The sequence below is a fragment of the Equus quagga genome, chromosome 15 (genome assembly GCF_021613505.1).
Source record: "Equus quagga isolate Etosha38 chromosome 15, UCLA_HA_Equagga_1.0, whole genome shotgun sequence".
NCBI classification, from domain to species: domain Eukaryota; kingdom Metazoa; phylum Chordata; class Mammalia; order Perissodactyla; family Equidae; genus Equus; species Equus quagga.
In genome coordinates this window covers 39,705,225-39,774,595 of record NC_060281.1, presented here as the reverse complement: position 1 = coordinate 39,774,595, position 69,371 = coordinate 39,705,225, and the positions used below count along the sequence as shown (strand labels likewise).

The 69,371-nt window shown below is 42.2% G+C and overlaps 10 protein-coding genes and 2 long non-coding RNA genes across 13 annotated transcripts; 6 read left to right on the top strand and 6 right to left on the bottom strand.

The window, feature by feature from the left end:
• The first annotated feature begins 4,120 nt into the window (after positions 1–4,120).
• On the top strand, positions 4,121–19,836 carry LOC124226094 (uncharacterized). 2 transcript variants are annotated; one of them, XR_006885195.1, is made up of 4 exons: positions 4,121–4,430; positions 11,299–11,421; positions 13,757–13,841; positions 18,046–19,836. It is a non-coding gene; the product is annotated as an uncharacterized LOC124226094 (long non-coding RNA). The 2 variants fall into 2 exon arrangements; XR_006885196.1 differs by lacking the exon at positions 18,046–19,836 and having other exon boundaries at positions 13,757–14,236.
• Positions 19,837–22,133: 2,297 nt separating this feature from the next.
• Positions 22,134–31,837, bottom strand: LOC124226095 (uncharacterized). The gene is made up of 4 exons (XR_006885197.1): positions 31,293–31,837; positions 28,614–28,764; positions 25,003–25,037; positions 22,134–23,374 (listed from the first exon to the last, which is right to left on the bottom strand). It is a non-coding gene; the product is annotated as an uncharacterized LOC124226095 (long non-coding RNA).
• Positions 25,077–26,858, bottom strand: H1-1 (H1.1 linker histone, cluster member). The gene has a single exon (XM_046638868.1). It carries the CDS (start codon positions 26,820–26,822, stop codon positions 26,169–26,171), a length of 654 nt encoding a protein of 217 aa, XP_046494824.1. The 5' UTR covers positions 26,823–26,858; the 3' UTR covers positions 25,077–26,168.
• LOC124226089 (histone H3.1) lies at positions 29,360–29,827 on the top strand. The gene has a single exon (XM_046638900.1). The coding sequence runs from the start codon at positions 29,366–29,368 to the stop codon at positions 29,774–29,776; it is 411 nt and encodes a 136-aa protein (XP_046494856.1). The 5' UTR covers positions 29,360–29,365; the 3' UTR covers positions 29,777–29,827.
• Positions 30,694–31,123, top strand: LOC124226087 (histone H4). Its single transcript, XM_046638898.1, has one exon. It carries the CDS (start codon positions 30,770–30,772, stop codon positions 31,079–31,081), a length of 312 nt encoding a protein of 103 aa, XP_046494854.1. The 5' UTR covers positions 30,694–30,769; the 3' UTR covers positions 31,082–31,123.
• Positions 31,838–34,690: 2,853 nt separating the features above from the next.
• LOC124226088 (histone H4-like) lies at positions 34,691–37,787 on the bottom strand. Its single transcript, XM_046638899.1, has 2 exons — positions 37,394–37,787; positions 34,691–37,272 (listed from the first exon to the last, which is right to left on the bottom strand). Exon 1 carries the CDS (start codon positions 37,780–37,782, stop codon positions 37,471–37,473), a length of 312 nt encoding a protein of 103 aa, XP_046494855.1. The 5' UTR covers positions 37,783–37,787; the 3' UTR covers positions 34,691–37,272; positions 37,394–37,470.
• A 4,407-nt stretch (positions 37,788–42,194) lies between these two features.
• On the bottom strand, positions 42,195–42,721 carry LOC124226070 (histone H3.1). Its single transcript, XM_046638874.1, has one exon. The coding sequence runs from the start codon at positions 42,626–42,628 to the stop codon at positions 42,218–42,220; it is 411 nt and encodes a 136-aa protein (XP_046494830.1). The 5' UTR covers positions 42,629–42,721; the 3' UTR covers positions 42,195–42,217.
• Positions 42,722–43,377: 656 nt separating this feature from the next.
• LOC124226075 (histone H2A type 1-like) lies at positions 43,378–44,015 on the bottom strand. Its single transcript, XM_046638880.1, has one exon. It carries the CDS (start codon positions 44,013–44,015, stop codon positions 43,623–43,625), a length of 393 nt encoding a protein of 130 aa, XP_046494836.1. The 3' UTR covers positions 43,378–43,622.
• Positions 44,016–44,342: 327 nt separating this feature from the next.
• On the top strand, positions 44,343–44,753 carry LOC124226083 (histone H2B type 1-B). The gene has a single exon (XM_046638891.1). The coding sequence runs from the start codon at positions 44,353–44,355 to the stop codon at positions 44,731–44,733; it is 381 nt and encodes a 126-aa protein (XP_046494847.1). The 5' UTR covers positions 44,343–44,352; the 3' UTR covers positions 44,734–44,753.
• Positions 44,754–57,303: 12,550 nt separating this feature from the next.
• Positions 57,304–58,350, top strand: LOC124226074 (histone H2A type 1-E). Its single transcript, XM_046638879.1, has one exon. It carries the CDS (start codon positions 57,304–57,306, stop codon positions 57,694–57,696), a length of 393 nt encoding a protein of 130 aa, XP_046494835.1. The 3' UTR covers positions 57,697–58,350.
• Positions 58,351–58,548: 198 nt separating this feature from the next.
• Positions 58,549–59,117, top strand: LOC124226068 (histone H3.1). Its single transcript, XM_046638873.1, has one exon. The coding sequence runs from the start codon at positions 58,707–58,709 to the stop codon at positions 59,115–59,117; it is 411 nt and encodes a 136-aa protein (XP_046494829.1). The 5' UTR covers positions 58,549–58,706.
• Positions 59,118–66,010: 6,893 nt separating this feature from the next.
• On the bottom strand, positions 66,011–67,762 carry H1-2 (H1.2 linker histone, cluster member). Its single transcript, XM_046638869.1, has one exon. It carries the CDS (start codon positions 67,720–67,722, stop codon positions 67,081–67,083), a length of 642 nt encoding a protein of 213 aa, XP_046494825.1. The 5' UTR covers positions 67,723–67,762; the 3' UTR covers positions 66,011–67,080.
• Positions 67,763–69,371: the final 1,609 nt, after the last annotated feature.

Sequence of the window (69,371 nt, the reverse complement as noted above, 5' to 3'; positions counted from 1 at the left end):
CGACGAAAATAATCCATAACCAATCTATAAATGAAAATTTGGGTGAGTTTATTCTGAGCTGAAATCTGAGGACCATGGCCCAGGGCCTTTCTTCCCGAAGGAAGAAAAGGCACCAAAGAAGTGAGGTGTACAGAGTGGTTATATACCCCCATACAGGACGTTTCACATATGATTGAAATGTCCCTCCCACAATAGTCACAAGATTGCCCTGTCGGCACAGCACTTGATGGACACAGCAGGTAGTGGGTCGTCTATCTCAGAGGGCGTAGCAGGAGGCAACTCTATTGTCTTGAGCTGGGTGGTCACAGGTGACCTCACCTTCCTGGATTAACACCGATCTTCCTTTACTTACGATGGAGTTATGTCCCGATCAACCCATTTTAAGTTGAAAATATCTCAAGTTGAAAATGCATTTAATACACCTAACCTACCAAATAGCATAGCTTAGCCTAGCCTTCCTTAAACGTGCTCAGAACACTTACCTTAGGCTACAGTTGGGCAAAATCATCTAACACAAAGCCTTTTTTATAGTAAAGTGTTGAATATCGGTTGTCTATCCTCGTGATTGCGTGGCTGACAGAGCTGCCCAGCATCACTAGAGAGTATCATAAGCATATCAGTAGCCTGGGAAAAGAAATCAACATTCAAAATTTGAAGAACAGTTTCTACTGCATACCTATTGCTTTTGCACCATTCTAAAGTCAAAAAACTCCTAAATTGAACTATAGTAAATTGGGAACTGTCTGTAATCTGTTCTTCCTGTTTCTCATCTTGCATATACAGTGGCCTTCTCTTTGGTTCTAGACAATGCCGAGGTCATTTAGGACAAGGACCTTTGGCTTGGAGCAGTCTTTTTCCTATCTGCTTTTTCTGAAGCTGAGTGTGCTCATTCTGATTACCAGCTGGGCAGATAGGAAGTGTGGGGAGGATTAACATTCCAGGAGGAAACCTTCAAGCTAAGTGGGGCTGGAGTGGGTGGATAAAGGCTCCAGCTAAATGACCTTCAGAGCAACAATTCTGAGACTTATTCAACACAGTGCCTCAGAGGGCATCCAGTGATATGGAAAGCACGTGCTCTCGGTGGTAACTAGGTCAGGAATGCGCCTGGCACTGCCTTTTCCACCTTCCCCGGCTCAGTCTCCCTGTTTTAGCACCCCTCCATCCCCAGGTCACATCCTAGTAGCCACCTCTACCAATATTCAGTCTGAGCTCAACTTTTCAGAGTCAGCATCACTGCCACCTTCCCCTCTCGTGTCCTTTTTCTATATGTAAATATGAAAATAGATGCAAATATCTAATGATTAAATTAATAGGTATTTATTGTGTTATACTGTAAAATATAGTAAATTATACTCCCAGTTCTAAGGAACAAACAACCCTACTGTGGTGGTAAATCAGCTTCTCCATATATATAATTAGATCTCGCATTTTTTTCTCATTGTGAGCTTTTCTCTGCAGCAGTAAAAATTATTTGAATATGTGATTTTAAATGACTGCACCAATTTCATGATGACTCAGATACACTCAGGTTGTTCTTGCAATTATAACTAATGTTCAAATGAACGTCATTGTGTGTAACTAGGTCTTTACCTCGCTTGTTTTTCCTCAGGGTGGGTTTTTGAAAGAAAATTCCTGAGTCACAGCATATGAACATTTGTCTAAAAGACTGTTGATATATTCTTGTCCCTCTCTTTCCCCTTCCCCCACTTCCTCCACCCCCTCTTCGGCTTCTATAGCTCTGGGGTCATCAGCCAACCCCTCCAGGAGCTGAGAAACTCAGCGGGCTCCCGAGTCAGATGGGAAAAGCTTTCTGAGGATGTGAGAGTGGAAAATGTTGCAAATTGGAGGTGAAAACATCACTAGAGCCTGGACTACTTTATTAATCTCCACAGCTGTTTCCTCATGTAAGAAATGGAGGAATACAAAAATGAAAAAAGGGGAGGGGCAGGGGATAGGACAAGGAGCTGGATGCATCTGGGATTTTGCTCAGAACCAAGGGTTACCGATCCTGAAGGACAGGCAGAGTTGTCACTGTTGTAAAGAGTATTTCATGGCCATTCACTGTGTGTGTCAGTCAATTTTTGATGAGTAACAAACCACCTAAAAACCTGGCTGCTTAAAACTGCTATATTGGGGCTGGCCCGGTGGCCCAGCAGTTAAGTTCACACGTTCCAATTCTTGGCGGCCTGGGGTTCGCTCGTTCGGCTCCTGGGTGCGGACACGGCACTGCTTGGCATGTCATGCTGTGGTAGGCATCCCATGGATAAAGTACAAGAAGATGGACACGGATGTTAGCTCAGGGCCAGGCTTTCTCAGCAAAAAAGAGGAGGACTGGCAGTAGTTAGCTCAGGGCTAATCTTCCTCAAAAAAAAAAAAAAACTGCTACATTTATTCCACTTATAATTCCGTAGGTTAGCTGGTGGTTCTTGTAGTCAGGGCTATCTCAGTCGAACTCTGCTGTGCTTTCTCATGTGTCTGTATCAACAGGAGAGTCAGCCGGCGCTGGGTGATCTGGGACAGTCTTACCTACAAGTCTGGCAGTTGGCAGGCTATAGACGCGAGTGCCTCATCCCCTAGCAGTCAAGCTTAGCATCTTTCACTTGGTTGTTTCAGGGTTATGAGAGACTCAAGAGGGGGACAACTTGCAATGCACCAGGCTCTTTTCAAGCATCTGTTTAGGTCACATTTCTTAAATCAATTGGTTAACCCATATTCAAGGGATAGAGAAATAAATTCCACCTCTTGATGGGAGCAGCTGCAAAATCACAATGCAAAATAGGGTGCAAAGAGAAATGCGATGAGATGAATTTAGGGCAATTTTTCCAGTCTAGCATAAGACGCTTTCTGCTTCAAGTCTCTACGTCTAACTTAAGGGAGGAGCAGAGATTCAGAGACATTCTTAATCCCTAACCCTCAGCAGACTCAGCCCCAGTTTCTCCTGAAAGACAAGGTCTGAGTTCTTCAGGTCATCGATAATTCCTCTCTTCTTTGCCCACACAAAGCACTTTCATATATATGACCTGCTAAAGAGGAATCCTTGGGCCACCATCACTTAATCTTTGTGAGATCCTGGATAATTCAATCCCTTATCTGGGCCTTCATTACTCCAGAAAACTATTGACTCAATTTTAGAGATGACAAAGAAAGCACTCATTACTGTGTGGGACTCGGCCCAGATCAGTGGTTCTCCACCCTTGCAGCACATTCTGGTCCTCTGGAGAGATTTTTAATAACATACTGATGCCTGGCCTGCTGCAGAAAAATGTAAAAGGGATGTGAGAGGGCCCAGACAGAGGGCTGACATTCTGAGGTTCTGGAGTGTCACTGGAGGAGCCTCTCCTCCAGCAGTGTCATCAGGTTTCACTTCTTCAGCCTTACCCAGTGCCACCCCCACACCCCAGATGAGCCATGAGGATGACTTCAGGACACACCCCCCCCCCCCCCCCCACAAAGCACCTCGCCTTCCCTCCTGAGGCGGGTCCTGGGGGGTGCAAGGTTCCACTCGATTCGGGCGTCTCGCCTTGGGCCACCTGCGGAAGGGAGGCGCCCAGACCGCGTGTAACCCCAGCTAGAGCAGCGCGGGCAGCAGGACCCATGGGCTGCCTGCGCCGCAACCTCCTCTTCCACATCCCAGGGACCCATGGTTGGGGCCTGGAGTCCAGCCCTCTGCAGGATCTCAGAACTGGTGGGGCTGTTCTATGTGGATGTGGGCCACTTAAATTACATACCCTTCTCCTGCCATGGTCAGCGACATATTTTGGGAAACAGGTTACTGTTCTGAAAGGGCACGGCCCACAGTTTATTTCCTATAAAGATGTTTTTCATGTTTTGTGCGTCCGTAAAAACAACAAACCACATTTGTGACTCTCACATCCGAAATTCGGTTATGAGACGCGCGCGCACACAGCAGCAACGGCGCATACGCAGACGCGGCGAAGAGTCGGAGGACTGGTTGGGCCGCGGCGGCAGCCCAGGCTACGTAACCGAGGAGACCACGCGAAACCGCACGAGGCCGGATTCCGGCGTGAGCGGCGTTGCGAACGCCCCTCCTAGCTGCGGCCACAGCCTCTCACGCCGCAGGAGCCCCGCCCACACGCTGGCCCCGCCCCCTTCGCCGGCACAGGAACCCCTACAGGCTCCAGAGGCCCTGAGCGCGCCCCCTACGAGGCTTGTTCTCTGGCGTTTCTGATTGGCCAGCTCCCTTCGCGCAGACTAGCGTCCTTTCGGCTGCTGGGTAGCTCCTCTTCCCTCGCTGGGCGAGGCTCTAAAGCCCATGTGCAGCACATTGAGGATCTTCCGATCGGTCTTCGCTGATGCTTTTCTCATGTCCCTCTAAGGGCGAGATCACTGGGAAAGGAGCTGATGCTGGTGGAATCTTCAGGTGATGAAGATGGAGACTCCAGGTCTGAGTCGGCTGGAAATAAAAAGAGGTGAGTCCAGTAAAGAGACACCCACCCCCCACCCAGGTTGGGGTGGGAAGCCTGGGAAGGCGGGGGCGAGGCTGATGCGGAGCTGGACAATCACCAGTCCCTCCTGGCCTTGTAGCTGTGGTCTGTAGTTACTGGGTTTTCCTGAGAAAGACTTCAAAATAGAAAAAGTGATGTAAACCTGCATATCCAAACCCCTGCTTTTTAAAAGTTAACATGTGACTGTATTTGCTTCGGATTGTGTTTAGAGAAATAAAAAGTGACAAGCTAAAGGAAGAATTCACCCTCTATCCCCTGTACAGGCAGCCACTCTTCTGGATATGGGCTGTATTCTTCCAGTACCTGATTTTATTAAAAATATTAAAAAGTATTTTCCCAAATGTTAGATGCAGTATGACATCATTTAAGAGGATGTTTAAGGACGGGCACGGCAATATCAAGTGCTGTCTTGCTGCAATGACCTTTTGTATTTAACGTTTTGTAACAGGCTTTTTTTCCCCCACTTGGTATTGATTTCGTTTGTTTATATAGATCCATGCAGTTGAGTCTGTTCCATTGAAGAATAAGTCATAATGTATTTCTGGGTTCCTTTATTGATAAACATTTAGATTGTATACTCCACAAAGTAGATGTTTGGGAAGAGCTGGTAAGCTCTGCCACTATGATCTCATGCTGTGTTTAAGATGTTTTTAAGACCCTTCCATGTTGCTATATGTCTAACTTATCTAAATCGTAATGACTGCAGAGTGCTTTTCCGTAGTGTGCATCTCTCTACCTCCCTGTTGTACATTTTCACCTTCCCAATGAAGGACTTCCAAATTATGACAGTTACTAAGTGCTACCAGGTACTTTTCCAAGTGACTTCAGCATCTAGAATCCTGCACCAGCGCTTGAGAGTTTTTCTGCCTGCGTCCTCGCTAACCCTTGGCATTATCTACCTTTCTATTTGTGCCAATCAAATAGGGAGTAACGTGATCGTTCATTGTTGTTTTCTTTGTCTATTTGGAGGATTACTGAGTTTATAAGTCTCTTTAAATAATTGTTAGCATTTCAGTTTTCTCATCTGTATACCGCCTGATGATGCTATCTTTTGTTGATTTTCCTATTGAGTCAATTACATTTTTTGGTGATTTTTTTCAGATGTCGATATAGTCTAGCTATTAATCTTTGTTGCTTCTCGATATTTTAAATGTCTTCTCACAAATATTTTATGTTAACTTTGTCCTGGATCCTTAATGGAACAGAAAACTTTAATTTTAACGTAATCAAAATGATTAATTGTGGCCTTATGGCTTGTGCCTTTGGGATTTACTTCAAGAAGTTCTTCCCTACCCCTGGATTGCAGGATGTTCTCTTTTATTTATTTTTTACAAACTTTAGAGTTTACCTTACACTTTTAGGCACTTAGTTCATTTGGATTCTGCCTTTGTAGGTGATGGTAGGTTGGGATGCAGTTGAATTTCTCTCATTCAGTGAGCTAGTTTTCCCCCCACCATGTACAATCTGTCCTTCCCCATTGATATGCTCTGTTTCATTTTCCTATGTTCAATCCCCACATCCACCCGCCGCTGTCTCAGGGCTCTGCGTTATCTTGCTGTTCTCTCTGTTCTTTTTATTACTGTGATTTTGTCATCTGGGCGGGCTGATCCCCCTTTGTCCTATATTTTGAAGTTAATTTCATCTGGGAGCCTTTACCTTCCATGTAAATTTTAGAATGTTTTTATTTTCAAAAACAGTTCCATTGAAATTTTGTCCTGGATTGCAACAAATACAAATTTTTCTCCATTTTAAAAAATTTCTTGTCTTTGTTTTTTCTCTGTGTGTCACTTTGGCCAGAGATTTATTTTACTAATTTTAAAAGAGTTGGCTTTTGGTTTTGTTAATCTCTTCTATTTGTTATTGTTATTGTTTGTCTTATCACTGATTTCTACCCTAATCTTTATCATTTCTTTCCTACTGCTTTTGCTCATTTTTTCCCCTTCCTAAGTTGAATAATTAGCTCACTTAATTGTTTCCTAATGATATATTTAGAGCAACAGAATTTCTTCCAGATATGGTTTGAGCCGAGTCCTACAAATTTCAACTATCTTCCTTCACTCCAGTGTGATTTTTTTCTTTTAATTTGTTAATGTGGTGAATTATATTAGTAACAATTCTAATATTAAACCATCTCACTTTTTATAGCTTTCATAATGGAATAACATGTTTGTGTACTTATACACATAATATACAAGGATCAAGTTATACAAATGCCTAATTACTTTGTAACATTAATTCTTGGCTGATTCGGTTGGTGTTTCTAGGTAACTAGTCCTCTCTTACCCCCTCTTCAGAAATTGTTCCTTTCCCTCTTCATTCTTGGAGATATCCCCCTTTTCTCCCGAATACTCCCCCTTCTAGGTATGGCTATCGGAGGTTTCAGTCTGCCCCGAGAGACAGAAAGAACAAATGCAAATAAATTGTTTTAAGAACACTTAAAAATTACTTTAAGTAAACACAGGACACATACAAAACACTCAATAAATGTAGATATTATTATTATCATTAAGAAGGATTAGTTGTAAATTATCACAAAGTGGTACTTAGTACCTGAAGAGGTTATTAGAGCCTGGTGTGGTCAGGGGCCAAAGGGGGGCTTCACAGAGAAGGGGGTGCAGATGTGGTTCTTGAACAAAAAATTGATAGAGCTCTTTAAAAACAGGGTATTTAAAATCATTCTGATAAAACATATTGATTATAGAAAAATGGAAAAACTAGCACTTTAAAAGAAAACAGATCACCTTAATCCCACTACCCATAGACAGCCCCTTTTTATCACTTGATGTATGTTATGTCTTTGATAAAATTTTCAAATAGTTATATTAAAATGAATTCATATTCTTTAACTGCTGCTTAGCTGTCCATTTTATGAATATACCTAACATTTTGTTTATTCATTCCTTTAATGATGGACATTTAGATGTTTTATATTTTTTTCTCTCTTGCAAACAGTGCCGCAGCTTACGTTCTAGTACACATTCCTGTGTATATGTGCAGGAATTTTTCCAAGGTGTATACCAAGAAGGAAATTGTTGAGGATGCACATTGTTAATTGGACTCCAGACTGCCAAATTGCTGTCCGCAGTGTCCTTTTTCCCTCTACATCCCTGCCACTGTGGGTGTGAGATGATATCTCCCTGTTTGATTTTTTTTTTGTGAGGAAGATTGTCGCAGAGCTAGAATCTGTGCCAATCTTCCTCTATTTTATGTGGGATGCTGCCACAGCATGGCTTGATGAGCCACGCTAGGTCCTTGCCTGGATCCAAACTTGTGAACCCTGGGCCGCTGAAGCGGAGCGTGCAAACTTAACCTCTCCACCACTGGGCAGGCCCCTAACTGTTTTCATTTGCATTTCTTTGGCTTTCGCAAGTTATCAGCTATTGGCTATTTCTTAGTTCCTTTTCTGCCATTTGTTGGTGTATCTTTGTCTAGTATTCTTTTGGGTTATTTTTCTTTTACAAGAAAAACGAGATTGATTTTTAAGAGGTCCTTCTGTATTTTGGATTCTAATCCTTAGTGATACGTGAACAGTTAGTTTCTACAACTGTATTTTTTGTCCCTTATCTGTGATTAGAATGGCTCTTGTATAGGAAATATTAATTTTGGATTGTTCAAATTCAATAGTATGTTTCTTAATGATTTTTGTGTCTGCTTTAAGAAATTCTGCCCTTCCCTGAGGTCATAAATATTCTCATTTTCTTCTAAAATCTTAAAAGATTGTCTTATCTATATCTTCATTAGATCTGGATGTTTTTGTGGATGATGTGGGGTAGAGCTATAATTTCCTTTTGATTCCATATGAAAGCCAATTACTTAGCCTGAGTTCTCAGCCTTTCTCCACTAACTTTTAATGCTACTTCTAATGTATTGTATGCATGGTACTGTTTCTGGGCTTTCTCTTTTATTGTACTGATTTCCTCATTTATTTCTGAATCAAGGCTATTCTCTGTTAGGAAAATGAAATAGTCCTCCCAACCAAAGACCTGTTTGAGTCCTCATAACCACCCCATCAGTGGGGAAGTCTGATGTGGCATAGTGAGAGAGAGAACATGTCACTAGGGCATAACCCAGGATTCAGGTCCTAGAGTCCTTACACCCTGGTTGTTCAGCTACTTAACAGGAGCCTTAATTAGACCAGATAGCTAGAGTTGGTGGTCCCATTTGTATGGAGGCCCTGTGTGTGTATGTGTTTGATGGGGGGTGGTGAAGGGAGAATCCAGAAAGGGCCTATCCTCCAGATTTCCCCATTCATCTCTTCTTGTATGTGGACTCTTACTATTAAGTGTTAAATTTTTTTTTTGTGGTTTTGTTTGTTTGTAAACAGTATCTTCTTTAGAAATTAAAGTGTTCGTTAAAGCTTAACGTACAATATCTTTATATATTCATATGATTAAGTTTATCTGATAGCTTTTTCGTGACAGGTAAATTAGGACAATATGAAGCAACCAGAATGGTAGAACATGGAAGGTTCAAGGGTGGCCTTGGTTAGGGAGATCAGCTTTTAAAAGCATGGGCTAAATTAAAATTTAGAAGTTTTTTATTTTAATTAATCATGCCGTTATTTCTCCCCTTTAATTTCCATAATTATGAGTTGATTATAGTATTCTTTAATTTTTACTGTGCTAGGTATCCTGATAATAATTGTCACCCTCCCCATTCCAGCCAATAATATATTTCATTAAAAAATCAGCTTTATTGATGAATAATTTATTCACAATAAAATGCACGTGTATCACTTATATGATTGTTATTTTATATATCCATGTAGTTACCACCATAATCAAGATACAGAACATCTCCATCAGCCTAGATAGTTCTCCTGTGCCCCTTTGTACACGATCCCCTCTCTCCCAGCCCTTATACCCTTGGACCCAGGCAACCACTGATCTGCTTTCTGTCATTACAGCTTATTTTCCCATTTCACATGAATGGAATTTATATCATATGTATTCTTAAGTCTGGTTTATTTTCCTTGATATATTTTTGAGATTCATCCATGTCATTGCATATATCAGTAGTTTGTTCCCTTTTATTGCTGATTAGTATTCTGTTATATGGATATATTACAATCCGTTTTTCCATTCACCTGTTGATGACATTTGGGTTTTTCCTATAGCATTGTGAAAAAAGCTGGTATAAACACTTGTATACAAGTCATGGTGTGGGCAAGTTTTCATTTCTTTTGAGTAGAATCACTGGGCTGTATAATGTTTGTTTAATTTTATAAAAAGCAGCTGAATTGTTTTCCACCGTGGTTGTAACATTGTCCACTTCTGTCCACAATGTATGAGAGTGCTGGGTCCTCCACACTCTTGCTAACACTGGGTCAGTGTCTTTAACTTCAGGCATTCTATTAGGTGTGAAGTGGTATCTCATTGTGGTTTTGATTTGCATTTCCCTAATAACAATTATGTTTAGCATCTTTCCGTGCACATCTTTTGTGAAATGTCTGTTGAAAACTTTTACCTTTTTTTTTTTTTTCTTGTTTGTCTTCTTATTGAGTTGTAAGGTTCTTTATATTTTCTGGGTACAACTCCTTTTTCATATATATATATTATAAATATTTCCTCTCAATGTGATTTCTCTTTTTATTGTCTTAACTGATTTTTGAAGGACAGAAATTCTTACTTTTGATAAAGTACAGTCTGTCATTTTATCATTTATGGTTCATGGTTTCTGTGGTTCATGGTTTTCATATCTTTTTGAGGAATCTTTGCCTCTGCTAAAGTATTGAAGATTTTCTTCTATATTTCCTTTTAGAAGTCTTGTGGTATTTGTTTTTACATTTAAATCTGTGATATATTTTGAGTTAATTTTTGTGTAAGGTTTGAAGTTTCTTTTTTTTTTCCCTGCAGAGATTTCTAGTTGCTTGAGACCCATTTGTTGAAAAGACAGTTCCTTCCCTATTGAATAGCCTTGTCACCTTTGTCAAAATGAATTGACTATAGATGTATGAGTCTATTTCTGAGTACTCTATGCTGTTCCATTGATATTTCTGTTTATCCTTATACCAAAACATACTGACACACTGTCTTGATTACTATATTTTTCTACTGTATTTTTTATTGGAATTGTATTTTTACTGGAATTACTGTATTTTTTATTGGAATTGTATTAAAGCTATATATCAATTTGGAGAAAATTGACATCTTGAGACAATTTTAAGCCTTCCAATCCATGAATATAGTATGTCTCCATTTATTTAGGTCTTACTGAACTCAAAGAAGCATAAGGGGACTTTTTAGGGCCATTGAAATATTCTGTATCTTGGTTAGGGTGGTGGTAACATGGGAATATATGTTTGTCAAAAATCATCAAGCTGTACATTTAAATTCTGTATAGTTTACTGTGTATAAGAGACTCCAATGAAATTGATCCAAAAAGCAAAAATTAGCTCAGTTATTATATTTCTTTGCTTTCATTGACATGATTCATAATCATCAGACTCATCTGATTTGTGCATTGTTTTATCAGTTGGTTCTGTGCTCAAGAGCCTGCATTGGTTCATTATTGTCTTAATATCCCCACACGAACCCAATCCAGGAATAAATGCTGGCTCCTGTGACCTGGCAGGAAAGGAAGACAGGCCAGGGCCAGGCATAGTGATAGTGAGCAAAGCATCTGTGTCAGAGACTATTACATGTTTACTATAATCCCTTTTCTCTTCCTTGTGGACTCAGAGTTAGACTCCTGCTAATCCCTGCTTGTCAGTGTGTGTGGTCGAGTGACTGAGTTCTGGTTTGTAGAAGGTGGGCAAAAGTGATGTGTATCCTTCCAGACTTGGCCCATAACACCTACCACTCACAATATTCCATGCCTTTTTTCTCTTCAGACTCCCTGCATTAGAGACCATCCACAGGGCATCCTTGGAAGCTGTGACCTGAAGGTGGACAAGCCACAGGATGGAAGGAGCTGCATCTCTAAGTCACCAGTGAAGAACAGTCACCCTCAATGGGTTTGGAGAGAAGTCTTCTCTGATATCCACTTTTAAGTCCCGATTATAATCCACTCCTTTCATTCTCGCAGCACTCAGTGTGGTTTAGGGGAAATTCTAGATTCTCATATCTTGGTCATGGATGATAAGGAAAGGGCCTTTCCATATATGTGAGGCAAAGCAGAGCAGGGTGAGGGGGTAAGGCTCCTCAGGGTAAGGAAGGCCCTGCAGAAGAACGGAGTGGTGTTGCAGAGGCAGGTAGCCGAGGGAGGGGAGTAGTGCCATCAGGATGGGTCCTCAGGGTCTGTCAGCATCCACCAGAGTCTGGCAGAGCTATTTAGAGAAACTGATAGAAAGCTGTACCTACTGCAGTCACAAAGGATCAGGCTCAGAATCACGGATAAATTGAGGATTAATGTCTCCATTTATTGATAAGAAAATTAAGTTTTATGGAGATTAGAATGTTTGTACGTAATACAGTGCTTAGTTCATAGTAGATGCACAATAAATATTTGTTGAATGAAGGGCCTAAGACTTTTAATGCTTATGCCTTCTATCAGGGATTGAGAATTTACCCATTCCGTGGTATATAGAGGGGTATGGTACTGGTACCCAGGACAGACACATTGTGGTTGGGTGCAATGTTTTAAAAAGTTTGAATGTTAGTGTGCTTTCTGGTATTCCCTAGGCCCTACCACTCCCTATTGCCTTATCACTCACCCAGTTCACACGATGATGTCATCCGTCTGTCCCCCATGAGCTTCAGTTGTGTGGAATCCCTTCCTACACTCTCCTGTTCACAAGTCACCTTTTAAATAGAGCTTATCGCTAACTGTTGTTTTGCCCTCTCCCTTCTCCTTCCTGCCATTGCCTTCCCATCCTCTCCCTCCTATTATCTATCCACATATGTCCTCTCTATTTTTTCTCAAGTTTTTTAACCTTGTCAGTGTCGCAGTCCAATGTACACATCAGGATAGATGCGGAGAGGGCTGATGGCCACTCTGAGTTTATTATAACCAGCGTTTCAATATATACATAGCTTACAGCTGTTAAACATACACAGATGTTCTGGATGAAGTAATTAGCGAATGCCAAGAATTCTTCATGATTTCTCAAGGAGCCCTCCCTTGGCCTCTGTTTTGATATTATCATGTTATTGCTGTGCTCCTATATTTTTATCTCGGAGCAGGCAAGGCCTCTTAGGCAACGGTCCCTCCTGCTCCCGATATCGATATTGTTTCTCCATCTGTGCCCCTGGGCGGCCGCCCCCTGGCTTAGGTTGCCCCCCGCAGGGGTCTTACCAGTCATTGGCTAACCGGCCTTCTCACCTTCGGGTCACAGTTTGTTGGCAAGGTTTTTCCAGTGATTATTAACCCTTCCTATGTCAGGGGCGGCTACAAACCTTATAAGCATAAATCCTTAGGCAGCTATGCCTAATATGATGAACTAGGAAACCTAAGCCAAGAACAGAGTTGTATTCAGATATACCTTCTACAAGTCTCTATTATACATATTTAAAGATACATAAATATTATTGTATTGTGTAGTTATTAGGCAGTTAGCAGTGCTTATAAATTATATTTAATGTAAGCTTTATAAACATTCCCATTTTATAGTTATTCAGTTTTTACTAGCTGCTAACTACCTGGGCATCTTGCATGAGTCATTTTATTGTATTGTTTTCTTATCTGCTGAACAAGGGGTTTAGAAGGCATGTCTTTAAGGAAATTTACAGGTACATATGTAAGGCCCTGTGACTGTGTGATTACTACCTGGACTGATAAAACCTAAAGCAAGGGAAGTGGGGAGAATGGTGTAGTGCAGAGGGGAAGCTGCCTGTTGCTAACTGCACAAAGTTCTCCTAGAAACCTCCTCTGTAAAAGGAGCTTAAGAACCTACATCCCCAGGAGACCACTGGGACCAGTTTTTCTGGATCCCCTGAGACCAGATAATTGGATAAAGCTGTACATTCTCATCCTGATCCTTTCTGGTCACAGTCCAAAATGTCCCTTTGTGGTCACAGTCCTCTCCACAGTCTGCTCGGTGCCACCTCCTCTGGCACCCCAGGTGCTGAGGATCATCCCCTTTGCCGTACACGCGTCCATGTTACCTGTGGGGACTGTGTGGTGTGGGAAGGAAACTCCCTCCGCCTGCACCTCCTGTGTGCCCCAGGCCTTCATGGAATCCCAGGTCTCTCCAGAGAGTTGCTTTTTTGGGTGGTCTCTCCTGGAATTCCTCCTGGGTTTTTATAGTCATTCCTCTCCCCATTCCCCACAGACCTCCTCCCCCTCTTCCTTTCTGTTTTGCCACCATACCAGATGTTACTTTTACCACAGGGCCTTTTCCCTGTTTACAGAGAAAACCAAAGCCATCAGGAGGAACTCCACCAACATGGAATCCAATGTATTGATTGTTACGTCTTGCGGAAATATGGGAGACAGGTGACGAAAGTTCTGTCTTAAGGACTGGGAGGGTTTTGTTTGGTTTAGTAGCTGGAAGACAAAGAAATATGAGGCTTAATAAGCTTTCTGAGTTCACCTGATAATGTGTGAGCTGTCAGTATTTCAGACTAGCATTGTCTTTGTGAGTTATGTAACAATTCAAATAATATTTCACAAACCTTCAAATGAGTTGAAACCTAAATGTGTCATATTTGATAACAAAAGCAGAAAGCATATTTATAATATAGGATGGCTCTCACTTTTTTTTGGATAACAGTATGAGAGGAAAATGCATTTGCTCGGGAACTTTTCAATATTTAGCCTAACAATTCTAGCCAACACAGAAATCTGCTGATATTAAATAAAAGCATGCATTTTGGGGAAAAAAAATCAGGTGGTTGTCTTAGCTATTTTATTTCTTACACTTGTATATAATAAATAAAAATTTAAACAAACTTGATGGGAGCATTTTATTTCTACTCACAACTAACTACTTTAACGTTATGGGCTAATCTCTTAAATCATATATAGTTTACAGCTTTATAAATTAGGAAATTCTGATAAAATCAATACAGTAATAAAATGAAAATTCATAAATGCCCATAACTTTGGAACATATTTTAAGATACCAATTCTAAAGGAGCCAATATCTAATTTCAGAAATACATTAATTGTAAAATTAATTAGGTCAGTTGAAATATCCTGGAATTCCTTCAAACAAAACAAATGAGTGACTAAATTTAGTCATACTAAGAAGTTTGAAGAATTATGCAGTATTACAAATGATTATTATGAATACATAGTAATCTAGGAAAAATGGTTAAGTGGAAAAAGCAAAACATAAAATTGAATATGTACTATGACAAACTATGGAAAATATGTTTACAGATTTATAAAAATTAGAATTTAATGTAGATAAAAAGTTTTTTGAACGGTAGCCTTTTTCTCTAAATACTTAGGAATAGTGGACATGATTGTTATTCCAGCTTTAGCCGCCTCTAATTCTGTGGGCAGCTGCCATCAGCCACAGGTCTCCCTCTGCTGGGCAAATCTGGGGACACACGGACAAATCCTCATCCCATAATTCCTTCTCTCTTTGTGCTAGGTGAATACTTCCCTTTGGGTTTCCATGCTCTGCCCTCTTGAAGCCCTGACTGTGACATTGCAGTGTCACCCCTGGTTCACTTGTAGTCTAGACGTATCAGCTCATTGTCTCTAGGAAGGCTCCTGTTAGCTGCAAGTCTCATTCTGAGTTTTACCTTTTGAAATCATTCTCAGTATACATCCTGGAGTAGACTCTAGGTGCGCTGGGTGCAATTGGGAAGGCCTCTGATTTATTAGTGGAGATAGAGGATGAGAAACAATAGTGGGCTGGAGAAAGGGGGTTGCTGAGATGGAGGGAAACTGCCTGGAAACTCAGAGAGGATAGAGATGAAAACAAGCAGCATGTACTGAATATGCACAAAGGGGTTTTAATCTATCCTGTACCGTGGAAAGGTGAGCTCCTGCAAACAGTGATAGTTTCTTTCCCTAAGATAAGTTCCCTTTTTTTTTAATTGAGAGTTTAACAGCATTTCTAAAGGAAATATTGTCCTATAAACTGGAGGAGGGCCAAATTAGGATTCCAACAGGAAAAAGTTAAAGCAAAAGGTTTAACTGGAAAGAATATAATGAAAGGACTATTTACAAAGGTACGGACAGGGCTAAAGGGGACCACAAGGGATGATGAGGCAGCCTGAGACCAGCAACAGTTGCAGTCTGAGAGCACCCTGTGCTGGGGATGCAGATCTAGTCTCTTCTGTCCTCTGCAGAGTGATGCTGGAGCTAGGACTCTGCACAGCACACATCTGCTTTGTCAGCAGCCTCCCGCTAGTCCCTGCCAAGAGGAGACACTGGAGGGCTGGAAGGGGGAGATAGCACTTCCCATTTACTACCTGTTTACTTTCTTGTTTGTGACATCACCACAGCAAGTGTTCTTCCCCTTGTCAGCAAGAGTTGAATCCATTAACAGTACTCAGCTCCAATCTGTAAACCTGTGCTCCTAAAGTCTGCCTGATGGTGCCTCTACAGACTTACCAACACCAGTGGTCCAGCATCTGCTCCTCAGAGGTTTGGGTCCTAGTTCTGGAAGTCTTTTCAAAGAATCTTCTCTTTGTTCTCTCCACCCTAGAGGTGGTAGCTGCTTCCCACTGTTACTATCTTTGTGATACTTCAGGCCCCCTTTTGCCTTTTTTGTCCTTTATAACTGATTAACAACCATTTACATAAAATTCTTTATGGTGAATTTCAGCAGACCGACACACCCTTAGACCTACCTGTGCCATGTATATTGGACATCTCAGGGTCTGTCACAGGCCATCTACTCTTTTCGCTCTATAGGAAATCACATTCAACATATGATCTGACACCATCCCTGCTCTCCATATCAGCTGCTCTTTCAGTGTTTCCATTCTTCATGAAGGAATGTTCCAATCACCTGCTTGCTCCAGTTAAAACCATGGTATTATCCTTGACTGTGCCACCCTTCTCATCCTCACATCTAAGCTGTTGATTCTACCTCCTAATGATCTCTTAAACCCATCTATTTCTAACTTCACTGCTACCCTCCTGCTCTAATCATATATCATCTTTCCTGGCATCACTGTGACTTTTTCTTGCCTCCAGTTCTGCCTCACTCAACCCATTCACTCCACAGCTAAATTGTGGATGTGTGCTTCTGAACTATCACTGAATGTAGCCAAAGAAACGTGTAATATAGATCAATGATCCCAACACTAAGAAAACAATGTTGATCAATAAATAATTGGTGAATAATGAATGACAACATATAGCAAAGTATTCAACAGGTTTTATAAGCTGTGGGTTCAGTAAATGTTTATGAAACTTGTTCAGGGCCTTGAAAGATGTGCAGTTCTTTGGATTTTAAAGAAAAGGAGAGAAGAGATTTCAGATGAGAACAAAAATACGTGACATGAAACAATATTTGTGATTGTTTTTTGGGGTGGGGGGCGTGTTACGATGTGAAAGCTCCCAGCCTGGATGGTTTTCAGATTCAAGTGCTGAGGCCAGCGTGCAGCTGGACACCCAAGTCATGGTCTTGGTCTGCAATTCCAGTGAAGGCCTCAGGCTTGAAAGCTGCCAAGGGGCAGCTGTGCTCCTGGTGCCAGGGGTTGGGAATAGGAGAAAGAACACTCCTTGGAAGTCTCACTGCCGTAAGAGGTGCCCTTCAGATATCTAAAGTCCTGTGTTAAGGAGGTCTTTGTGTTCTGGGGAAGGAGGCCCTTCTTGACTGATAGAGCAAAGCTTTTAGGCAAGGAGCTGCACCACATCTGGACGTGAACCCAGGAGGCCTCCCTGAGAGCAGGCTAAAGCTCTCAAGGACATTCAGGGAGACTTCCACCCTGTTCTGTGTGTACCTTCCTCTCCACGAGGATGTGCTGAAGTGAAGATACAATTTCCCACGTGTTAAAGTAAGATCATAGACTAACTGCTTCCCATGTTCTCCTTAGTCTCAAGCTCTTAACACTCTAGATGGTGGTTATTTCCTTCTCTCAGGGAACTTTGGGGCTCCTGGTCTTCATGTGTAAATATGCTCTATTATCTTCCAAAATTGCAATGTGCACTGAAAGTTCTATGAGTCCTTCAATAAATGACTGACCCTAAGGGTAGTTGGGAAGCCTCCAAATTTGCAATTGGTGTCAGAAGTGAGGGCAGTCTTGGGGACTATGTACTGTTCCTCTAACTTCATAAGAATATAATAAGATCTTCATGCCCTTGAGATAGAGGATGATTTCTTAAAAGACATAAAAAAAGCTCTAATATAAAGAAACAGTATAACTAGTTGAAGTAAATTAAATGAACTTTTATTCATCAAGATATCCTTGAAAGAGTAAAAGGACAAGTCACAGAGTAGGAGGAGATGCCTGCAACACATATATGGACAAAGAGCTTGTGCCCAGAATTAGAGAAAAACAACTATTTTAAACCAGTGAAAACCCAAAAATAACCTGTTACGGACTGAATTGTGTTCTTGAAATTCATATGTTGGAACCCTAACCTGTAATGTGATTGTATTTGGAGATATAGGCCCTTTGGGAGGTTATTAAGGTTAAATGAGGTCATATGGGTAGGGCCCTAATCTGATAGTGCTGGTGTCCTTATAAGAGCTGGAAGACACCAGATTCCTCCCACTCTGTCTCCCTAGATGCACAAAGAAGAGTGTACATGAGGACACAGTGAGAAGGTGTCCATCGGCAAGACAAGAGCTCTCATCAGAAACCAAATCTGTCAGCACTTTGATTTGGGACTTCTAGCCTCTGGAACTGTGAAAAAATAAATCTCTGTTGTTTAAGCCACCCAAGCTATGATATTTTGTTACGGCAGCCTAAGCAGATACACAATGCAACAGAAAAATGGGCAAGAGATGCAAAACAAACCACAATGAGATACCACTGCACATCTGCCACTACAATTAAGAAAGACTAAAAAACAATTGGAAAGGACGTAGAACAACAGGAATTCTCATCTAGATTTTACTATTAGGTTTCTGAGGTTCATCTCCATCTGTTTATTACTATAGTCTTAATTTTCATTCCATTGCATGTAAGTTGCTACAACTACTTTCAGAAAGAGTTTAGCATTTGATCCAGTGAGTCTACTCCTAGGTGTACAAAAAGCAGATATGTGTTCGCATAGCTACCCAAACACATGCACAGGTATGTTCATGGCATTGTTCGTAATCGCTAAAAAAGAGAAACAAATGTCCATCAACAGTGGAATAGATACCTAAATTGTGGTACATTCATAAAAAGGAATATTGTACAATAAAAATTAATGAATCAATTATACACAGAAACACAGGTGAATCTGTCAAACCTCATGTTTTGAGTGAAAAACACCAGGCATAAAAGACTATATATTGTTTGATTCCCATTTTATATAAGCTTCAAAACCAGGCAAACTAAATTGTAGTGTTAGAAATCAGGATAGTGGTTACATTTAGGGAAGATGGAGGAGTTACTGATTGGAAGCAAATATGAGGAGACTGGGAGAGTTGGCTGAGGTTCTGTTTCTTGACTTGTGTGATGGTTGCAGTGGTGTTCACGTTGTGATCATTCGTTGAACTTTACATTTCTGTTTTGTTATGATTTTTTTATATGTTATGTTTCCCAATTTTAAAAAAAGTTTAAAATATGTTGGTATCTTCTACTAAGGAAAGTGTTTTCAATGAGGAAGAGTTAAGCATCCAGAGTAAATTTTCAAATCTCCAATTTGCTTATGGGTAGGTTTATGGGTTGCTTAACTGCTACTCATTTTTGTTTTTCGTTTATCAATATTCAAATACCGAATATATATTTAGTGCACAACTGAAGATCATGTAGCATAATAACAGCTTTATAAGTAAAAGGATGAAATCAACCCACCAGATTTTTTTGGAGTTGCTACCGCCATTGACCTAATCCTAATTCCAATGAAAAAAAAGTAGCCTTTCCCCCCATTGTGGGACACGTGATAGTGCAGACTTATGGGTCACTTCTCACACACCTTTGGTCCTTATTTTAGAGAAGCAGAACACTGCTGGGTTCCTTAGGGGCAAGGTCTAGACTTGCACACTTGAACCTTGCACTCTCTCTGAAGAGCCAACAAATAAGTGAAGGATCCTTTAAAAAACAGAAACATACAGAAGTGTGGCAGAGAGTGGCTATTTAATCAAACCTATTTTGTCTTGTTCCTAGGCAGCAGAATGAGAATACTTGATCTGCCTCCTTTCTATTTCCTTTGTAGTTAGGAGTTCCCATGTGGAGAGGGAAGCACCAAGACCCTCCAGAGAGTTTGGAGGAGGGAGTGATAAATTAATTCAGAGAGTACCCACTGATTCTTAGGTCATAAAACTTTTTCCAATTTCCTTCCCACTGGTTTGCATTGACCATGGCTCAGCATAGATTTAAGGTAAAAGCATACTGCCCTTAAGATATTGTTGGCCTTTAATAGCTGATAGGAGATGCTGAGAGTTCAGAGTTCAGAGAGCAGGACAGTCTCTACAGAATTTTGCCTGATGAAAACAGAAACTAAATGACTTTCAATGCTTCTCTAGCTCTAAGCATTCTACAATTCTTTGCAAAGCTGGAATTGCCCTATGATTGCCCTAAAATTGAAAAATAAGAACAGGAAGGGTGGATGATCTTTATCATATTTTATAAAGGATCATCAATCCTCAGTCAAAACAATGTGGTGAGGCTGGCCCCATGGCCGAGTGAGTTCACATGCTCTGCTTGGGCAGTCCAGGGTTTCTCGGGTTTGGGTCCTGGGCGTGGACACGGCACTGCTCATCAGGTCACGCTGAGGCAGCGTCCCATATAGCACAATCAGAGGCACCCACAACTAGAATCTACAACTATGTACTGGCGGGATTTGGTGAGAAGAAGAAGAAGAAAAAAGAAGATTGGCAACAGTTGTTAACTCAGGCGCCAATCTTCGGAAAAAACAACAACTGTGGTACTAGTGCTTGAATAGACAGAAATAGAAAGACTTCTTGAATAGAAAGACTGATACAACAGGATAGCAAAGTCCACAAATTGACAAGTCGTGTAAGAATTTTGCACATACACAATAAAGAAAACCTTTCTTTCTTTTTTTTTCCTGCTTTTTCTCCCCCAACGCCCCCAGCACATAGTTGTATATCTTTTTAGTTGTGGGTCCTTCTAGTTGTGGCAAGTGGGAGCTGCCTCAGGGTGGCCTGATGAGCGGTGCCACGTCGGCGCCCAGGATCCGAACCAGTGAAACCCCAGCCGCCGAAACGGGGCGCGCAAACTTAATCACTGCGCCACGGGGCCGGCCCCCAGAAAACATTTTTCATCATTGGAAGTAAAGATGGCCATTTGCAAAACACCATATACCAAGATAAACTCCAAATAGGTCAAAGATTTAAATGTCAAAAAATAAAAACCCAGAAGTACTCAAAGAAAATACAGCTGAATTCCTTTGATTGTTGAAGTGGGAAACCCCTTTCTAATTATTACTCAAAATCCAAAGGCTATGAAAGGAAACATTGATAAATTCACAATTACGTAAAAATAAAAACAACCACCACCAAACACAGATACAGAGAATAGATTGGTGGTTACCAGAGGGGAAGCAGGTAGGAGGGCGAAAGGAGTAAAAGGGCACATGTGTACCCTGATGGATGGTTATTACACTTGGCGTGGTGAACATGATCCAGTCTACACAGAAATCAAAATACTAATGATGTACACCTGAAATTCATATAATGTTATAAACCAATGTTACCTCAATAAAAACATAAATAAAAAGTTTGCATAGCAAAATTTATCATAAGCAAAGTTAAAAGACAAATGGCTATAGGAAAAAAACACATTTTGCAATTCATATTACAAAGGACTAATCTCTCTAATATATATAGAGCTTCTGGAACTGGAATAAATTTTTGTCACACAATGTCCATCATGTACTTGTGGAGAGAAATGAGGAAGACCTCTGTGTCCTGTTACAGACACAGCTCCAGGACAGGCTGCTTAGTGAACAGTGGTAGAGAAACATGTACACACTATCCTGTGAAAAGGTGAAAAAGAAGAGTATATATATTTTTTGTTTCTATTTGCACAAAGAAACACTGGAAGAGGAACTGTGTGGATGGGACAGTGGTGTGGGACTTGAATTCTCAGTGTATATCTTTTCATATAGTTGTGACTTTTGAATCATTGTTTATTAAAAAATAAAGTAAAATTAAAAAGATGTGACCAATAATGGCTGAGGTCTAGTGACATTTTTGTCTTTAGGTATTTGTATTTGTTTTTAAGATAACATTATTATAATTTTACCACAACCTAAAATTTATCATGTTACTTTTTACCCTTTGATTTAGAAATCCCACTTCTGGGAACATATTCTGAGATAGTTGAAAATGACTATGTAATTTTTGTTAAATTTTTAAAAATCCAGCAATAAGTGACTGGTGACACCAGCTATAGAGCACACACACAATGGAATACTATGGGTACTTGCTAGGCCGTTTTACTAAACAACTATTTAGTAATTAATACTCCTATTTTAATCTGATTCTGTTTCTATATGCAGAATAATATATTTTTTTCTAGTTCAGATTTACATGTGCACGTTGTCAAAGATCTGAAAAATACATTATGGTATAAAGAAAAGAACAAATTCCCCTCCCCTCCCCCAATATTCCTCTTTTTTACTTTGGCCACATAGGACACAATAAAACCCGTAGCATTAAAATGAGAGATTTTCATCTGCTTCATCTCTTTTTCCCATCTAGGTGTGATTATTGTACAATTTACTTAGCAAAACCCATTATTTGTAGACTGTAATTTTTTAAGGAGGCCCCACTAATCTTCAATCAGTCCTGGCAGTCACATAACCTGTGTTTTTCTCTGCTCCTCCCTTTTTCCTTTCTTTTCAAAAAGCCCCTCTAGCAGGAACAATCAGAACAATTAGTAAAGAACAGAATCTAGACTTTTGGTGGTGAACATGCTAGTAAATACAGGTGTTGAATTATAACGTTCGATGCCTGAAACCTATATGGTGTTATAAACCAATGTTATCTCAACTGAAAAAAAAGAATGGAGTTTGTGTCACTACTGTTACCTGCTTGTCTCAGGAAGATCTCTGAGATCTTGATTTCAAGTCTCTCACACTTTCAAATAGATGTTAGATCTAATATAATTCTGTGGTCAGAACATCTATTAAAACAATAGACTCTTGGAATTGTAAAAGACCACAGGGAGCATCTTGACCTCTGTTTTTCAGGCTTCTTTGACTGTGACCCCAATAAGAAACATGGTCTTCACGACCTAGAACATGCATACATATGCCCAACAATGTGTATGCATGAAACCTAAACTCCAGGAAGCCCTCCTCTCCTTTACAATATGGCATACTCTAATATATTCTAGTCTATTCTATTCCTAACAGGCCATGAAAAACACTTCTCTAATCCAACCCCTTTACCTTTAAATAAGTAAATGGAAGCACAAAGAGGTCTAATAATTATCCAGATTTATCTATGATAAATGCGGGCAGGGCCAGATATCCCCTGCCCTTGATGTTGGATGCCTCAGGATTCAGTTCTTTCCCCTTTATATTCTTCTCTACCTCAGTCACCCCTTGGTGACCTGACTCAGTCTCCTGGCTTTAAATGACATCTGTATACCAGTGACTTCCTAATTTATAGCTCTACCTCAATTCAACTCCTTCCTCCCCAAAACTACTCTTGTCAAAGCTACCAGTAATCTTCATACTGCTAAGCCAGGGGACCATTTTCAGGTTTCTACTCACTTCACTCTATCAGCAGCATTTGACCCCAGTGGATTACTCCCTCGTCCATTTGGTAATCTCATACAAACTGCAAAACTTCACAACAGAATTTCTGATTCATCCTCCCCCAGATCCACCGCAGCACACTTGCTTCTCTCTTACACATGACTATCTTAGAAAAACACATCTCATTCTTCTAGTTCATTCTCTTCAGCCACATGAGTTTGAGGGCTTAACATCTAAAAAGCAGTAAACAAATTAAAAGAGAAAGATCATATGATTATATTAACACATGAGGGAAATCTAGCAGTCATTCAAAAATTTTTTTAAAAAGTGATATAGGAATTGAAAGTAACCATTTAAATATAATGGAGATACCAAAAACTAGGAACAAATATTATCCTAAAGAACAAACACCTAATACCATGTTAATTAAAACCAAGAACTAAAAAAGGGATGTCTGATAAAATTATCGTTCAATTTTACTTTGGAAATTCTTAGCAAATGCAGTAAAAAAAAGAAAATGAAATGCTTGGTATTCACATTGAGGAAAACAAAGAAAATTATTTTGCTGATGACTAGGAAAAACTCAAGGGGCTCTAGTTTTTAAGCAGAAAGAAAGGAGAGTAGAATTAGAGAAACTGGTAAATTCACTGGATATAATACATCCTTACATTTCTTTCTTCCTAGCAGGAAGACCTAAAAAAAGGAAATGAGAAGAGCATTCCATTCACAACAGAAACAAGCATAGAAATTGATTAAGAATAGAATTAAGAAAGGTACATGACTTATACGGAGAGATCAGTGGAAAAGAATAAGAATACAGAAATAGATTCCATTATATAACAATTTAATAAATAGCAAAGATGATATATGAGTTCAGTGGGAGAAATGGGTGGATTATTTAATAAATGGTGCTAGAACAACTGGCCATCTATCTGTGAGAATTAAACTCAGATTCTGTCTTTAACTACATAAAATAAATTCTAGATGCATTAGAGACTAAAAATTGTTAAGAAGCAAAATTTTTTAGAAGAAAACCTAAAAGGTTGAATGAATAACGGAGGCGTGGGGTTCAGTTTCTTAACCACAAGTGGAAATCTGGAAGCTATAAAGAAAAGATACATTAAACTATTTAACATTCAAAATTCTGTATGTATCTAATAAATTTTATATAATACATGTAAATGGAAAATACACGATAAAGAAAGAAAATATGGAGAAAAAAGCAAAAAATAGAAAACTCTCTGCAACACAGGTGATAAAGACAATGTTCATTTCTTTATTATATAAAAAAGCACAATGGGACAAGAAAAAGACAAATTGCTCAATCAATAAATGAGCAAAGAGATATAAGCAGGAATTCTCTGAAGAGCATATGCAAACAACCTAAAGAAAGGATGCACTAGTGGCCAATGCAAATGAAAGTGACAATATGAAATAATTTTGACCAGCAGAAATTAATGAGACCACACTTTGATGGTTGGAATGGAGAAGGGGAACCTATTTTCAGAATATGTCAGCACCAGCTGAAATTTAAAATACACTCGATCAATTTCAGCGTTGGAACTCTTATTTATTGCACCATGGTCAGCAGCGGTAAATGGAAACAACGTCAACGGTTATCCCTAGGAAATCTGTGAACAAACTATGCTACTCCACGTGAAGAACATTTAAAAGAAGATGATTTGACTTGAAAGGAATTTCGACAGGTTTTGTTAAAACAGCAAGATGCAGAGAAGTGAATATATTATCATCACTTTGTAAATAATAACAAACCTAACCGAAAAACAAAATAATCACGCACGAGTATGGATAGGCGTATGTAAAAGACTGAATTCAAAGGAAAACATGAATAGCTACATACCAGTTTGAGGGAGCGGGAGTAGGGATGTGAAGAGGCTGTATGGCAGACGTTAGGGGATGAAGGGAGCCAAGAAAACCAACGGAAAAAAGGAAATATCATTAAAAAATAGAACAATTAGTTATTAAAGAATTTGATGCGCATGTGTAAAAATACAGTTTTACAACGAATTAAGCTGCGTTAAGTAAAAGTAAGTAAAGCTGGTTCTTCATATATTCGGATGATTAAAAAAACGTTATCAGAATCTGAAACCCCGAATTAAAATTTCAAAAGCTTAAAGGGGCAGTTCTGCGAAAGTGTCCCCAAGGACTTAGCGTGATGTAGGGCCGCCAGCGCTGAAAACCTTGCACGAGATGAAATACGATCTAGTTACGTACAGAGTGGGATTTTCAAATATTATCCAATCAAGGCAGTTCTAGTCCTATAAACAGAGACACCGGGTAAATGCTTTCGGGCTTTAGCGCTAATACTCCATTGCAACCAAGTTCCTTTGTCCTGACCTTGGCCAGAAACTAGAGAACAGCCCACAAATCAACCCAGGGTAAGGCGCCGCGCAGGCAAGAGCGACCTGCACCGTCAGAGCTGGGCCATGACCGCGCTGAAGGAGACGTGCTAAGCCTACCTGGTGGGGCTCTCGAGGACAATAATCTGGAGTGAATCACCGCCATTCCCAAGGAAAACTTGCCCGCCAGATTTGCAGGGGGCGTGGTTAAGCCATAGGTTTCACTGATCACCCAAAAGCATTTCTCACGGCCACTCAGTTTCGGCTGGGGCACGCGTTGAATCTCAGCTCAAGCTGGTTGCCACTGATAACTTAGTTTGCAGTGTGAGATTTCAGGGCAAGCCCAGAAAACCTGCCCAGGTACAGTTGTAGACTCCAGGTAAAACATAGGTCTACGAAAGCGGCTCCCCAACTTGGCTGCCTTTGAAGCCACCTAGAATTGTCAAGAACTCTGAGTTTGGGACCCCAGTGAGAACCTACTAAACATCAAAAGTGGTTCTGACGTAAAGCGTGGAGTAGTAACTTAGGGAAGAACCTGCACTTGTATGAGACTTGAGCTTCAATTTACAATGACCCAGACCTGCGTAATAAAGCTCTTTCCCTGAAATATGTTGGTGGCTCTTAAAAGAGCCGTTGGGTTACTGGAAGAAACTTCCAACCGGAACTTTTACTTTTTCTTGGGGGCTGCCTTCTTGGGTTTAGAGGCCGTCTTTGGCTTCGTCACCTTTGCCTTGGCCGCTTTGGGTTTCACAGCCTTAGCTTTGGCAGGGCTCTTAACTACTTTCTTAGCCTTCACGACCTTGGGCTTCTTGGGACTCTTAGAAGACTTCTTTGTCACCACAGGCTTCTTGGCTTTTTTCGGGGTCTTGACACCTTTTTTAGCAGCAGCTCCCGTGGCCTTCCTGGGCTTCTTAGCAGCACTCGTTACTCTGGTTTTCGCTGGCACCTTTGCGATGCTGGGCTTAACCTCTCCAGAGGCCGCTTTCTTGTTGAGCTTGAAAGAGCCTGAGGCGCCGGTGCCCTTGGTCTGCAGCAGGGTACCTCTGCTCACCAGGCTCTTGAGGCCCAGCTTGATGCGGCTGTTGTTCTTCTCCACATCGTAGCCAGCAGCCGCCAGCGACTTCTTAAGCGCTGCTAGGGACACGCCGCTGCGCTCCTTAGAGGAGGAAACGGTCTGCACAATCAGCTCTGACACAGAAGGACCCGAAGGCTTTTTCTTGGCAGCACCGGGAGCCTTCACAGGCTTCTTCGCTTTCTTGCCCGCTGAAGGTTTCTCGGGAGGAGCAACAGCAGCCGGAACGGGCGGCGCAACCTCAGACATGGCGAGACCAGGAAAAGACCCAGCAAGCCACCAGCACCCGACAAACCCGAAGGACGCCACAAAGCCTGGCGCGAGCATATTTATAGGGCGGGGCCGTGCTGTGATTGGTGCGCGCTGGCGCCCGCCGCTCGCACCCTGGCGCCCCCTGGGCCGCTGCCCTGCTCTCCCTGTCTCAGAAGGGAACGGCGGGCGGCTGGGGCCTGCTGTCACGCTGCCCTGCAGCGCGCGCTAAGGCCCTCAGACGGCAGCCCCACTCGCTTCGTAAAGACAGAAATACTCGGCAGGGAAGGATTAGCGAGAAAGAGCTGTTTGTAAATGAGTCAGTCATGTAAGAATCCAGGGAGTTTCACCTGAAACTTCACCTAGAGGAACATTTGTCAGGGACATTCGTTTCTAATTTGCAATAAATGTAAAAGATTGTGTTTTGAGTGGCTGGGAAGAAAGGAAGGCAAGGGGGTGTAAGGCCTTGTCTGCAGGCTTGGGACAGCTCATCAATGTGATTGCCTTTACTAGAAACGCTAAAGAGCGATCTATCTCGTGAAGACCTTTTAGAAACATTGATCAAAGAATTACAGAAAAAACTGGAACTCGCTAACACCGCAATTACCATTGAAGCTCCACGTGTGGAAAACTTAATATGCAAACAATTTCTGTAATTCACCTTATTTCTAGACGACTGCACTTCATAAATCTTTGATACCTTTTCATTCTTACAATACAACATACCCGAAACAGGCGCTACCGCTTGTGACCTGTGTTCCTGTCAGCGTATTGCATTCAACAAACATTTATATGGCTTAAAACCTAGCAAACGACGGGCACTAATAAGCGCCGGCTGGACTAAATGGTTCCCCGACAGGTATTGTGCTGTGGGTTTCGTTGCCTTAGCATGAAAGCGAGAAGGCACAGCCCCAGGGGAACATTTAGGGCAATCTTCCTTTATTTGTGGCTGTAAACAGCACTTAAAAGCATCAACGATGCCAAAACGATTTCACATTGCGAGCGAGACTAGTGAGAATAAAACGACCTTCTCACAGCCCTGTGCCGGGTGACCAACATCGCCGCTCAACTCTGCTCTGGGCAATCGCCTAGCTGCAGGGAGAATGAGGCAGTGACGTCTCATTCCCGCGCGCGCCACTGCGGTTTTCAAACAAGTCCGCACGGACCTAGGTAACCCGAGCTTCTCGGGTTTCCCTCAAACAACGAAGGACTATGTTACCAGTTTGCGGCCAATAACGTAATGGTCCCAGACGCACACTTCCTCCATTTTGTCAACCACCCTTTCCTATTTCCCATTTTTTTGTCTATGTTTTCAAAAGGCATCACGTAATTTCTAAGAATTTGGAAAAGAACAATAGGAACCATGCTTCTCAGTTTGAAGGACAGTCTATAACACAGACAATCTTCCTCCAAGACTAGAATGTTTTGTAAGTGAACATTTTTTGAAAGACATAAACTTTGCTTAGAGTAATAAAGGAGGCGTCTAATCAATCGCAGTTTTTTAAACGGAAATCCTGGATACTGGAGTTTTTCGTTAAAATAATGGTTTCTGCCTCCTGTGTGTCCATTGATTTAAACAGGCCTCAGATAAGATAAAAACTCTCTACGCAAATGAAGGATGCTAGATCGGCTTTCTTAATGGCTGCTCAGTAAAATGGACTCAACCAATCAAAAGGTAGGATCTGGGCTACCTCCTCAATATGAAAGGAGTCACGTTCGCTGTTTTTAAGCTTGAAGTTTTTTAAAAAGTTATAAAATCAGATTTTAGCAACGATAAATTACTCTCTTTACCTGTCGGAATCTAGTTATTGGGCGGAGTCCATCGCCTGTTGCGCCAAAGCAACTGCTCTGAGCCGCTGGGGCTGGCGTACTTTGTGTTCCCAGCGGCGGTGCGGGAGGACTTCGCAGTCATTTCCATTTTGCAGGCCGAATGTACTCTAGGCTTTGGGAAACATACATTTCAGACAGATCCATGTGTAGAAGTCAGAGCATGAACTTTTAAGAAAAGGATGCCTAACAAGAAATATTACTGCAAAAGCTAGCTCAACTTTACTATGCTTGAAAGTGTGTCTTATAGTTTTCAAAGAAATTCTTCAGTCAATTTAAGCATTACAAAAGGATCTCATTTTTGCAAAAGATTTCGGAAATTTGTAACCCGATGTCGGATTATCGATAAGGAGTGTAAAATATTGGGGGCAATATTCCTTAAATTTCTTTCCCCCAAGAACTAAAGAAATATATATAGTTGGAGAACTACAGTATCAATGAAGTAAACGTCTTTAGTTTTATGAAAAAGCAACGCACAAAGCATTGCATTCAGATGTGGAAGAAGGGAACAAAAGAGAAATTTGAAAACGGCCGAAGATAGAACCTAGTGGCCAATGAAACTGCATGGTTTTAAAGGTAAGCCAATCAGATGCCGCAGTGTGATAAATATTTTTCTCATCCAATCACCACACCTCACGTACTATAAATACTAGCGATGAACGTGGACGATATGTTTCCCTTGTGTTCGGTAGTTACTTTTGTTCGTATTGCTTGTCATGGCTCGCACTAAGCAAACTGCTCGGAAGTCCACCGGCGGCAAGGCGCCCCGTAAGCAGCTGGCCACCAAGGCGGCTCGCAAGAGCGCGCCGGCCACGGGCGGCGTGAAGAAGCCCCACCGCTACCGGCCCGGCACGGTGGCCCTGCGCGAGATCCGCCGCTACCAGAAGTCCACCGAGCTGCTGATCCGCAAGCTGCCCTTCCAGCGCCTGGTGCGCGAGATCGCGCAGGACTTCAAGACCGACCTGCGCTTCCAGAGCTCGGCCGTGATGGCGCTGCAGGAGGCGTGCGAGGCCTACCTGGTGGGGCTGTTTGAGGACACCAACCTGTGTGCCATCCACGCCAAGCGCGTCACTATCATGCCCAAGGATATCCAGCTCGCGCGCCGCATCCGCGGGGAGAGGGCGTAATTACATTCCCGGTCTTCTCGGCAACCCCAGTTTAACCAAAGGCTCTTTTCAGAGCCACCCAACTTTTCAAATAAAGTGGCTGTAAATAAACCCCCGTTATCGACAGTGGCTTAATGTAACTAGCCATATCCCTCCGAGACAGCCGGATTATGGGTGCTTACTTTTGTCTGATTCCTGCATATGCGAACTGCCTCTTTACAAATGAGTAGGTCCTAATAGATCCAGTGAGCTTTCAGAAAACGGGAGAGAAGTGGCTTTTGAAGAGCTTTTATAATATGGCTTTTTGAGCATCAGTTGTAAAGCTGATGAACAGGGATAGTATAAGGAGCTCTATCATAACATGGTCAGATGTGGATAAAAAGTAAAATATCTTAAAACCCTAACTTGTTAACTATGAACTGCTTATCTTACTTTTCTTCGATTTTGAAGTTTTTAAGATTGGCCCTGAGCTAACGTCTGTTGCCAATCTCTCTTTTTTTCTCCAAGCACATAGTTGTGTATCCTAGTTGTAAGAACTAGAATGCTACTTCTCTGTGGGATGCCGCCACAGCATGGCTTGATGAGCGGTGCCATGTCCGCCCCCAGGGTCTGAACCGGCGAACCCGGGTCACTGAAGCGGAGCGCGCTAATTTAAACACTCGGCCACCGTGCCGGCCCCTGATCCTGATATTTTTAAGAGTATCAAAATTTATTATTGTGAAACTATGTTTTTGCTTTTTTTTTCCTCTCCTATTTAGAACATTTTTGGAGTCACAACAGGAGTTTACTTCAAGCCAATGAAGGAAGCAAAGACCTATGGTCAAGCTGGGCCCTGTTCCTCCCCCCGCGAGTTCCCGGGGATTGGAGGAGGGATTAGGGGAGGAGACTGTTGTCGTCACATCTCCCGCCTGCGCGCTTTCAATTCTCTATATCCGCTGGGGGCGGGGAGGAGTGTTTATATAAGGATCGGCTCTCTTCTTTGTCACTTACCTTTGGTTCGCTTCTGGGATAATCATGTCCGGACGCGGCAAGGGCGGGAAGGGTTTGGGTAAGGGAGGCGCCAAGCGCCACCGTAAGGTGCTGCGGGACAACATCCAGGGCATCACCAAGCCTGCCATCCGGCGCCTGGCCCGCCGCGGGGGCGTCAAGCGCATCTCTGGCCTCATCTACGAAGAGACGCGTGGTGTGCTAAAGGTGTTCCTGGAGAATGTGATCCGTGACGCCGTCACTTACACCGAGCACGCCAAGCGCAAGACTGTCACCGCTATGGACGTGGTTTACGCGCTCAAGCGTCAGGGGCGCACTCTCTACGGCTTTGGCGGCTAAGCTTCCTCATTTCTCCATCAGGACCTTACCCTTCTCAACAAAGGCCCTTTTCAGGGCCACCCACCTATTCAAAAAAAGAGCTGTCCTGATCATTTGTCAAGGACTTTAGTTTTCAGTTCAAAGCTGAAATTAAATGAACAATATTGAGAAAATCCTGAACTATGAGATTCTGGGGACAGAAAGCAAAATTCAGTACCATGTTTGTACATACCCGTAACTCCTTCAGGTCGATGGGGTATTTTCTCACTTTCCTTTATTCATTCGATACGGGTAGGCGAGGGATGATATTCTAACTTGAAAGAAAAAGAGAAAAGAACCAAGTATAGGACGAAACTTGCCTGGGTTTTCAGGAACAAAGAGAAATACTGCCCAATCAGCAAGCCCCATCCGTGGTTTATCAACCAATCAGAACTGATGATCTCATGTGGGTTCCCTGCGGCGAGCCAGATTGGGGGATGGGAAAGCGGGCGTTTCTCGCCCAAGCACTGGTTTAGAGAATTTTTAAAATTTGTCTTTTTATGGATTATGAAATAGAGACATCTAAATGTCCCTCGATCGTGCCCTGAGAACAGTACTAAAATTATTGCCGCTAATGGATTCGTCTTGATTGAAAAAACAATCCCTGAAATGGTGGGCAGAGGAGGAAACCCGATTCAGACTGCCAGAAAACCCAGGGCACTGGATTCAAAGGAAATTAAAATCTGGTTTATGGAGAGAACGCACCTCCCTTCCAGTGTCAACACAGCCCTCAGCAGGTAGCCGTACTTATTTTCCTTCCTTCATAGAAGCATGAAAATAAGAGTGATGGAAATGTTCGTTAGATAGATTGTGGCGATGGTTGTACAATTAAGGAAATATACTAAAATTCATTGAGTTGTACACAAAGTGGGTGAATTTTATGGTATGTAAACTGTATCTCAATAAAGCTGTTTTATATATGTGTATAGGAGGCAGGGAGGAAGGAGATGAGGTTGGTAGGCGAGGCACGGTTGGTCCGTGCAGGGCCTCTCCTGCTCAACTTGGAAGTATGGGCTTGATCTAGTCAGCCGTTGCAGCCACCAAAGGTTTTTAAGCAAGAGTATCCCTGGTCCAATTATGTATTCCAGTAGCATATTAGACTTCAGAACTCAGCTGGAGAAGGGATGTGATTTCACTCGAAATTGGCTAATAGAGAAACAGCTTATTCTCATCTAAAGGGATATTCACAAATGCCTCTGTCACTGGGTTCTTTTTGGTATCATTTTTTTAGAGGACTGATTTCAGTCTCAGTATGTTAGCTTCAGCCAGCGTCTCTCCTAGTTTTTTTGGTTCCATTTTCCACCTGATAACTGTTTCCACGATTTCTTGGGGGATGATAAAAACTCCTAGCTTAGCTTATTTTACTGAGGAGAATTCACAGCTGCAGCCTGGATGGCCAGAGGAGCGAAAATGGGCCTGGTTGGGAGAATGGTCATTTTATGTCCTCCTTAGCTGGTGTTCCTTCCAGAGAGATTTTTTGACCTCATGTAATGTGCCAGATACTGTCTAGGCATTCGGGTCCATCAGTGAGCCAATCAGAGAAAATTCCCTGTCCTCCACCCAGAATATATGTAGAGAGGTGCCTGGATAGAGATTACCTATGTGGGAGGGGAGGTGTGGATGCTATAGCAATAGAAACATAGCTTGTGTTATGGTCAGCTTGGCTTCTTTAGTTCATAGCCTTGAGGTAGAATAATACACATTCAGTCATAGTCATCACCGCCCTGGGTGAAAACCTCTGAGCCTGATTCAGTCCTAACACTCATGAAGTCCTTGTTCAGAACAAAGCTAATGCCTGATTTGCTGCTTCCACATCTTTCCTCAGATCTGGAGGAAAACCATCATGCTGATAGATTCAGGCAGTGGCAAATCAAGGAAGTGAGGATGGGCAATCAATCACGGCAGTACTCTGGTGTGCCAGGTGGGGGTGGGGGCGCCTGGGGACTTGTGTAGAAAATTCATGCATGCATTAATTCAGCTGATGGTGTTCAGGACATGCTACGACCTAATATAGCACCTTGGTGTGTTAAATATCTTAAGCTCAAAAGAATTTGAGAAAATGGCAGGAGCAGGAAGGTCACTCCGACCTCCCCTCACTTCCCTCTTCTTCCCTGAAAGCGGGTGATAAGTCTCCCGTGTGAAAGGTACCCTCCCTGTACCAGAGGGAAGGGAGACATCCTTGTCACCAGAGGCAGAGAATTTACGTCCCAGGAGACTGAATGAACAAACCTTCTTACTTCTTCATTTTACTCTCCCTAGCCCACACCCTTTTGCCTTGTCAATTCATCAGAAATTTATGTTTCTTTGTGTAAAAGAGATAAAAGCTTCCTGCTCTGGTCACTTCCTTGAGTCTCATATCTTGTGAGACTCCTGTACATATGTACGTAATTAAATTTGTTTTTCTTCTTTTAATCTGTTTTTCTTATTATAGGGTGTTCTCAGTCGAGAACCTGGAAGGGGAAAAGGAAAATTATTTTTCCTCCTCTACATAATACACCTTCATAGAATACCTATTAGATGTCAGCCCCATTGTAAGTTCCAGGGACACTTCAGGCATAAAACAAAGTCCCCACTTTCAAGGAATTATATTCTAGTTGGGGGAGAGACAACAACAAACAAAAATTAAAAATATATTGTTACAAGTGGGGCTACATATGCTAATTTAATAAATGAGCAGAAAGGGGTATTATTTTGCATACCCCTTTCTCTTTCATAAGTTGGTGGTTTGAGCAGAGGCCTGAATGAAATGAGTTCTGAAGCCGTGCAGGTATCCAGTGAAAGGAGGCAGGACATGCCACCCCAAAATAGGCCTCTGACATGAATATTGTTTTGAACTAAAGGCAGTTGAAAAACAGCAGGTGCAAGAAGGGTGCTCTGACCTCTTCTTTGCTTCTTGAAAGCAGGAGATAAAGTCGCCATATGGAAGGTGTCCTTCATATACCAGCAGGAAAGTAACACTCTCATCACTAGGGATGGGGAGTCGAGGCCGAGAAATCTGTACAAAACTTGTAAACTAACCCTTATCTTCCTAGTCACTTCTCCACAATTAAATCCTGTAGCCCAAGTCCCCTTGCCTTGTCACATTTTCACAATTGACCACTCTGTCTAACTCAGTATGTAAGTGTTCAACTCTAACTGCTTCTTCCAGTCTTCATTTCCTTATGAGGGTGCCTGTGTCACATAAAACTCATTGATATAGCCCAATGTCTATATATATACAAACAATAGGTAAATTGTATGCTTTCCTCCTGTTAATCTATTTTATGTCAATTTAGTTCTTAGGCCCAGCAGAAAACCTTAAGAAGGTGGAGGTCAAATTTTATCTTCCGTACATCAGGATAAGATACTTCTAGGAAGAAAGAAAAACAAGTACAAAGTCTCTGAGACTGGAACGTGCTTGGTCCATTCCAGAAGGAGGAAAAAGGTCAGTGAAGACAAATGTGATAGAGAATGAGGTCAGAGTGTGACCAGGGGTTAGATCAGGTGAGGCCTTATGCATAGGGTGACCAATTCATCCTGTTTGCCTGGGACTTTCCAAGTTTTAGCACTGAAAGTCCTGCATTCCCAGAAACTCTCCCAACTCAGGCAAACTGGAATTTTTGTTCACCTTCCTTAGAGGCTTTGGTAAGGACACTGGCTTTTATTATGAAGAAGATGGAAAGCCACTGAAATGTCTGGAGCAAAGGGTGGACACAATGCCCTTTAAAAGGATCACTTTTGCTGCTGGGTAGAGAAAAAACTGTAGTCATTGAGTGGAAGCAGAAAGACGAGTTAGGAGTCACTAGGGTCGTCTGGACAGAATGTGAGTGTGGCTTGCCCTAGGGTAGCCGCAGAGAATGTAGAGAAAGGTGGCCTGATTGATTTTGAAGATAGCTCTGCGTGGATTGGATGACAGTTGTAAGAGAAAGGTCAAACAGGAATGCAAGGTTTCTGAACTGAGCCACTGGAAGAATAGAGTTCCATTTATTGAGGTGGAGAATATTGCAGGAAGAACAGATTTGGTATTTATGTGTCAAGATATCTATTTTGGACAAGTTGGAGATGCCCACTGGAAATTCAAGTAGATATGTCAAATATGCAGTTGGGTATATGAGTCTGGCGATCAGGGGAGAGGTCAGGGAGATGATTTATATTTCCAACACTATTTTTCTTAGATTATATGTTTTATTATGAAGCTTGAGGTGGGTGGAAGGAAACTGATAAAGTTGAGCGAGGTGATGAAGGCCACCCTGCACAAACAACCATTGAGAATGAGAAGCAGTTGGAAGCTGACACTGTCATAAGCTTTAGTGTAACTACAAGCAGACCTGACAGCTAGGCCATGGTGTATCCTGTTAAACAAAAATTATTTCACAGAAGACAGAATATTTGAGTGTGAGACTAGATGACGTCACCAAAAATAGAGAATGGGCCCAAGAACTGAGCCTAAGGTACTGTAGAGAGTATATACTGGAGTACAGTTTTCCTATTTGTTAGTTGGGCCGTATAGTATCCATTTGTTATGGACGGTTGATGTTCCCCCAAAATTCATATGTTGAAACCCTAACCGTCAATATGATGATATTAGGAGGTGAGGCCCCTGGACAGTGATTAGGCCATGAAGATGGAGTACTCATGAATGTGATTAGTACCCTTTATATATTAAAGAGACCCCAGAAAGCTCTCTGGCCCCTTTCTTCTGCCATGTGAGGACACAGCAAGAAGACAGCAGTCTATGAACCAGGAATTGGGCCCTCACCAGACACTGAATCTGTCTGAATCTGTCCCGTCCGAATCTGCTTGAACCTTGATCTTGGACTTCCAGCCTCCAGAACTGTGAGAAATAAATGTTTGCTGTGTAAACCACCGTCTGTGATATTTTTGTTATAGCAGCCTGAACCAAGGAACCATTTCATGGATATGGATAATACTTTAGCCCCTTCTGATGACAATTTACATGGTTTCTACTCATTTACTATTAGTGTGCTGCAATACTGTTTTGGTTCTTAGTAATCTCACCCAGTCTCATCATTTAAATGCTGATGATTCCCACATTTTTATCTCTAGTACAGACCTCTTGCCTTAACTCAAGAATCTCACTTTTCCAACCTCCTTTTCAGTATCTCCTCCAGTGTCAGGGAGAGACATGGTAGCAGAGTACTCAGGCAGCAAAGTTGTTGTTTTAAGCAGCCATCAATACATTTCTCAAGCAAATCAAAGATGCAAGATTATTCAGTTGGTTATCAATTTGAGGACATAGTTTCAAACAACTTTTTATAACCATATTGTTTATAAGTAGTCTTTGAAAGTTTCATTAAAAAAAAACCTTATAATTTACAGCGGGCAGGGGAAAGAAGAGATGAGCTGGAAGGAGGGAGAGAACGAGGGGGAAAGTGCAAAACAGCCTCCTGGGATCCACCGTTACCACGAAGGAGGGAGCTTCCCTACAACCTCAAAGCTAAGCCCTGCCTGAGGCCTCGGGGTTCAGAGGAAATTAGAGCTGAATTAGAACACAGACAGCCCTAGTCTAGTAAATGGGATTTTACAAACTGCTTAGCCAGACGCTTAGGGAAGGCCCCCAGCCTGAGGATGCAAATCAGCAATGCGGAGGTACCTTCAAACCCAAGACCATCGGCTTTGTGGGGCGTGACGACACTCAGGACGGTATCTGGCTCAAACTCTAGAGGCACTGGCAGCGAAGGCCTGGGGCGCGCGACCCAGCGGAGGAGGAGGGGGCGGGGGACGAGGGTGTGAGGCGTAACTGCAGATCTCTCCTGACGTTGTTCAGGGCAAATACACTAAGAGTTAACACCCAGTCTTGCTGGCAGTGTCGTATGTATTCCTTTGAGCGGCCGGCAGCACCCTGGCAGGCTCTCGCGATGTCTACGAATAGTTAACCATCCTAGGACCAAAAATGAGCTCGGCGCTACTTCCACACAGGAGAGAAACTGCCTCCTCGCTGAAACCATGGCCTGCAGTTGACACTTTCACAAGGGACGCGGAGCAGGCAGAATCCCTCCCACGTGTAACAGCTGGGGACTCCGGATCCTTCCGACCTCCACTAGGGGTGCAGAGACTTTTCGCTTGAGTTCCTTATTTCAGTCTCAGTCCCACCTATCAGACAGCCCTTGCTCGTTGCTCATTGGCCGAAGATACGCGCTGCTTATTGTACTAACAGATTGGCTCAGAGACGCCTGTCCTGAAAGGAACCAGCCGTTCGATCTACAGTTACTAATAAAGGGCGAGACCGCGTTCGTATTTAAACACAATTACTATTCCCAACTTCAACACAACTATACTGCGAAAGCCACGTACAGCTCTTCCTGAGAAAGAGTGGGCGGCCCTGAAAAGGGCCTTTAGATAAATGAAGGGAAAAAAAAAAAAATGAGGACTTAGCCGCAGAAGCCGTAGAGCGTGCGCCCCTGGCGCTTGAGCGCGTAGACCACGTCCATGGCGGTGACCGTCTTGCGCTTGGCGTGCTCGGTGTAGGTGACCGCGTCCCGGATGACGTTCTCTAGGAAGACCTTAAGCACCCCGCGGGTCTCCTCGTAAATGAGGCCAGAGATACGCTTGACACCCCCACGTCTGGCCAAGCGCCGAATAGCAGGCTTGGTAATGCCCTGGATGTTGTCGCGCAACACTTTGCGGTGGCGCTTAGCGCCCCCCTTACCAAGACCTTTGCCGCCCTTACCACGTCCAGACATGGTCGCCCAATGTATGGGATGCAGTGATGACACTGCACGTTGGTCATGAGTAATTATAAGCTGTAATCGGACCTAATTGAGAACTGAAAGCGCAGGCGGGAAGCGAGGCTCTGCTATCGCACTCTCGGCTCCGCCCCTCTCTGGGCGGTGATCCAGTGACTGCCGGAGACGACAGAGTAAATCGTTTTACTTTTAATCTTTCGACTTTTTGGCTCCCGTTGCTATTTGAATCTGAACCAATATCTTTGGCTGAAAATTTCACCAGTGCTTATATTTTATGACAAAGTCCTGTACTTTTTCATTCAAAAGGGAGTGATTGCTAGCTGTGAAGATTAGCAGAATATGCCACCCCAAAATATGTCTCTTTGGCATAAGGGCTACTTAGAGTTAATTATTTTTAAGAAACATCAGACATCTCTAAAAACAGTAGAATTTACTGTTCTGTAAAGGACACTTACATTTATAAAGGAAATCTCAATTTTTGTGTCTCCATTCTGTACCAGGAAGAGAAGAATGACTAAACCACCAGAGAATCTTGTCGATGGAGAAGGCATGGACATAATTTTATGTAACAACCTTAGTGTTGTTTACTGTCCTTTTCCTGGTCACCTCCCATAGCTGGCTCCCCACCCCCCCCATATCTTTCTTTTTTCTTTAGCTAAAGATGGTATTTAAGGCCGTGTCTTGGGCCAATTCGGGGAGTTTCACTCGGTTTTCCTGGGTCTCTCCCATGTGTACCTGAGGTATACATGCTATTGAATTCTGTTTGTTTTTCTCTTGTTTATCTGCCTTTTATATAGGAGGTCTCAGCAAAGAACCTAGAAGGGTAGAGGGAAAATTATTTTTCCTTCCCTTCAGGTATGTTGATTATTTTCAGCTGTAGGCACTTTGAAAAACTGCAAATGCAGAGAGAGGCTTTCTCTGAATTTGGCTTATCTACCCAAAGACAAATCCTCCAAAAGGAAATCAATTGTCAGAAATCCCTTCCCAGAGAGTTTCATTAACATGGGAGGAGTGACACTTACCACAGGAAAGACTAAAAGTTGACACCACACCCAGACAAATCTTGTCACAAATAATCATACCTCCCATCTATTCTAAGGGTTCATTCATCTTTGCAAAAAATCATCTCTCTCCCCTAAGAGGCCTACATTTCCCCTCCCTTTTCTCTATTAAGATGTTGTTTAAGTCTGAATTCTAGCCATGTCTGGGAATAACTCCTTTTTCCCTGGGTATCGCCCATGTACACATGAGGTGTACACGTTAGTACACTTCTATTTGTTTTTCTCATGTTAATCTATCTTTTATTACAGGGATCTCAGCTAAGAACTCAGAAGGGTAGAGGGAAAATTATTCTTCCTGCCCTACAGCTGTGTGACCTTGTAACCTTGCTTTCATTTTCTTCATCTGTAAAGCTGGGGTAATGATACGACTCATGGAACTTTGGTGAGGCTTGAAATTAGCTAATGTAAGCAAAGTGTTAGAACAGAGACTGGCACAGAGAAGTCCTCCCTAAGTGGGACTTGTTTTTCGCTGTTACTCGTACTTAAAGAATCTGCCTGGGCTTGGGATATTGCCCTGAGCTCTCATTTTCAGGCTTTTACTCCCAACACAATATTGAGAAGACAAGTATGTATATATTAGCGAGGATTTTTCCTAATCACAGCATTTCATAAAGTACAAGACATTGATGGATTCTGTTTTGTTTTTCATACATGACATGTTAAAAATGGTTGTCTGGAAATGTTCTTTTGTACCTTCTCCCAAGGTGCATCGAGAATCTCAATCTTCTGACTTTCCTGCAACCAGGCCTGGAGAGCAGTTCAAATGTCTATACCCACTTCCCACTGTCGTCTTAAATCTCCCTAAGACACTCATTGACCAGTAGGTCACTTCTACTAGGACAACTGGAAGGGCCACTACTAAATTTTTAAGTCTGAAAAACACACTCTGACTTTGACTTCCTCCTCCTCTCCTCTGAGAGTCTCTAACAAACCAAAACTGGTTCTAGACTCCCACAGTGTTATCTGCAAATTTCGGCCTGTCGGGTAACATCACTCTGTGGTGCCTGGGGATGAAAATGCCTGTTTGACAGAAGGCCTTGCAAGAGCCATTTAAAAGATGCAATTTTTACATTAAACACCCCCTTTTTGTCTCCAGCCTGATCTTAGTCATTCCGATAAGATAAAGTAATAGATGTTTAAGGCAGTGATATACACTGGTGCTACCCTCCAGTCCAAAACATTCAGCAAATTTTCTTTTACAAATGTGAATTTTTCCCATTCTTTGATTTTAAAATATCAGCTGAAGTTTTATTTTAAACTGAGCAGAATCTATGCAACTAAGTCATGCCAAATGAAAAGGAAATTTAGAAGCTCAAGTTTGTCTTTATTTCAATTTTTAAAAAATCCTAGAGTATAAGAGAAACTGATGCACAGCTCAGGAAGATTAATAGCATTTATATAACGCTAGGCATCCAAAAATCACAACCCAGAGCCCCATTTTTCTGCTGATAGAGAAACTGATTTGTCGAAGATGACACAGGAAGTAGTAAAGCTTGGGTTTGAACCCTGGCAAGCTGGCATTCCAATGCTGCTCTGTGCTGCCAGCTCCCAGAGTACATCGGCTTGTAGAAAAATTAACAAGGTTATGAGTTTTAAGATGGTGCTAACCATTTTTTCCTAGCCACTGGCAGTTGTTCCATCAAGGGACTCGAATAAATGAAGACAAAGCCAAATTCATCTTCCTTGGCTGGAGAGTGGGGAGTGGGGCAAAGGAGCAGCCATTCTGAGCCACTGTCTCCTGTCCGTCTGACCCTCATACAGTAATGGGCATTTTTACATTTTTAAAGCTATCTGGTCAGGTCCTGTACCTAAAACACCTTTTTTCCTACAGATACACAAAATCTGAGGAGAAAAAGTCAGTGTACATAAAAGCCAGCACAGCTACAAGAAAAATCTTGACACTTGGATTTCAGCTGGGCTTGGTTTAAGCCAAGAGCACTGACGCCGCTGACAGGTCTCTTGTATGGGTAACAGAGGTTTGTGCCAGGCAGAGTTGCTTGTGCCAGAGTCTGAAAAAATGAAATATTAAAAATAAAACAACACACACACACGGAAATGTCCAACCTTATCATTTAAAAAATGCAAATATTATACTGTAAACCAAAAGGTTTTTTTTTTTTATTAAAACTCTGGCACACAAATAAATCCAAGTAAACTACACAATTCAGGTTTAATCTTTTGGGTGTTCTGGTTTTTGTTGTTGAAAGTTCTCCAACGATTTTACCACGGTGCATCAATTCACATCTCAGATGGACGCAAAGAAAGAATGCCAGACTTAAGGAATAAGGTGTGGAGAAAAAGAAAACTGCAGCAAAGCCTTTGCAATTGGTGGCTGTCATGTTCTTCAGCATTCTGTGTTGTTCTAAAGTAAAAAATTATTTGTAAAATATAGTGTAAAATCTACACAATAAAAAAAAGATTGCTGTCTGAACAATCATTGGGTGAAATACAGAAATTAAAGTTTAAAGTAAATGTTATTTTTCTTCTCACATTCAGACACTATCCCCGTGTGGGTCACCTTCCTTGTAATACTGAATCCGCAACTCCCAAATATAGAAAAGCAACATCACTAAAAGGAAAATGGTTTCAACTTGTAAATCCTATTTTGAATGGAAACTACTGCCAGAAATGTGAAAAAATTGTGTGGCACAGCATACCACAGGGCACACCCTTAGAAGAGATAAAGCAATGCAACCAAGTAGATTAATACACAGGAGCACATATAGAAAATAATTTAGTAAGTAAAAGGGATTGGATAAATTATGCTTGGTCAACAGATTAAAAAATAGGTAGCTAGCTTTAAAATATGCAAGTAATTACTTACCTCACATTTACAACAGATTTCCAGGTTAATTTAAAAGGTAAGAGGAGATCCAATGTATATATATTGGGGTGAAAGTCTTCTAATATACTGAAAAGAAAATAATTTTAACTCTAGATTTCAAACGAGGATTTTGGACCCTAAAACACTTTACAAAAAAGCTCAAGACAATGTACATTTCTCAGACTATTCTTTGTGTTTCTGGAGTGCAATTACCGAAATTAATCCTGTCTAAAACACGTAAGATCATAGCGAGATAGGACCTTAAATGAGTATTACTTATTATTATATTTGAGTACAGCTGAAACCATTAGGAAATCTAACGTTGCCTTGTTTATATTGTCTTCTGGTACTGGTGACCATACCGCCTGCTCCTGATATTCCTATTAGGGATTTAGAACTGATTATAAAGTACCAGCGTTTAGCCCGGCCAAGTAGTTTTACATAAAGCGGCACATAAAATGAGCTATCACAGCTACTTCTGTTGAGATCATTGGGTGGCTCTGAAAAGAGCCTTTGGGTTCAGGGTTCGCAGACTAAGAACGACAATTTATGCCCTCTCTCCGCGGATGCGGCGTGCGAGCTGGATGTCCTTGGGCATGATCGTGACGCGCTTGGCGTGGATGGCGCACAGGTTGGTGTCCTCAAAGAGCCCCACCAGGTAGGCCTCGCACGCCTCCTGCAGCGCCATCACGGCCGAGCTCTGGAAGCGCAGGTCGGTCTTGAAGTCCTGCGCGATCTCGCGCACCAGGCGCTGGAAGGGCAGCTTGCGGATCAGCAGCTCGGTGGACTTCTGGTAGCGGCGGATCTCGCGCAGGGCCACCGTGCCGGGCCGGTAGCGGTGGGGCTTCTTCACGCCGCCCGTGGCCGGCGCGCTCTTGCGAGCCGCCTTGGTGGCCAGCTGCTTGCGCGGCGCCTTGCCGCCGGTGGACTTACGAGCTGTCTGCTTAGTGCGAGCCATTGGGAGTGCCTGAGGACACGCTGAGTCAGTGGCACCCACAACCCAAGTTGCCTTTAAATATAGTTGGAAGCATTCTGATTGGCCCTGCCAGTTTTCAAAAGTCCCGCGCGATAAAACCATTGGCCCAAGGGGAACCAGGAGGAGTGGTTAATTACTAGAGAATTTGATTGGATGAATTACGTCACCGTCCATCCTCTTTTTTTGTCTGACATCTGAAGGAATTTTCAAACGTTCTAGTTCATCCTGTTACCAAGAACGTGTGCTTAACGAGCCATCTAAGGACCACATTAAATGTAACTTCTGATTCAGTTAATCTGAGTGAGACTTGATATGCTCAATTCTTGACACGATGGCAGGTTTCTCAATCCTGCCGGTCTGCACACTAAATTCAATCTCTTTCTTCTCCCCCAGACAGGTTAGCTTTTTAAAAAGTAAGTCTCCAATCGCCTGGACTGTTGCTTCCTAGCTCTTGGTCTTTATAGCTCCCCTACTCTCGAGTTTATTTTCTCTTGTATCAAACTGCATGGCACTAGGGCCCCTGGGTGGATTACTTGGGAGATCATATGTAAAGCTCCTGGTCTGTTAATGAGATAACACGATGGACCGCGGCAAATGTCCACTGACTCATGTGGGACAAATGGTTTTTGTTTAAATTGAAAACTTCAGAAGCCCCAGCTGTATTATTGGCCAATGGGAAATTTCCCTGCTCCTTGCTATTCTCGAGTCCGGGTAACATCCCCACTCTGCCTTTGTTTTAGAAACTTCTTGGTGTCCTAAATTCCCCATATAATGTACTTATAATCCTTATTGTGAACCGCGTATATTCCTGGAACTTAACGGTTTACGGCTAACTGTACTTTACAAACACGTTTGAAACTAATACTACCGACGAAACAGCCTGGTTACCAGCTTTTCTTGTGAAAACGTGGACGGCTCTGAAAAGAGCCTTTATATGACTGAAAAAACAAAGTTATGCGCTGTCCTGGCTTAGGCTTTACTTTCCCTTGACCTTGTGATGACTTTCAGTTTTCTTGGGCAGCAGCACGGCCTGGATATTGGGCAGGACACCACCCTGCGCGATGGTCACTTTGCCCAGCAGCTTGTTGAGCTCCTCGTCGTTGCGGATAGCCAGCTGCAGGTGACGCGGGATGATGCGCGTCTTCTTGTTGTCGCGGGCCGCGTTGCCCGCCAGCTCCAGGATCTCGGCCGTCAGGTACTCCAGCACCGCCGCCAGGTACACCGGCGCGCCGGCCCCGACCCGCTCGGCGTAGTTGCCCTTGCGGAGCAGGCGGTGCACTCGGCCCACAGGGAACTGCAGACCAGCTCGAGAAGACCGGGTTTTAGCCTTAGCTCGAGTCTTGCCTCCTTGTTTCCCACGCCCAGACATAGTAAGCGAACAAAACTCAAAGACCAAAACTTAGCAGAAAACAACAAAACCTAAAACGCGGGTAGAAATCCTTTTATAGACAGCGCAGGGATGTGCCAGTCTGCTATCCGATTGGTCAAAATGGGCTGTTTACATATCCAATGGGAAAAGAGAATGTGAGTCCCTTATTTGCATAAACATCTCCTCTCCGTATGCTGCTTCTGTCCAATCAGAACTGAGAGGTCTTGAACCTTCCTTTGCATTTAAGAACTATAAATAAATGGGCTCTGGACTTATCACGTTACTTTTTGTTGGGGGGGGATTTTGGTGTTTGTTTTTACTGCTTTTTGGAAAAACCATGCCTGAACCTTCCAAGTCAGCTCCGGCTCCTAAGAAAGGGTCTAAGAAGGCTATCACTAAGGCTCAAAAAAAAGATGGCAAGAAGCGCAAACGCAGCCGCAAGGAGAGCTACTCCATCTACGTGTACAAGGTGCTGAAGCAGGTCCACCCCGACACCGGCATCTCGTCCAAGGCCATGGGCATCATGAACTCGTTCGTCAACGACATCTTCGAGCGCATCGCGGGCGAGGCGTCGCGCCTGGCGCATTACAACAAGCGCTCGACCATCACCTCCAGGGAGATCCAGACGGCCGTGCGCCTGCTGCTGCCCGGGGAGCTGGCCAAGCACGCCGTGTCGGAGGGCACCAAGGCCGTCACCAAGTACACCAGCTCCAAGTAAATGCCTCTGTAGGCACCATTTAATCCAAAGGCTCTTTTCAGAGCCACCCACTTTTTCGAAAGAGAGCTATGACTGCCATTTCTTAGTGGAGTAACTCGGTCTACACTACTGATTAGTTTGAGTACTAAGGAATCTATTCAAATGATTGCTGATAGTTGAGGCAATGTTAGAGCCGATATTCTACTTTGTGGGTAACTTGGCTTTAAGAGAAATACACTGCTGTGGTACAGTACCCTAAGGACAGCTATTTCACATCTTTGTTTTTCTAAAGCCATGTTCGGTCTCCTCCTGACAAAGCCTCCCGGTGCTTGTTAAACTGTACAGGAAGTGTTCACTCCTCCCCTCTCTGCCCCTGCATGTTTATGATGGAAATTGAAATTTCCCTGCTGGGTAAAGAAAGCGGTTTAAGGATTTCAGAGAATTAGGTAGCCTAGCTGATGCGGGGTCGGTGAGCCGAGGAGTCGAAAGAAAGATTTCTTTAGACTCTTAAGATCTGGCAGTAGTGCTCTTTTATTTAGAGAATAGTGTAGAATAGCATGGGGACAGGACCCATGGGCAGTCAGAGCTTCTGCTGCCGCCGCTTCTGCTGCCCCCGCTGGCATGGGGACAGGACCAATGGGCAGGCAGAGCTGGTGTGTGGGGACAGGACCCACGGGCAGCCAGAGCTCCTGCTGCTGCCCCGAGTTGAGGGTTAGGGCTAAATTTAAGGCATAGGTATGTGAGTCATCTCTTTACAAGACAAAGAATATGTAAAAAAGTTAAAATGGTATCAGTGCCCGTTTGGTCTGGCCATTTGGCGGTCCCACAACTTTTAGATAAGAATCAAACCGGATTGAGTAAATGGCAGAAGTCACCGCTTGAATTTTATCCTCGGCTAAAGACAAAGGAGGATTTGTGGGGGGGAGGGTCAGTTACATGAGGTTGCCAGACAGCAACCAACTTAAGTTCTTGCCTCTGGCATTGATTAAGAGCTTCTAGAGCTTAAGACCATCCCCCCTTCTTCCTGGCACAGAGAGGGAGGCATCTTCGCAGATAGAGGTTTCCCTTAGAAATGTAAATGTTTCCCAACAAAGGGGCAAACAAATTCCACTCCTTGGAGCCTGAATCTCATCTGTAGTTTTAAAACTAATCAGCCTAAAAATCCTCATCATAAGCCATTTTAAAATTTAGCAGCCTAAAAATCCTCATCATAGCGACTATTCAGACTGCCCTTGGCTGGGGTAAGGGTAAGGTCCGAGCGGCGGAAAGGGCAGTTAGGGGCGTTGCTTCCCGGAGCCTGAACTCACCCTATCTTAGAGCATTTGGGAAACTAACAAAATCACTTGTGGGTCCCGTGGGCACTTCTACAGGGTATGCAATCTAAAGCCGTTTCAATTTTTCTTGCATCCCAGAAATCCGGGCTCCCGTTTCCTGGTTCATTTACCGTTCAGGGATGCCACCAGCAGTGCGGGGACGGTGGCCCTCCAGCTCCCGGAGGGACAAAGGGTTTGAATTTCCCGCCCTGCCCCGTCTGGCGCCACCTCGTGGCTGACAGGGAGGGCCCCATTTGGAGAGGAAGATGTACTAGTTTTCTGGGTAAACCTTTTTCAAAGAATCCAGGACTCCAAAAATAATCCCAAGAAGACAGAAAAGGCATTGGCTGAGGAAGAGGAGTCAGTGGGGCAGTTCTAGGTCCGGGGTTGGGGGAGGGGAAGAAGAGCGAGGAGAAGATTCAGCTGTTTACTACATATTAAAAAGGAAAAACAAAAGTATTTTCCTTTGGTTCGTGAGCGCTTCATGTAGGTGACATACAGCAGTGTCTTTGCATGAAGAAATAACATTAAAGGAGAATTTCTCAGAAAGGACCTCTTTTAAGAGAAAATTTAAACTTAAATTATCTTTCCCAACATCCCACGTATCAGCTGACTGCTGCATAAATGTTTCCTATCCCAGTATATGCAAAATATAATTATGAAAGAGACATTTGGCTTAAAAATTAACAATTTTTAGTTTTTTAGATTATAAAAAGATCCCTCCTCCCCCCAAAAATTAGTAGCAAACTCAGGCTACAGTTTAAGAATCACTGACCCTTGTGTCTCCCAGGGGGTGAGATCTGCGTAATAATGTTATTTCTTAGCCTCTTCAGAAAGATCTTCCGAGGTAGCGATTATTTTCTCCTCACCTTGTTCTTCATGACTGATGCGGGGTCGGTGAGCCGAGGAGTCGAAAGAAAGATTTCTTAGACTCTCAAGATCTGGCAGTAGTGCTCTTTTATTTAGAGAATAGTGTGGAATAGCATGGGGACAGGACCCATGGGCAGTCAGAGCTTCTGCTGCCGCTGCTTCTGCTGCCCCCGCTGGCATGGGGACAGGACCCATGGGCAGGCAGAGCTGGTGTGTGGGGACAGGACCCACGGGCAGTCAGAGCTCCTGCTGCTGCCCCGAGTTGACGGTTAGGGCTAATTTTATAAGGCATAGGTATATGATTCATCTCTTTACAAGACAAAGGAAAGAACATGAAAAAAAGTTAAAATGGTATCAGTGCAGGTGGGGTCTGGTCATTGGGTGATCCCATGACTTTTAGACAAGAATCAAATCGGATTAAGTGAAGGTCAGAAGCCACCACCCTAAACCAGTTACATGAGGTTGCCAGACAGCAACCAACTTAAGTTCTTGCCTCTGGCATTGATTAAGAGCTTCTAGAGTTTAAGACCATCCCCCCTTCTTCCTGGCACAGAGAGGGAGGCATCTTCACAGATAGAGGTTTCCCTTAGAAATGTAAATGTTTCCCAACAAAGGGGCAAACAAATTCCATGCCTTGGAGCCTGAATCTCATCTGTAGTTTTAAAACTAACCAGCCTAAAAATCCTCATCATAAGCCATTTTAAAATTAAGCAGCCTAAAAATCCTCATCAATGACTTTTGCTTGTCTGTTTACTTTCTGCCTTCTCTCTCTTTCTCTTTCCTTCCTTCCTCCTTTTTTACTCTCATTTCTTCCCAATGTTTGATATTTTACCTAAAACTATATCCTGAGTTGACAAGCTCAAACCAAAACCTAGACCTCCTAAACTCAAAGCTAGGCCTTTTTGCCATCTGTTCTGACACCTGGCTGATCTTTAACAAGCGAACGGTGATAAACCAAATGGCAAGCAATAGGATATCTTGGAGCATATGAGGAAGCCATTTGGTGTAAACGTAATTTGGCCTGACCTTGTTCTTTCAAGAGGGCCTGATGTGGCTGTTGAGCATACATTGTATATCTGCTTTAAGCATTTGCTATGTCCCAAGGACAAGAAGAAATCACCTTGAGGTAAAGATACACCCCCCCACCTCCACCTAAGGATAACCATCTCTCCCTAGGCTAAGAATTGATTGCTGTGCTCACCCTGTGACTACCCAGGTCAAGACAACAGACTTACTTCCTTCTGTGTCCGTCAATCACTTTGCCAACAGAGCAATCTCATGACTATTGTGAAAGGGACATTTCTATCATATGTGACCCACGCTCTTTGATAGTATGTAACCACTCTGTACACCCCGACTTCTTTGGTGCCCTTCCTTCCTTGGGGAAAGAAGGCCCCAGGCTAAGCTAGTCCTCAGATCTGGCTCATAATAAACTCACCCCAATTTTCATTTATAGATTGGTTGTGGACTATTTTCATCGAAAGTGGGGAATTTAAAAAAAAAGAAAATCAGATGCCTGAAGTCAGTGGTAGACCCTGGATCTGTAGCGGGGATTGAGAAGCCAGGAAAAAAATTTATGAATCTCCCCAGTTGATTCTGATGAGGCACCAATTCTGCCCATAGCAGAGCCAGTAGGCAAGCCCATGAAATTGAGTGAAATACTAGAAAGGTATATACACCCCCGTTCCTAATAAACAGCCACATCTTCTTCAGAGCTCCAGTCTCTGAGTGACAAAGCCAACAGGAGAAAAGCTACCTGTACTACACCCCAGTTCTCCTTTCAGTTATGGAAAGTTTTGCTTACCTCCCTATCCAACAAAGAAGACTTGAAGGCAATTTATCTTATATACAGATTTTATTTTTTTAACACATATCCCTTAGTTGCTTTCCTGAAAGACTGTTTACATTCCTATTAACAGTATTATTTTGCTGACTTCCACAAGTCCTCTTGAACAGTGGATGTTGTCAGTCTTTTAAATCTTTTCAATTCTGAGACATGAACAATTAAATCTCATTGTTGTTTTTATTTTGAAAACAACTACTATTAATGAACATTTTGATAATCACACTTTTTTCTATTATGTTTGATTACTTACGTCCCTTGTCCATTTTCCTTTGAGTTGTGGTCTATTTACTATCTTTTAAACAGGTGATTTCCATGAATGAAGAGGTTATTATATCTGAGGGCTTATTATATGCCTGTTACATCTCTAAGCTCTTTGTAAATATAAATTCATTAAATCTTCATGGAAATTCAGCACAGTATAAGTACTATTATTATTGAAGGGGAACAGAATACACTACCCCAAAATGTGCCACTTTAGCAAGTGCATTATTTTGAGCTGAAGGCTATTGAAACGTAGCAGACTCAGGAAAAGATTTTTACTTGCCTATTAACTGCCTAAAAAATTTAGAGAGGGCGCCTATACCAGAAAGACAGCTATTGCCAGAGATAACTTTCTTTTTTTTTTTTTTTAAAGATTTTATTTTTTCCTTTTTCTCCCCAAAGCCCCCCGGTACATAGTTGTGTATTCTTCGTTGTGGGTTCCTCTAGTTGTGGCATGCGGGACGCTGCTTCAGCGTGGTCTGACGAGCAGTGCCATGTCCACGCCCAGGATTCAAACCGACGAAACACTGGGCTGCCTGCAGCGGAGCGCGCGAACGTAACCACTCGGCCACGGGGCCAGCCCCGATAACTTTCTTTTTTTCATCTGAAAGACTTACTTGCACGGCAGGGCAAACATCTGATCAGAAAAACATCTGCTCTTCTTATCTTCTTGTGAATCGCCCTCCCTGCCTTTGAAGCCCTAGGCCTCCAGTGCATTCCTTAGCTCAGGATGGCATATTAACCTCAGTTGCTTGACTGCCTTTGAGTGTCATATTTTTATGGGACTCCTGTATGTATGAAATTAAATGTGTTTTTCTTCTGTTAATCTGTCCTTTGTCAATTTAATTATTAGACCAGCCAAAGAACTTAGAAGGAAAGAAGGGAAAAGTTTTCTGCCCCTACATTATCATGCCTGTTTTACAGATAAAAACAAATGGCATAGCCACTCGTTGAGTTCTATATAGTTGCTGATTTTTTGTCTGGTCATTCTACCAATTATTAAGAGAGGAGTGTTGAATTTTCTACCTATAATTGTGAATTACTCTACTACTTTCAGTTCTATCAGTTTTTGCTTCATATATTTTGCAGTTCTGTTATTTGGTGCATATACATTTAGAATTGTTTGGTTTTCTTATGGGATTGACCCTTTTACCATTCTGTAATGTCTCTTTCTGTCCATGGTAATTTTCTTTGCTCTTAACTTTACTTATCTGATATTAATACTGGCACTCCTCCTTTTGCTGATGTTTGAATGGTTTATCCTTTTCAATCCTTTAATTTCAATATGTATGTATAATTATATTTGAAGTGAGTTTCTTGTAGACAGTGAAAGGGAGCAGAATTTGCCATCCCAAAATATGCCTCTGTAGGAGAGAAAGATTAATTCCTCCACCCTCTAGGTCCTTCTGGCTGGGCTATTAATTAAATTGACATGAGACAGAATAACAGGAGAAAATCAAACAAAGCCTTATAACACGTAAACATGGGAGAAACCCAGGAAAACTGAGCAACTTGCCAGAATGACCAAAGCTGCCACCTTAAATACCACCTTCAGCTAAAGACAAAAGAGGACGTTGAGGGTGGGGGAGTCAGTTATGGGAGATTACCAGAAAAGCACAGCAAACAAGAGTAAGTTTATGATGTAGATTTCAGTCCTTGCCTTCTGCATTGATAAAAGTTTCTAGAAATAAGGTCATCCCCCTTTTCCTGGCACAGAAAAGGAGATATATTTACAAATGGTGATTTCCCTTACAAATGTAACTGTCTTTTACAAAGGGTAACTACTACTTGGTTTTTAGAACTTTTCCCATGTCTACAGCTTTTGTTTTGTTTTGTCTTGTTTTTTTAAATAGCCAGTCAAAAATCATCCTTATGCCATAGAGACACATCTTAAGGTGGCAAATTCTGACTCCCCACAGCTTTTTGGCACAATGATTATCTTGAGCTGATTATTTTTTAAAAACAGGCTGCATGAGCAAACCTTGTTACTTCTCTACCATTTGCTACCTGTGGTCCAAACCCGTTTGTGTTTTTAATTATTTAGAAATTTATTGTTTCATTGTCTAAAAGGTATAAAAGTTTCCCTCTCTGGTTACTTCTTCAGGTCTTTATGCTCTTGTGAAGGCTCCCTTGTATATGTAAAAATTTAATAAAATTTGTAGGCTTTTCTCCTGTTAATCTGTCTCTGTTAGTTTAATTTTCAGATCCAGCCAGAGACCCTAAGAGGGTTCAGGGAAACGTTCTCCCCTACAACATGTTAGGGCTTAAATTTGCCATTTTGTTTTTTGTTTTCTAGTGTTTTTTCGTTTTCTATTTTTCTCTCACTGTTATTCATTTCTCTGTTTTCTATTTCCAGCTTTCCTGTGGGTTACTTGATTATTTTCTTTAAACAACTCCAATTTGATTTATTTATTGTCTTTGGATAGCTTTTTACTGATTGCTCTATTGCATGTACATAACATCACAGTCTACTGGGAGCATGTTACCAGTTCAAGTGTACAAAGGTTAAGGCCTTTTAAATCTTTTTAGTCTCCCCTGTTTATAATATAATTTTCTTAAATATTTCCTCTGCATACATGGAGAACCACATCAGATAACGTTAGAAATTTTGCTTCTAAACATAATTTAGAAAACTCAAGAGGATTATATTTACCTGTATTTCTGTTTTTCCTTCTTCCTTCCTAATATTCCAAAAATCTGATATTATTTCCTTTCTTTATCAAAAAGTTCCTTTGCTATTGTTCTATGCATAGATATGCTGGCAGCAAATCCCCTTATTTCCTTTCATCTGAGAATATCTTTATTTCCTTACTAATTTCTAAAGGACATGAAAGTTAGGGTGACAATAGCAGTTCTTTTAGCTCTTGGAAAATGTGACCTTTCCTTTTGGCCTGTATTTTGTGACAAGAAATCTTCTGTCATTTGAATTGATTTTTCTCTTATATCAAGGTTTTGTTTCTTTGGCAGCTTGCGAGATATTTTCTTTGTCTTTAGTTTGCATAACTTTATTATGTGTTTTTGCATAAATTTCTTTGGGTTTATTCTATTTGGGATTTGTGTTGCTTCTTAAATCTGTAAATTTATGTCTTTTGTCAAGTGTAGGAAGTTTTCAGCCATTATTTCTTCAAATACTTATTCAACACCACCCTCTTTTCTCCTCTCCTTTTTGTACTCTAATGACATGAATGTTAGATCTTTTGTTATAGTCCCACATATCTCTGATGTTCATTTTTTTCCCCAGTCTATTCTCTCTCTGTTGTTCAAATTGGGTAATTTCTATTTTTTTATCTTCAGGTTCACTGATTCTTTCCTCTATTCTTTCCACTCTGCTGTTGAATCCATCCATTGACTTTTTATTTCAGTCATTATATTTTTCAGTTCTAAAACTTGAATTTTGTTCTTCTTTGTATCTTTTATTTCTTGGCTGAGACTTCCTAGTGTTTCAAGTGTGTCTGTAATTACTCCTTGAACTTTTTTTTTTTTTTAAAGATTGGCACCTGAGCTAACAACTGTGGCCAATCTTTTTTTCTTTTTTTCTGCTTTATCTCCCCAAATTCCCCCTGGTACATAGCTGTATATCTTAGTTGCAGGTTCTTCTAGTTGTGGCATATGGGATGCCGCCTCAGCGTGGCCTGATGAGCGGTGCCATGTCTGTGCCCAGGATCCGAACCAGCGAAACCCTGGGCTGTCACAGTGGAGTGTGCAAACTTTTAACCACTCAGACATGGGGCCAGCCCCTCATTGAACTATTTTTACGATAGCTGCTTTAAAATCCCAGTTGGGTAATTCCAACACGTGTGTCATCTTGGTCTTAATATTTATTGATTGTCTTTTCTCACTCAAATGGAGATTTTCCTTCTTATTGGTATGACAAGTAATTTTTCTTTTTTATCTTATCATGGACATTTTGGGTATTGTTATGAGACTCAGGATCTTATTTAATTTTGGGGTTTTAGGAGACTCCCCCTTGCCTCAGGTGGAAGGAGGGATACTGCCTCTTTATTGCTAGGTGGGAGTGAAAGTCCAGGTTCCCCTCTCAGCTTCCTTTGACATGCCCAGAGGGGAAAAGTGCCTCATTATTGCTGGGCAGGGGTGGAAGTCAAAGATCCGCATGTGGTCTCCATTGAAACCCTATAGGTGGGAAGATGGGGAGTGCAGTGGTTATTTCTTAAGTCTTCTTAAGGTTGTCCCTTTCCTGGTCTTTTGGTTAAAAAGAACTGGCTTTTCTTGTTTTGTGTTTTTGTTTTTCACTTACTCTCTTTGGCATTTCTAGATTGCCAACTTCTTCAGTACAAAGCCCAGGATACATGAGGCAAAAAGAAATCCTGGGAAATATACCACTGTGTTGGTTCCTGTAGGGGAACAGAATTGACTACCTCAAAATGTGTCTCTTTGGCTTGATTATTTTTAAGAACAAAAAATTCAGGAAGAATCGTTGATCTACCCCCTAACTGTCTAAAATAATTTGAGATTAGAAGGCCTGTTCCAGGAAGGAGCTATAACCATAGCTAACTATAGTATCATATGAACTAGGTATGGTAGACAGTGGGGAGCCTAGCAAGGCCCATTTGATCAAAGTCCTCTCCATGTCCCACTGTCTCTGAAAGGCATAGCAAACATTTGTTTACCAAACATTTGCTTTCCCATCTCCATGTGAATTGTCTTCCTCCCCTTTGAAGTCCCAAACCCCTACCCCCAACATTCTCTTTTGTCTTAACTGAAGATGATATTTAAAGTGGTGGCTTTGGCCATATTGGTGAGTTACTGTTTTCCTCTGTTTCTCCCATGTACACATGTTAATAAACTTCGTTTGTCTCCTGTTAATCTGCCTGATACTAGTTTAATTCTTAGACCAGTCAGAAGAACCTAGAAGGGGAGAGGAAGATTTTTTTTCTCCTCTACAATCCTTATGTTGCCAGTCTTCAACCAGTGTTCCATAATGTATTTAAGGTAAGGAGTGGTGGCCCTCAGAATAAATTAATACATTAAAAGCATTTATGCTTCTAACTCTTGCAGTGTTCAGATGAGTGACAGAATCTACTCCTGAACATGCTCAAAACAAATCCAGGATCTTTCAAATGCTACTGTTTGTAGGGGACGAAAACATTCTCCTCTACCCTCCTAGGGTCTCTGGCTGGGCATAAGAATTGAACTGACATAAGACAGATTAAAAGGATAAAAGCATGCAAGCTTTATTATTTTAAATGTACAAGGGAGATTTCACAAGAAAAATGAACAGCCAAAGAAGCAGTGAGAGTTGAGTGCTTATATACTGAATTGGACAAAGAGTAGTAAGTTGTGAAAATGTGACAAGGCAAAGGGATTGGGCTAGGGTAGTTAATTGGGTGTAGTAATAAGGAAGATAAGGGTTAGTTTAACAAAGTGTGTTTGTACAGATTTCTCTCAACCTCAAATTCCTGTCCTTGGTGGTGAGAATGTCTCTTTCCTTCTGGTACAGTGGGGACACTTTTCACACGGGAATTTCATCTCCTGCGTTTAAGAAAAAGAAAGAAGGTCTGAGTGTTTTTCTTGCAGCTGCTATTTTTTCAAGTTCTTTTAACACAAAATTGTCAATATGCCAGGGAAACATATTTCGGGATGGCGAGTTTTAGATTCCTTCAACAATAACCTTGATGCCAGCTAGTTTTTCCTCAAGTGCATTCAAGTCACATTATAGTTTTTAGACCTATATTGAGCAAATAATAGACATTTACTTTTTTCCATTGCTTCTACAAACCAATGGGTGTCAAAGTGTCCTGCTCCGGGAGTTGGAGTTGTTATTGGGGAGCAAGTACTTTTCCTTTCATATTTATATGGACAAATTTACCCCCACACATTTTTTTCAAAGCTAAGTGCCTAGAATTTACTGATTTTGAGAACTTGCTGACAAGATTTCATCAAGTTGTTCTACTCATAGCAGATGCCAGTGTTTGTTGATTTGCTTGACTCAGAGTGAATTGGATGACCTGAAGATTTCTTCTCATCCATGATTCAATGGAGTATAGATTCTTGATGTTATGACTATCTGTACTCCTGCTCCTATTCTGGGTTTTTGAAGCAGGTCTTAATCTTGGCTTCTGTTTTACCTAGCCCTGTACACACCCACTACTCCAACCAAAATGACCTACAGTTTGTTCAGGAAATTAGAACAGTTCTACCTAGTGGCCCTTGGCTCATATGTTCCCCTGGCTTTGAATGCATATGGACTTTTATTGAAGTATTTATTCTCCCTACCTGGCTAGCTTCTTCATCTCTTTCAGGTTTGAACTTAAGTGACACCCTCTTGGTGACTCTTTCCCTGGTCCTCCCTGTTTGTCTCACATATGCCCTTTCCTTACTTTATTTTTCTCCACAGCACTCACCACCAAAAATTACACTCCATGCTTTTGCTATGTACTAGCTTACTGAGTGCCTTTTAGACTAGAAGAGCATCACCACAAAGGCATGGGTTGTCTCCTGCTTTGTTTTGCTATGTTCCGTGCACCTGGAACACTCTCTGGCACTTAGAAGGTGCTCAGTAAATATATGATGAATAAATGCTGGATACTCAACTTCCTCATGAATTCTCACGGCCCTTCTAATTCACAGTGATTACTCTTCTCTATGTGCTCTTATATTATTTATTGCTTAAAACCTTCACTTTCTGATACAGAATATACTCTACTATTTAATCTTCAGGCATACAAGCCTTCCCTTTTCAAATTAGAGGACAGTCCTTGAAGCAGCATCTGAGATATCTTTTTACATCTCCATCTTTGGTCTTGCAACATTTCAAAGACACTGAGCCAGTGGTTATTGATGTTTATTGTTGTTGATGATGACGACGATGATAAAAAATAAAAAGGAGGTTAAATATTCTTAACAGAAAAAGTCACAGGAACCAGAAGATGCAACAGAAGGGAAAAAAAAAAGACACAAAAGCAGCACACCTTTACCCTCCTACCAGGTTTCCTGGATCCAAAGATGGTTCTCTGACAGAGTTGGCTTAGGAGTAAATTTTCTCACTCAGGCTCTTGTTCCTTTTACCATCTTGTTTGGGATTCAGCAGACCTTTAGGCTTGAGCCTTCACAAATTTCTGAAGTAATTATCCACCTCCATCCAGGCCTCATGCACTTCGAGCTCATGGACCACAAAAGGAAAAAGAGTAAGATTTCTCTTGGCAATCTCTCTTGACTTTACGTTCCTTGATGTGAGAGCTTAGACCACGTAAAGCCTACAGTAATATTAATATAGTGTTTTATAATACATACAGTAATCTCATTGTGCGCATTCCTGTGCTATGGGGTGTTTGTTCCCTCATTTCCTAAAAGAGCTCCGAGACTCCTTGCCCTTGTGTGCTCTAACAAGAGGACAGCAAGGGATAACAAGCAGTAGCATATGGAGGATGATGGAGGAGTTTTCTGAAATAACTACAATCTGTGTGTTGTAGCCAACTGAGAAAAGAGGGAGGGTAAGAGGGTTGTGAAAGGCACTATAGAATGATGACAAAGACTTTTCCAGCCAGGAGACTGGTCTTGGTCCCATTAACACTGTTACCTTGGGTAAGGTGAAAAAACTTAACAAAACAAAAACCAAGCTGGGTCTTTCAGTTTTGGGATCTCTAAAATGAGAACAGTACTCACTCTACAGACCTTCAAGGTAATTCCAGAAAGCCTCAAAGCCTCATATGCAGGATATGAATGAAATGGAAGACTTGCTGGCCTCGGTCATCCAGGTGGATCCAGGTGGATGGATCATCCAGTTCTTGCTTTCAGTTTTCACCGTTCAGATAATTTAAGAAGACTTGGGTTACCACAAAGAATTGTTTCTTTCTCCCTCTTCTCTGCTGTGAGATTTAAAAGGGATAAAGCAACGCCTGGCAGAGACATACCTCTTAAATGTTACGTATTTAGAAATTGCTCCGCGTTTACTCCTTTCCAGAATAATGAGACACAGTGCAGGAAAAGGACCAGTAGCCAAAAGTGAGAACAATGAGCACAAATCCATCTTGCTTCTGATTGCCTTTAGGAATAGTATTTTCAGTAAACCAAATCGATTCAGGTATGAAAGTATTAAATTAATATTAAAGTAAAGGCTCATCGGACTAGATTAGATTGGAGCAAACAAAAACCTCATTCTAGACGGAAGGGTTATATGCAAATGAGGGATGCTGGTTGTGATTTCCCATTGGTTACTTTATAATAGCCAATGGGAGAAGTTCACGCAGCCTACCTCCAGTTAGTATAAATAGTTCTCTTACTGGTGCTTGTGTGTTTTGCGTTCGCCTTTTTTCTTGAAGGTGTTTGCTTTTCAGGGTAGTTATGTCTGGCCGTGGGAAACAAGGTGGAAAGGCTCGTGCCAAGGCCAAGACCCGCTCTTCTCGGGCTGGGCTGCAGTTCCCCGTGGGCCGAGTGCACCGCCTGCTCCGCAAGGGCAACTACGCCGAGCGGGTCGGGGCCGGCGCGCCGGTGTACCTGGCGGCGGTGCTGGAGTACCTGACGGCCGAGATCCTGGAGCTGGCGGGCAACGCGGCCCGCGACAACAAGAAGACGCGCATCATCCCGCGCCACCTGCAGCTGGCCATCCGCAACGACGAGGAGCTCAACAAGCTCCTGGGGCGCGTGACTATCGCGCAGGGCGGAGTCTTGCCCAATATCCAGGCTGTGCTGCTGCCCAAGAAGACTGAAAGTCACCACAAGGCCAAGGGCAAGTAAAGTCTTGGCTTTTAGAAACCTAACTACAAAGGCTCTTTTCAGAGCCACCCACTGTTTTCAGTGAGAGAGCTGTCATACTTTACGATGTCCACGGAAATAATTGTGTTTTTAAGGCGAAATGTCAACTAGTAAGTTACACGAGGAATATTTGGCCCCCATAAAAATTCAGAAAAGTAGCTGTTAGGGAGGAAAGCCATATCGGGAGTCTACGGTAAATGCGGCTACGGCGCTGACCGGGTTAAGTGTGTAAGTGACTCAGCGTCTAATCACGCAGAAGGGGCACCGCCAGCCTTGGTTCCAAGCGGTGAGTTTTGTAAACTTCACAAGTCATAAAGCTTCACATTTTAGCGAATGAGGAAAGGATAATAGTGAAAGGCCCTGGATTCTTAAAAGTTAAATTCAACGTTTTATGCTGAAGATGTGAAGAAACACCCACATCCTCTCCATCCCGATTCAACGTTTTCTAAATGCGTTACACATTTGCTGAAGCGATTGAGGGCAAGTCAACAGATCCTTTTCACTTCGCTCTTGTAAGTCAAGAGCATTTTCCTAATTGTTCACAATATTCATGCCACACCCAAGAAAATAACTGGATATCATTTTAGATGCAGCCGATATATAAATTTTCCTAAACCCCTCCAAAATGATGGTTACTTAAAAAAAATCCATAGGCGGTTTCTGCGTTGCTTTGTGTGATTACTTTGCTTTATATTTTAAAACCTCAGAAGCTTTCAGGGCAAGATGTTTTTCCACAGTGGATTTAGAAGCGAAAGGGTAAATAAAATGACGTCAGTGTAGCTACGGTGAAGGGCAGGGCTTCGGATGCATTGACCAACCTGAAAGCAGCTCTTAATCCGGGCAGCCAGGCACGAAGCTGGACCAATCCGGGGAGGGCGCGGGGACTTTTGAATGTTCTTGGGCCCAATAGTTGCTGACCTGGCTGTATAAAAGAAGGATGGCTCCGTGCTTTACATTGGCGTCTGAAAAGACAGTCTTTGTGAGCTTTCGTGATGGCTCGTACTAAGCAGACAGCTCGTAAGTCCACCGGCGGTAAGGCGCCGCGCAAGCAGCTGGCCACCAAGGCGGCTCGCAAGAGCGCGCCGGCCACGGGCGGCGTGAAGAAGCCCCACCGCTACCGGCCCGGCACGGTGGCCCTGCGCGAGATCCGCCGCTACCAGAAGTCCACCGAGCTGCTGATCCGCAAGCTGCCCTTCCAGCGCCTGGTGCGCGAGATCGCGCAGGACTTCAAGACCGACCTGCGCTTCCAGAGCTCGGCCGTGATGGCGCTGCAGGAGGCGTGCGAGGCCTACCTGGTGGGGCTGTTTGAGGACACCAACCTGTGTGCCATCCACGCCAAGCGCGTCACTATCATGCCCAAGGACATCCAGCTCGCGCGCCGCATCCGTGGTGAAAGAGCATAAAGCAAGTTTTTCTCTCTGACTGAAAAGGCTCTTTTCAGAGCCACCCACAATTTCACTTAAAAGCAGTTGTAATTTGTATATTTCAATCGCTGAGAGAAAAAATGTTACACGTCGAAACGTATGTTTAATAGTATGCCTTCTAAAAGTTAGTTGGCTGCTTTCTAAATTTAAGTGAGATCACTTATGTGGCACTAGATCTAGGTACTCGAGAGCTACGTGTGTCCTGCCTAGTGGTTTGCAGAATGCAGTTCTGGTCCCTTCTGATATTAACACAAAATTTAACCTGTGCGGGATATAAAAGCCAAAAAAAGCTTTTAATTGTATTTTGTGATATCCAGTTTTCTCTAAAGTAGTTGTAATCTTAGACCTTTAATTTTCAGACATATTTATATTGACCCTCTCGTTTTTTCCCTATTTAATAATTTGAGTTTTGTCAGGTTAAAGACAACAGCGTTTGGGTCTATTTATATAGAGTTCCCTGACCACGTCTTGCCACTCCTACTTTTAATCCATCTAGCAAAACAAGCAAATATGTCTAACAGCAGTGTCAGTGTACACAAAATGCCCAGTAGGCCACAAAATAGTCACTTCTGGCTCTAGAATACAGTTATTGGTCTATCAGAAATGGGGTGGTAGCTCAGGTGGTAGAAGCTGACTTCAGTACTCACCAGTAGAGGTCCATTAAATAAGTTTATGGAACAAGAAAGATAGGATTTGCCTATCATTCTCCAAAGTTCCTTTGCCTAGACATCTTAAATCAATGGGCTTTGAGATTCTGAAGGGTAGCACCTATAGAGCTTCTCTTACTCATGCCCTCCCTTTTTTTTTTTTTTTTTTTTTGAGGAAGATTAGCCCTGAGCTAAGTGCTGCCAATCTTCCTCTTTTTGCTGAGGAAGATTGTCCCAGAGCTAACATCCATGCCCATCTTCCTCTATTTTATGTATGGGAAGCCTACCACAGCATGGCTTTTGCCAAGCCGCGCTATGTCCGTACCCGGGATCCGAACCGGTGGACCCGGGGCCGCCGAAGTGGAATGTGCGAACTTAACCGCTGCGCCACCAGGCGGGTCCCCTCATGCCCCTTTTAACAAAAATAAAAACATTGATCTAAGTGTTAATTTTCCAAATATAAAAGTATAATGTAACTGACGGGGTAGATCACGTTTTTCTGAGGCCTAAAGTGTATACAGGTTGGTGTCTCAAAACCTGCGATACAAAATTACAAGCACAAAACTAGACAGTGAAATTAATTTATAACGGGAATACAAATCAACAAATTCTAATATTACAAAAACAGACAAAACCATAGCCATCACAAAATTCAAAAATTAGCACATTTTATTATCTTTTTAATACAATACTGTAATCTCTTGCTTTCCTATAGTTTTGACTGCATATTCTGATTCCATTTTCAAAAACAATTATTTTGTAATATCTTCTATATAGACAGTGGGAAGAGAATTGAGATTTCCTCTCGGGTGCTCACAATTTTTTTTATTCTCTTGATAACTTAAAAGTTTCAACTTTGAAACATTGGTAATGTCAAGTAACTTTTTAGGACTGTTTTCAAATTTGGGAAATGCTCTGTTTTCAAATTTGGGAAATGAAGCCTCTTTCATATGTGAATTGAAAAATTTGGAAGAATTCTTCATGGACTAGCTTCTGGCTCTATACATGTCAAATGTTGATTCTTCTCTACTGTGCACTCACTTCCAGTGCTGTGTGCTCTGAATGAGTGGGTGTCATCATATGACATCTAGTCCTGCATCTTCTTGCCAGAAATCCAGGTGAGTTTGTCAAGAGCAGTAGGAATGTTCTTGAAGCCATTCTTACACCTGATTGGCTATTAACAACTGAACTATATATGAGCACATCTGCAAATCACATTATATGTCTCATTAACCCCAAACTAAATATATATTCAAGTAAATTTTCTCTTCCCAAATCCCAAATACGCTCATCAGCATCCCAACATAATCAGACAAAAGGTGAACTGTAATGGAAGGGAAGATCCAGTGGAAATAAACAATGCTTTTAACCAGCTGTGCTTAAAGTATCTTAACACTGTAGATTTTAAAAACATGACACCAAGTGAACACACTCTCAGGGGCCCCTCCCGTGGCCATGGAAGTGCACGGCCTGACACCCCAGTTTCATTAGTTTCAAGGTAAATCTGCCTTGGAACTGACTATGCTTTTCTCAATTATACATGGCCTTCCCCTGCCCTCCTACCGCTCTATTCTAACACACTTCAGCAGAGCGCCCTAGGAGCTGAGAATCATTAGTCTTGGATGGCTTTCAGGCCTCTGAGATAGAGTACTGTTTTGCGTGATGCTTTGGATGATGGTACCATTCTTACAGAGAGAGATACCAGGAGGAGAAAACTTAATAGGGAGGATATAAAGTCAACTCTGAGCAATCTGAACACTTTCCGTGTAAAGGTAAGTTCACTGGGACAACTGTGCAGGATGTTATAGATCCATTCTGTACTGAATACCATCTTCCTTTGGAAAGGGCCCCAGGGAAGGAACAAACAATAAAACCATGGATTCATCAGGAGTCAGTCCAATACTAACACTGATAGTTTGCCATGGGTCAAGTGCCACGTGAGCTAATTGGCCTGAATTATTGTGTATAATTCTTACTACGACAAGGAATGGCAAGTTCTCTCACTATCCCCATTTTACAGAGGAGGAAACTTAGGCTAAGAGATTTTAGTAACTTGGCCAAATTCATACTACTAATAACTATTGTTGCCAGGCAGTCTCACACCAAATCCACACTCTCTCTATATTTTGATCAATAAGATGGCTCAAAAATGGATGCAAGATCTAGTTTCCTATTCTAGGATAACTCTGTCTTGGAGATTGGGTCACCTCAGGGTGAATGGGGAGGAGCTGCAGTGGCCTGGCCCGGGCTCAGTTCTGTTATCAGAGTCCTCTGGTCAGAGGCCTGGTATGAGACGAAGTGGGTAGGATGACCAGAAGAAACATCAGGTCTTAGGAATGCTCTCTGCTTCAGGGCCAAGTCAGAATAATTAGTTCCTTGGAAACATCTGGATTCTGCTCCAGAGCAAGTGTTCACTTCTATCTTCCCCACAATATTTAACTATAGAGCTGTATTGTCCAAGATGGTAGCCACCAGCTAGCAAGCATTTGAAACGTGGCTAGTCCAAATTGAGATGGGTTTAAGTGTAAAATACACACCAGATTTCAAAGAATTAGTATGAAAAATAGAACAAAAAGTCTCCTTAATATTTTTATATTAGATTATTGTCGAAATAATATTTTTATTATAGTGGGTTAAAATATTATGAAACTAGGTTTTGTTTCTTTCTTTTAAATGCGGCTACCAGACAAGTTTAAATTACCTATGTGGTGTTTATTATATTTCTGAGGAACTGCATGAGTAGATAGAAGATAATTATACTGACTCACTGATCAGAAACTAAGTAGCTGTGTCCTTATCACCTTATCAACCCCCAGCCTCAGTAATAATGGCACCTACCTTGAAGTGCTATGACAGGAATGTGTTTGAAAATAAATGAAGAGTGCTCAGCAACAGCGCTTGGCATGTTGTAAACGCTTGCTGTCAACATTATTGTTACCACTGTGCCCTAAATCCCTCTTCTTTTCTGAAATCCTCTAATGACGTAATCCTGTCTTGTACTGGACGTGCTCATCTCTGGCATGGATTTCAGCCACAAAATTACCTTCTACATTTCCCTCAGGCATAGAAGAAATGATACCTAGAGCTTTGCCTAGGGGAAGTAATAGAATATTCAATCTTTCCGCCATGAGAGCACTGTGTACATGTGTACAGAAAAGAAAGTTTGAAATAATGAGTTGCAAGTAGCCTTTGATTTCTGTGTTACACTTTTATCAGACATGGACAGTTCATGAATTTTCATTGTTGAATTATCACTCAGCAGTTTAGTTTCTGCAGTATGTGTTGCCATCTTTGCCTAATCAGCTATGTTTGGGCAAATAATGGAATATATTATTGCCATTGTCAGTCTTACTTTAAATAAATGAAATATTAAAAATTATAATATTAATGTCAAAATAAAATATGGGTTTCATAAACTACATAAAATCAAGACAAGGACCTTTTTCTTAAAGTGGTCAATTTTTAGATTCAAATGAATGTTTATTAGACCTAAGCCAGTCAATCACGTGAACAATTGTGAGGAAATGGAACAAAATGAAAGAAGAGGGACAAAACTGAGAAAACATATTGTTGAAGACTGTACCTAAATGCTAGGTAAAAGTAGACATTTTTATAATAACTTTTAGCTCTCTGTGAATGAAATCTTCATCCTTTCTAGAGAAGGGTGATGATATTTGTTTTTGAGGAAAAGTAAAAGACATCCTTCATCTATGCAAATATGTTTGCAGGAGATATTCAATGTTAGGTTCAACTGTAAGTATGTAAACCCAATAAGCAGACCCTCCAAAGGCCATTCACAAGATATTTGAAGGAAAGTTAGAGAATCAACTCCCTTTGCTTGTGTTGATTCCTCCCATGTCTAATTCTTAGAGTTGATGTGAAAATCAAGCAAATAGGTAGACTTCTAAATATTGAAGGAAAAAAGGAATATAGATGTGCATGGTGCTATTACTGGAAGCCCTAACTGTGATTGTATTTGGAGTGTCTTAATTAGGTTTCCTGGCTGCTGCAATTTGACCCAACCTGAGCTAAGTGAGGTGGTGCCAGTGGCAGTTCAGATGACTCAAAGAACTAGGAACTCAGGAGTTGTCAGAAACCCAAACATTGCAGATCTGTTCACCTCATCTCTGTTTTTCTCTGCACTTTGGCTCCATTCTGCTCATTTTTATCCACCAGATCTCTTGATTTCTCCTACATAGTGTCTAACATGGGGGCTCCCAGCCCCTGTCATCAGGTAACCTCAGTTTCTATAACTCAATTCCAGTTTTTGAACAGAAAATTTTTGATTAGTTCAAATTGGTCCAATGGCCTCTGGACCAATCAACCATCTTTTAAGGTCAGGCTCTCTTCCTCGCCCAAATTTTAGTCCACAGAGGACAGTATACAATAAGACATACTGGCATTCAAGCTTTAAACCTAAGATAAGGTTAGAGAAGACCAGGATATCTCAGAATAGAGAGCATTCTAGAGTTTCTTTGTCCATATTGTGGCCATGAGCCACACGTGGTTAACTGAGCTCTTGAAATGGGTTACTCTGATCTGAGATGTGCTGTATGAGTAAGATGCAGACATTCCAAAGACAGCATGAGAAACAAAAAAGAATGTAAAATATCTCATAAATATTTTTACATTGATTTTATGTTGAATAATAATATTTTGGATATATTGGGTTAAATAAATTATGTATATATCTTTTTGAGGAAGATTAGACCTGAGCTAACTGCTTGCCAATCCTCCTCTTTTTGCTGAGGAAGACTGGTCCTGAGCTAACATCCATGCCCGTCTTCCTCTACTTATACGTGGGACGCCTACCACAGCATGGCTTTTGCCAAGTGGTGCCATGTCCGCACCCTGAATCTGAACCGGTGAACCCTGGGCCGCCAAGAAGTGGAACGTGTGAACTTAATTGCTGCCCCACCGGGCCGGCCCCAATATATTGAGTTAAATAAATTATATTATTAAAATTTATTTCACCCGTTTCTTTTTTCCTTATTTATTGTGGCTATGGACAGAACTGTTCTAGAGATGGTTAATTCCCTCTTGCATAGATCCCTTCAATAACCAAGCATGTTTAATGTGCACTTTATGGAATGCTGGCCCCCGAAGAATTTAAAATTTCATAGGTTGCTATTTCCAACAGCAACAAAGAAGATAAAATATCTGGGAATAAAAGTAATAAATGCGAAGCTGTATTTGGAGAAAATTTAAAACATTTTCCACAGGTACAAAATATTTGAGCAAATGGAAAAACATAAAATGTTCTCAAATAGGAAAACTCTTCTCAGATTAATTTATAAATTTAGCACAATCCCAGTAAAACTAACAATAGGATGTTGAGGTTTTTTCATGTGTAATCGAAAGGTGAAGGGGGAGAATCTTAAAGTACATGTGGAAAAACAAAATAATCAAACAAGCAATAGAATAACCAGGGAAAAGAAGGATAATCTTCTGAAAAAGAAGGGTAATGAGAAGGAATTAGCTCTATCAGCTGTTAAAGTCATCTTATAACATCTCAGTTTATTAAACATTCAGTCGTTATTTGAGTGACCTACCGTGACCTACTGTAGCTCAGTATTTTCCTTAGCATTGAAGATAGCGCCATGAGCAATACTTAAAGCAATGTGATCCCACCTTAGGAATGGCCAGAAAGAGCAAAGGAACAAACTAGAAAACAAAGAATTAGTCCACTTATGCATGGAATTTAGCCTCTGATAAGCGTGGCATCTCAAATAGGGGTTGGGTGGAGAGGGGAGGCAGAAATGGAAGAGTTTATAAACGGTCGTGGGGGAAAAAATTATCCATATATTAAACATTACACCAAAATCAGACGGCTCCATTATTATAAATGTAAAATTAACGACACAAAATTACTGGAAGAAACCACGGGAAAATTGTCTTTCTTCCGGGTTGTGTTGCACTCTCAAAGAAGGGAAGGAGTTTCTATTCATGATCATAAAGAAAATGAAGATTAAAATATCTCAATTCAGTTGGGAGGGGAGGAGCAGGGCGGGACAGGGCGGGATAAACTCCGTGGTTACTACTACTAATACGGGAATTAACTCAGGGTAGATTCCTCATTGTGGCAATGGGCGAAAAACAGCGCTGCAGGTCTCCAGAAGCCCGTCCCTGTAAGTTGTCTCCAGAAAACGTGTCCACCAAAATAAAAACAGGATGCTGGACTTTATCCAGGAGAAACGCCGTGAATATGAAAGAATCCACAGATGATACTGTTAATGAAAACTACAGCCCTTTATTGGAGACATCACCCCCACCCACATACACATTTCCAATAGTTTCCCAATATTTTTTTTTTCTCCTTCGCGTAGAAACATTTGAACTGCGCAAAAATGTGTTTAAAGCATCTTCGATTTTTAAATGCTGAAGTCTAAAATGAGGATCGGTGACCGGCCTGCCAGGACAAAATGGCCGACAAAAAGTTATTTTTGATGCTCCCGAATCCATCCATCACACCTTTGTCGAAAGTTACACGAAACGAGGAACAGAAACATTCCTGATCCAGCCATGCCCTGGATGAGAGGGTCGTTGCGGCCGCTGTAGTTGTTTTTCAAACGCGTTCCCTTGTTGCCACGGCAAACTGGAGACTAACAGAAGAATGCGGGGCAAAGGCGCCTGCACCCATCCTCCTCCAAGGGATGGGTGCTACCAACGCCCCCAGGAGACCCTATCTTGACTTTCGAAAACACGGAAAGTGTCTCAAATGCCAGATACATTTTCATATTCGGGGAAAAGAGCAAACTCAACCCAACAGAAGCAAAACAAACAGAACAAACAAGCAGGCCGACCACTATCCAATTAAATGCAGTATTAAAATCATGGGCTGGAGGGGAGGGCCAACCCGAGAGTAGGGCGGGACTTTTGAATAACTTTTCAGCCCAATCCGGATACTCCGGAAGACCAAGTAACTGGCTAGTGTCATTCGTCGTTTTTGCTGTTGAAAGGCGTGAGGCGGGGCTGGTGATCTGAAATACACCAGCTGCCCGCGGACGTCTCCAAACAGCTGACCAGGACGCTGACCAAGAGCACCGAAGGGCAAAGGACAAGCCAGAAGGGTGGGTCCCAGCCAAACACCCTTACAGCAACCACCCTTCCGAACTCCTCACCCATCTCCAACTCCTAACCCGTCTCCAACTCCAAACCACTCCCGCGCAAGCTTACTTTAGGAGAGTTTAAAGGGAACAAAAAAACAAGTAAGGAAAGAATGTTCAGCTCTTTTTTTTGAGACCTGTGGTGGCTCTGAAAAGAGCCTTTTTGGGTTGTAGAAGCAGACGTTCGACCTACTTCTTCTTGGGTGCAGCCTTCTTGGGCTTGGCAACCTTAGGCTTGGCAGCCTTGGGCTTCACAACCTTAGGTGCGCTCTTGGCGGCCTTCTTGGGCTTGGCAGTCTTGGCTTTCTTTGGACTCTTAGCCACTTTCTTGGTCACAGCAGCTGCCGCCGGCTTCTTCGCCTTCTTCGGGGTCTTCTTGGCGCTCTTCTTCGGGGTGGCCGCTCCCGTGGCCTTCTTGGGCTTCTTAGCCGCTCCCGCAGGCTTCTTAGGCTTGGCCGCGCTCGTCTTCTTAGCTTTGGGCTTAGCTTCGCCGCTCGCCGCCTTCTTGTTGAGCTTGAAGGAGCCCGAGGCGCCGGTACCCTTGGTCTGCACCAGAGTACCCTTGCTCACCAGGCTCTTAAGTCCCAACTTGATGCGACTGTTGTTTTTCTCCACATCGTAGCCAGCAGCCGCCAACGCCTTCTTGAGCGCAGCGAGAGACACGCCGCTGCGCTCCTTGGACGCGGCGACAGCTTTGGTGATGAGCTCGGACACCGGGGGCCCGGACGCCTTGCGGCGCGCCCCCGCAGGCTTCTTGGTTGCCTTCTTCTTTACCGGGGCCTTCTCCGCAGGAGGGGCGGCGACAGGAGCGGCGGGAGCAGTCTCTGACATGCTGAACACCTAAGGTTCGGGTACCAGTGACAAAGCACCGATGGGGCTGCGCCTGGGCCCGGCCGCCGTATATATAGAGCGCAGGCGCGCGCTGATTGGTGCTCCGGTCGCCCGCCTGGCTGGCAGGCTCTGAACCTCCGCGGTGCGCCTAAGTTGTGTTTGTTCCACTGCACAAAAGGGGCAAAATATTAAAATGCCCCTCACTAAATCACCCGGGCTTGGTCGGGAAAGGATCCGAGAAGCCTCAGGCTTCGTGCCCTCCATTTATTTTTTCTGCAACCCCAAAGACAACGCGTCCAGGCGTCCCCAACTCCCCCAACTCCGAGGGAAGTCCAGGGCAGTCGGAGACCACTTTCTGTTTTTCTTCTAAATTACCTGTTCGCTCCTTTGCCCCTGAAAGTTCTTTTTCTCACGGGTGGTTAGGCACATCCTTCCCTTCTTTTCGGGACAAAAACGAAATGGTTTCCACCTAAATTTTCACGATAATTCTGTTTCTTCGCAAGGGAAGTAACACAGGTCCTGTGTGAATTCTGCGTACAGACCCACAGGAACTGTGGACTGGGACAAGGATTCCCGGGCCAGTCCAAAGCAGTTAGGGCGGGATGGGAGAGGGTTCCGAAGCCTTGGGGGGGTCCTGGAGGATGGGGGGGTTAGAGACTTAAATCTTTGATTTGAAAACACTGAAACTCTTTGACAAATCCCTCTTTTCATAGATGGGGGCGGGGCACTCTTTTCACTTCTCCAAAGGCGAGAAATTGGGCTGTTTTTAAAAAGCTCTCAGGTTCCCTTCTGAGTTGTGCAAGGCAGGGGGTCTGGGATAATAAGAATAGGGATAATGAGGGAGGAAGGAAGACCCCCTAAGCCCGCAAAGGACCCCCAATAGACTTGGCAGCCAGAGACATTGAGATGACCTGTTTTCAAAGAAAACACGTATTTATTTATTTATTTACTTTTGTAGGCTGCGATAAAGAGATGCATTTCAGCACATGAAAATTCTAGGTTGCTTCCAGTAACGACATCTAAACCATATCATGATATAGAAGGCCACTCTCTAACTGGGAGCTCAAAGATATAGACAGAAATAAAGCAGCTGACTTTAATAAGATACACTTTTGCCTTATAAGATGAATTATAAATTTGAAATAGAAAAACTTATATGGCAAAATTTTAAACAGAAGTAGAGGAAAAGTACTAGAACATATAAACTATTATACCAGTTTTTGTTGATGTGCTCACTGTTATCCCCTCTGAATTGGCCGTATGCATTCTACTCTAAAGTTTGCGTTACTGTAAGGCTTGCTACTTCATGTTTCATCCTTTGCTTCCAAGCATTGCTTTTTTTTTTTTCTTTGAGAAAGAAAAGGCTAAGTAAAATTTCTGCTTATATATTTAATATAATTATACATTTGTATTTAGGGACAAAAGAATTATTACAAGTTGCCATGAATTTCCATTCAAATATACATCTACATAAAAATATGTATTAAAGATGCCAGCCTTAGATTGTAACAGTCAAAAGGGGTTATGCAAATTAAGTTCAGTGATGAATGAAAAATGAGGCATCTTTTTTAGACTAAGGATTGCCCCATGGTTTCATTGAATAACATTCACTCAACATTTGTAAACTGTGTCTACTACTGATCACGTCC

Excerpts from the sequence above, each read along its gene's own strand:
- LOC124226075 (XM_046638880.1), bottom strand. The coding sequence starts at position 44,015 with ATGTCTGGGCGTGGGAAACAAGGAGGCAAGACTCGAGCTAAGGCTAAA.
- LOC124226087 (XM_046638898.1), top strand. The coding sequence starts at position 30,770 with ATGTCCGGACGCGGCAAGGGCGGGAAGGGTTTGGGTAAGGGAGGCGCC.
- LOC124226088 (XM_046638899.1), bottom strand. The coding sequence starts at position 37,782 with ATGTCTGGACGTGGTAAGGGCGGCAAAGGTCTTGGTAAGGGGGGCGCT.
- H1-1 (XM_046638868.1), bottom strand. The coding sequence starts at position 26,822 with ATGTCTGAGGTTGCGCCGCCCGTTCCGGCTGCTGTTGCTCCTCCCGAG.
- LOC124226074 (XM_046638879.1), top strand. The coding sequence starts at position 57,304 with ATGTCTGGCCGTGGGAAACAAGGTGGAAAGGCTCGTGCCAAGGCCAAG.
- LOC124226070 (XM_046638874.1), bottom strand. The coding sequence starts at position 42,628 with ATGGCTCGCACTAAGCAGACAGCTCGTAAGTCCACCGGCGGCAAGGCG.
- LOC124226083 (XM_046638891.1), top strand. The coding sequence starts at position 44,353 with ATGCCTGAACCTTCCAAGTCAGCTCCGGCTCCTAAGAAAGGGTCTAAG.
- LOC124226068 (XM_046638873.1), top strand. The coding sequence starts at position 58,707 with ATGGCTCGTACTAAGCAGACAGCTCGTAAGTCCACCGGCGGTAAGGCG.
- H1-2 (XM_046638869.1), bottom strand. The coding sequence starts at position 67,722 with ATGTCAGAGACTGCTCCCGCCGCTCCTGTCGCCGCCCCTCCTGCGGAG.
- LOC124226089 (XM_046638900.1), top strand. The coding sequence starts at position 29,366 with ATGGCTCGCACTAAGCAAACTGCTCGGAAGTCCACCGGCGGCAAGGCG.